The 72,089-nt window shown below is 39.2% G+C and overlaps 2 protein-coding genes, 1 long non-coding RNA gene and 1 pseudogene across 3 annotated transcripts; 1 reads left to right on the forward strand and 3 right to left on the reverse strand.

The window, feature by feature from the left end:
* Positions 1–5,125: 5,125 nt before the first annotated feature.
* On the reverse strand, positions 5,126–6,913 carry LOC120292575 (annotated as a pseudogene).
* A 25,461-nt stretch (positions 6,914–32,374) lies between these two features.
* On the reverse strand, positions 32,375–34,885 carry LOC104442898 (ankyrin repeat-containing protein NPR4). The gene is made up of 3 exons (XM_039310836.1): positions 34,820–34,885; positions 34,369–34,774; positions 32,375–32,781 (listed from the first exon to the last, which is right to left on the reverse strand). The coding sequence occupies exons 1-3, from the start codon at positions 34,883–34,885 to the stop codon at positions 32,375–32,377; spliced, it is 879 nt and encodes a 292-aa protein (XP_039166770.1).
* Positions 34,886–47,665: 12,780 nt separating this feature from the next.
* LOC120292690 lies at positions 47,666–47,964 on the forward strand. Its single transcript, XR_005550292.1, has 2 exons — positions 47,666–47,728; positions 47,868–47,964. It is a non-coding gene; the product is annotated as an uncharacterized LOC120292690 (long non-coding RNA).
* Positions 47,965–48,891: 927 nt separating this feature from the next.
* LOC120286311 (protein ACCELERATED CELL DEATH 6-like) lies at positions 48,892–51,468 on the reverse strand. The gene is made up of 2 exons (XM_039310837.1): positions 51,286–51,468; positions 48,892–49,575 (listed from the first exon to the last, which is right to left on the reverse strand). Exons 1-2 carry the CDS (start codon positions 51,466–51,468, stop codon positions 48,892–48,894), a joined length of 867 nt encoding a protein of 288 aa, XP_039166771.1.
* Between the last annotated feature and the right edge of the window lie 20,621 nt (positions 51,469–72,089).

Raw genomic sequence — 72,089 nt, forward strand, 5'->3', positions numbered from 1 at the left:
GTAAATTAAATTGCAGTAAAACATTGGAAATTCTAGTGTTACGTGAGGTAAGGGTTAGGGAGAACTCGAGCCATTAGAGAATCGTCGGTCCATTGTTGGCATTATGTCTAAATCTGTCTTTCTCTAGATGTGTCGGGAGGGTCACAACACCTTGGGAGCTGTCTCCAGATCCCTCGCTCTCTAACATGCAAAAATATATAGTACTGTACTTGGTGGATGATGCAACTTTAGCAAACAACATGGCAACAGAGACGGCTTCTAGTAGTTGGACCCCATGGCTTCAGGGTTTGTATTGAAGAATGGTTAGGTTGTTGGAGGATTAGCTGCTACTCCTCTTTGTGCATTGGCAAGCGATGCATGTGTCCCACGTACAAACACAAAAGACAAAGCAAGATGATTGTTTTTGGCATCACTGTGTGATTATATTTTCATAGGTTGATAGGGTGATACATTCTTAGCCCTGTGCACCTAATTATTTGATGATGTTAATTACTAGATTGACTTGCAATTTGTAAGGTTACTCTGAAAGATGACATTCCCATTTCCATGAAGGCTTATGAAACTTTTGAAATAATCGGAAGGGAAGGATCTTGCATCAGCCATGACTCTTGCTCTCAATAGATGCTGAAAATATTATGATATTTCCTGCAGTAATGTACAACCATGCCATTAAAGAGCAGTGCATATGTCACGCCCCGATCCTCGGGCACACACATACCCTTCTCATTTGGTCGATTTTATAATGCAATATCCCAGGACTATATATCGCCAACCCTTTCATTTATTAAGCACATGTGAAAGCAGTTATAATCCCCAGACAATAAATACAATGGGATAGAAAAGCAAGGCCATATTTTTCATATTGAAACTTATAACCAAACTTTTATACAGAACACAAATCAAAGTACTTCATAACTATTCACATCAAAATGGAATTCTCAAAAGAATATGGAATCTCAGTACATCCAGGTCGTACTTAAGATCCCTCTCGGTATTATCTTCTTCTTCCAAAAATCCTTCTCCTCAGGTTTCACCTCCGAGTTCTCCTTCTCAGACTCTTCCTCCTCAGCTCCTCATCGGCGTTCTAAAATGTTTTCCCCAAACCAGGATGAAATTACGTCTCAGCGAGTTTTACCCCACTAAGACCCGATTAGTAAACCATTATACTATAGACTGCCTAAACACGCACAGGGTAGAGGACTTACCTTGGCCTCAGATCCCACCTACAAGTCAGTACAATTCACAATAGGCACCCATTTACTCCAAACAAATCGAACCAGTCGATTACATGTCACACAAATCATTCCCCACTGAGGAATATCTAAAAGCTAGGCCGCATGCATCTCCAGGACAACATCCCAAGTCTCCAAGCCACGTGCCTCGAACCTTGGGCCCATGTGCATTCTCTAAGACGACCTCTCCGCCAAGGTGGTACATTAAGTCACCGAGCCACGTGCCCTTTTAGATGCTATTTCCGAATACTGGACCCACGTGCATTCTCTAAGGCACTAATTCGCCAAGGTGACGCATCAGATCACCAAGCCACATGTCCTTTTTACGATACCCGAGCCCACGTGCCTTCTCTTAGGTGCTATCTCACCAAAGTGATGCATCAATTCACCGAGCCATGTGCCATTTTAGATGCCAAACTCTGTCACCGAGCCATGTGCATTCTCCAGAAAGACCTACCGAGTCTCCGAGCCACGTGCATTCTCTTAGACGACCTCTTCGCCAAGATGACATATTCAATCATTGAATTCACGTGCATTCTCTAGGTGACATTCCAATTCACCGAGCCCACGCGTTTTTTTTTTTTTCAGGTGATAACTAATACCCAATGATTTCTCAATCAAATAATTAACAATCAACTCAATATGAATAACTCCTAAAAATTCATGATTAAAAAAATTTCATACAAATTGTAGCTCAATTAAATAAACGGACTGTGCCACGATGATCAACACGAGATTTCGGTCGGCTATCTCAATCTTAATTTCCGAAAAATAATTAATTAATTAATTAATTTCGAAAAATAATTAATAAATATTAAAAATTTAATTTAGCTCAAAATAAAGCCTGATTAAATAAATGTACTTCACCATGATCACCAGCATAAAATTCCCGTCACGGGCAATCCCGATTGAATTTTTGGAAAATAAATAATTATTTAATTTAATTCCGAAAAATAATATTTAAATACCAAAAATTCCACTTAGGCCTGAATTGTCAAATTGAAGCCTGATAAAGGGTCGGAAAAATCCCAAGCTACTCTCAATAAATAGTAGACCATGTCTACTTGCTAAATACACATTCAATTTGTCTAATTTGCATCACAATTAACTAATAATCACTAATTTATTCTAAATTAACCACCTAATTGCATTTAATTAAATATAACCAACCCCTAAGCATAATTAGCAAACTAAGCAGGGATTAGTGAGATTACTCACCAGAATCGCGCACAAATCGGACCAATCCGATGGGGACGACGCGAGGAACGATAAACCCCAAAGCGGGTCTCGGGTTCGGGGCCTAGAAACGGCCCAAAATCGAGCCCGAAGTCACCGGAAACCCACTCAGTGGGTTTCTGCCCTTGGCTGGCCAGAGCTGTTCTGGTGGCCAAAATGGCAAGAGGAGGCCAGCGGAGGGTGAGGGGGACGCCAGGGAGGTCGGGACGGCAGCCCGGCGGAGCTGCGCAGCGGCTGGAGGCATTGGGCCGAGCTGGACAGGGGCGAAACAGGCTGGGTCGCACGGGGAGGGATGCCGGGGAGCGCGCGGCGCGCGGGCATGCGCGGACAGCGGAACGGCGGCGAGCGGTGGGCGTGCGGGTGGCGGCGACGGCCGGCGAGCTGCTCGGTCTTCCTCTTCTCTCAACGCTGCTGCTTCTGTCTTCGTTCGAACGGTGAGGGGGAGAGAGAGTAACGAGAGAGAGAGAGAGAGAGAGAGAGAGAGAGCACCGAGAGAGCGCCGAGAGAGAAGGAGAGAGGAGAGAGAAGGATAAGGAGGTTGACTAGTCGAAAGAGGAGAGAGAGAAGAGGAAACCAATTTGAAATTGGCAAGGGGAAGTGTTCGGTTGGGGCGGGTCCGCAAGAAGGGGAGGGAGAGGAGAGAGAAGAAAGAGAGAAAAGAGAGAAAAGGAGAGAAATAAAAAATAATATTATTTTTATTTTTCTTTTCTCTTTCCCTTTCTATTTTATTTTGGTCTTCGATTTTTCCTCCGATAATTTATTTCTTGAAATTTCAGACTCGTCAATAAATTGATAGACGATGAGACGGTCCTAAAAATGAATTGTGACATGCTCGAAGATTCGATTCCCGAAACCAATTTAAATTTCATGGTTAGAATCGATCATACGTGATTTTAGTCCAATCCAACAAATTGAGTAGCTTTTAGGGATTTTACTGCAAATACATCCCTTAACGGCTTGACCCAATAGGTTAGTTAACTTGTGAGTGATTAGCTCAGAGAAAAAGGACCATAGGCACGTTGACGACATGCCCATTTCACTTTATCGAAACGGGGTCGAATTTCAGGATGTCACAGCATAGAAGTCGAAGCCAAGTCCCAATTTAACGGCAACTTAGAAATATATGCTAGTAAATATCACATTTTTCGGCAAACCTTCAGCTGTATACTAACCTTTATCCAAGCCGACTTGTAAAACTTACGAAGCAATTTGGCGTTGGTAAATGCATTACAATAGTGCTATCTTACTAACTTTTAACTGCGCCCACTTGTAAAACTTAAATGGGTTGTCAACTTAATTCATTTGACATTGATGTATTCATTACCATGTCAGGAACTTATTAACCTCTTACCCAATCTGCTTATAAATTTAGAAGTTGTTAACTTCCTTACGGTGTCGATAATTTATTAATCTCTACCTTGTCCACCTATAAAATTTAAAAGATGTTTGTATACATATCAACTTGGTGTTAGTAAATTCATTACAATATACTGGTAATTTGCTAACCAGTAACTTGATTTGGCGAATGCACGCCATAAACTTCTTCAAACATCTAACACCGTTGAAGAATGTTCAAGGAATTCGTAGATATTATAGTAATTGCGATCAACGGTAAAGTCAATTAAAACTTAATATATGCTATGAAAATCAATTTTTTTTTTTTAATTCAAGTTCCCCAAAATCCGATGCCCTTGCAACCAAACATCTATCACTATCACCAAGCGGTAGACAATACCAATTTGGCAGTCCAACCGCAATCGCTCAGCAGCTGCTAACCCTCTTGGCTTTCATTTGGTCAACTGAGATGCCGTCTAGTTGTATATCCTTCACATACACGAAAAGCCTCAACTTGTTGGCCTTTGCTGTGCTCCAGATATCTTTGACAGGGTTTAAATCAGACGGCTGACATAAGAGTGCTCGAACTGACATAGCCAAAAGAAAATTTCCTGGGCACAAAGACATGGGACTGTAGAACCGTCTCAATTTATTAGCAGCTTCCCTAGAGCATTTTATATTTAAACGATAAGTTTCAGACATATCTTCCCGGAGAGTGAGGTAGCCGATTTAAAGGATTTTGAGGTTCAAGTAAACAACCGATAAAGTACATAATCACGATACATCCACCAATGATATAAGGAGTGATTCCAAGCCCGATGGTTCCAGTAAATACCACATAAGTACCACAAGCAAAGGCTAGCATCATCGTCCATATCGCAATGAAAATGCAAAGTCCCACGAGGTGGGTGTATCTCACCTCGTGGCGAGAGCTCGTGAAACAAGTATCAAATTGTATGAACAATGCCACGACTGAGAAAATGAACGCTATAATATTTAATACCACAAAGGCTTTGAAAGCTGCCCTGTCAGCAAGAATCGCCATCCCTCGGTTGGGTCCATCGTTGTTATATCCTCCGGGCATGGTGAAGGTTGCAGCAAAGGTCACTATTGGCAAATTGAGTTTATACTAAAGGGCATAATTGTCATTGTATTGCTTTAGCCCTAAACCCTATGTATATATTGTAAATTACTTCATCAATGCAAGTTAGTTCGCCCAACTTCTACATGGTATCAGAGGCGATTCTTGGAGCCTGTCTCTCACGTCTCCTTGAGGCCATAGCATTGATGTCATGCTCCGACGGAATGGCTCCAATCGAGTGCTAGGGTTTCTTTCGGCTGCATTTCAACAAAATTCCCATGTTCCGCTGCTCCTCTACCGTTGCCACCAGAATTCGGCCGGCAACTTAGTCAAGATCTCGTTGATTAGTTGATGTAATTCTCCTTCCAACCCTTGGATCAACATCAACACCATAAATTTTGATATAAACTTTTGCTCCCCCCATAAATTCTGCGGAAAGCACCTACGCCCGTCTCTCACGTCTCCCTTGGATCAACATCAAGCCCTCCTCTCAAGTATATCTTCCTCGCCATTGAGGCGGCTCTGATGTAATACCGTGGCAGTCTTCACAATGTCAGTCCAGTGAGGTAATTCAATCTTGCCGGATCGCTTGAGGTGAGCCGCGTATGCGTTGACGAACTTGTGCGGCAACACATCCTTCACTGTCCTCGCCGTCGCCACTCCAGATTTCCCTGCCTAGGCGAGCAGGCCAGTTTTTCTTGCTAAACTCACGCAAGTAATCATGGCAACCGAGTCTCAAAACTCTCAAAACTCTCAAAACTCTTCGGCCATTGTTCCCACACATGAGCAGGTGGGCAGCCCTTATTTTTTGCATCATTCTGATAACCCAGGATCCAATCTCGTTGGCATGGTCCTTACAAGTGACAATTACAACAATTGGTCTCGTGCCATGGAGATTGCCCTTTCCGCCAAGAACAAGATGTTGTTTGTTACTGGAGAAAAAAAAAAACAGTTGCAACAGATCCTGCCTATGCATCTTGGATCCGTGTGAACAACATGATTCTATCTTGGATCCTTAATTCCATCCATACAAATTTGATGCTAACAGTTCTCTACACAGAGTCAGTTGCGGATGTCTTGGCCGATCTTCGTGAACGTTTTTCGCCATCGAATGGTCCTAGGATTTTTCATCTCAGGCAAAAGATATGCACCCTTGCTCAATGTGACAATGCCGTGACTAAGTACCACAACAACTTGCGAAGCTGCTGGGATGAATTGAATAATTTGGATCCATTACCGCAATGCTCTTGTTCGGCTCATTCTATCATCACCACACAACAAGAGAATCGACGCTTGTTTCAATTTCTCATGGGTCTCAATCCAAGGTACGCTAATGTTATTAGTTAGATTTTACTAATGAATCCGTTACCTAGTGTTGCACGTGCATATACCTAGTTCTTCAAGATGAGTCACATCGCCATATCCAATTGGACCGCCCACTATCCGACCAAACAAGCACTTTGCTTAGCACTCACGAAAATAATGTTCCACGGCCGTACATGAATTCATCATACCATGGACAGCCCAGCTCTCTTGGTGCCCCCGCTCCGTACACTAACCTAGCTAAACGGATGAACACATCTCGCAGCCGAGAAAAATGTGCCCACTGTGGCATCCCGAGACATACGTGGGATGTGTGTTATCGACTTCATGGCTTCCCTCCTAACCACAAGCAACACTGTGGACAGCCATCTACTTCCTCCCGACTCGCGGATAACAAGTCCAGTCATATTTCTGATGCGGCACCTCCACCATTCACAAATGATCAATATAAGCAATTGATGCGCTTGTTGTAAGAGGTAAAAATCCCGAAAGCCAACCTCTCAGGTAATGTTCTCGACTTAACTTCGAATTCATTTAATTCCAATACTTGGGTCATTGACACTGGCGCCACCAATCACATCACATTTGAACCCCATTACCTATCAAAGCCGACATACTATTCTTCTCCACATCCCACCATTGGAATTCCGAATGGTGTCGATGTCCCCGTGACATCACACAGTTTAGCCTCCCTTACCTCAACCATCTCCCTTGATAATGTCCTTTGTGCTCCCTCTTTCAAATACAACTTATTGTCAATCTCCAAACTCACTCAAACTTTAAACTGCTCAATCATTTTTTTTTTCATAACTACTGTCTTTTTCAAGACCTCTTGACGAAGAAGATCATTGGTCGGGGCCATGAGTGTGGTGGTCTCTATTATCTAAACCCGAAGCCATGCCTCGGCCATCTTGGCAACGCCATCCACCCGAATATCTTCAGGACTATTACTGTGCTATCGTGGCCTCTAATCAATCCTCTTCAGACTCTAAGGTAACTGAATCAGGTAGTCTTTACCCTTTATCCAATTGTTTATCATACTCGCGTTTTTCACCTACTTACCGTGCCTTTTTAGCCTCCATATCCTCTGAACAGGAACCTGAAACTTATGACGTTGCGTGTCAATCTCCCAAGTGGCGGGAGGCAATGTCTTCTGAGATACAGGCTCTTGAACAAAATGGCACTTGGGAAATTGTTCATGTTCCTCCTAACAAACATCCCATTGGATGTAAATGGGTTTACCGCATCAAACATAATTCTGATGGCACCATTGAGCGTTACAAGTCTCGGCTTGCTGCAAAGGGCTACACTCAAACAGAGGGGATTGATTATCACGACACATTTATGCCTGTTGCTAAAATGGTAACTGTTTGCACTTTATTAGCTCTTGCTTCAATTCGTCATTTGCCTCTCTACCAATTAGAAGTGAATAACGTTTTTCTGCATGGTGATCTTGACGAAGAGGTCTACATGAGGTTTCCACCAGGTTTTCATACTAAGGGGGAGAATTTAGTTTGTCAACTTAAGAAATCACTCTATGGCCTTAAACAGGCATCGAGGCAAAGGTTTGCTAAATTCTCTTCTGCACTACTTGATGTTGGTTTTCAACAGTCAAAGGCAGACTATTCACTTTTTACATTAGTCCGTGGCTCTCTCTTGACCATTGTCCTTGTTTATGTTGATGATTTGGTTATAATGGGTGATGATGAAATTATGATTCAACTTCTCAAGCGATTTCTCGACACACAATTTCGTATTAAGGACTTGGGCACTGTCAAATATTTCTTGGGAATTGAAGTTTCTCGTTCCAAGTATGGGATTTTCTTGTCACAAAGGAAATACGCTCTTGATATTTTGTCTTACATTGGTCTTCTTGGTGGACGTCCTATTGATACTCCGATGGAACCCAATATACATTTTTCGAACTCCTCTCCAACTCTTAAGGATCCAAGTTCATATCGACGACTTATTAGTAGATTATTATATCTTACAATAACTCATCCAGATTTACTCTTTGCGGTGCAACATCTTAGTCAATTTATGCACTCTCCTCATGAAGACCATTAGAATGCGGCCCTTTGCATTGTGCGGTATCTCAAGCATGATCATGGCACTGGTTTATTTTTTCCATCTGATTCAACTCTCCAACTTAATGGTTATACAGATTCTGATTGGGCATCATGTTCTGCATCCCGACGATCTGTTTCCGGCTACTACATGTTTCTTGGTTCTTGTCATATCTCATGGCGTTCCAAAAAACAAACCACTGTTGCCCGTTCCTTAGCAGAAGCCAAATATCGTGCTATGGCATCTGCCACATGCGAAATCACATGGCTTCACATGCTTCTCTCAAATCTCCATGTCAACAGTACCACTGCCAATCTTTTTTGTGATAATAAAGCAACCATCCACATCGCCACTAATCTTGTCTTCCATGAATGAACCAAACACATCGAGATTGACTGTCACTTGGTTCGTGAAAAAAAGTCAAGATGGTACTTTGCATACTCTTTATGTTCCAAGTCACTCCCAACTCATGCACTTGTTCACGAAAACCGGTCGCACGTGATTTATTTTGTAACTTTAAGAACAAGTTGTTGACATGTTTACATTCACCAACTTGAGGGGGAGTATTGGCAAATTGGGTTTATACTAAAGGGCATAATTGTCATTGTATTGCTTTAGCCCTAAACCCTATGTATATATTGTAAATTACTTCATCAATGCAAGTTAGTTCGCCCAACTTCTACAGTCACCGTGGCAATGAGCATTGCCACTAATTGTTGAATGTTGATCAAGTTTCTTATTGATGAATCGGAATTTTCTCAGTCGGCGGTATTACTTCCAATGGTTATAGACACGGCTGGTTGAACTTCAACAAATTACTTGTCCAACATCTCCTTCATTATTTTAATAACCATGCCTTGGAAATCCGATGTTCCTCGAGATTGTTCCAATAGATATATGACTTTGGCAGCATGGTAGCCGACCTAAAAATTTTACAAAATGTATTAATTAAAGGGTGAACTTTTCCGGCGAAATACTTCATGAAACTCACTTTACGCACTCAAATTTCATCTATAAACATACAGAACTCCCGGCGAGTCATAAAAGATTATGGGGCAGAGTGTATGTTCTCTCTTTTATCTCAAGAATTGTTTGAATGGGGGCAGAAAAAAAAAAAAAAACAGAACGATTATACCCAATTAATTTTTAAATATTCTGATATTTTCATGTGAATGTGGCAGAATAGTTGTTTCCAGTCAGAAGGTGCAAATAAACTTTTTAAATTGAGATTCTCTAAAGCTACATCTAATCTTACATTTAAAGTCACCGCTGTCTGGTTGACCCCCTAGCACACAAGGGCCAATAGACAGCACATATTTATTCTCCATTTTTCTTTTGTTTTTTTTTTCCTCCCTCTAGCTTATCCCTTAACTTTGGAGGATCCCAACCCCAATGGTTTGCATTGTTTTCAAGATAAATAAGATGACAATTATTTGTGAACTCTTTGATGACCCGATTGTAGCACGCATTTAAAATTTATGCTCAATGAAAGTTTTAGATTTGATGAGATAATATGATTATACAATCCATATTTACCAACTTCATACATTATATTGTACACAAATAATATTATCAACCAAACAACATAATTAACTAATATTGAATATTACTTTATTGAATTCTTTGTTACTGGGGTTGTCCAAGTGGTCACTCTTCCTACATGAGAAAAGAAAGTTGGGGAGTTTGATTCCCCGCCTTATCATATGGGTAGGGGGTGAGAATGTATAGTTTTAAGTGTGAGGTTCAACTCTCATACTCTACAAAAGGTAAGGCAAAAATTAGAAAATAGATTGAGAATTAAAGTAGGACAGACAAAAAAAAAAAACTTCTATTAAAAAAATTCAAACATATATATGTTTTCAACTTTTTTTTTTTTTATAGTGTGTCGTTAACTGTTGGCCATTAATTCAATATTCAGCTTTTTTTTTTTTGCAATTAGATTTTAAATAGGGCTTTTATATGTGGGAATAAGTTAGATGATTTCAGACTATAAGTATAAATTAAATTATAAGGACTTCAATTTTAATTTTTTACTGCAATAACTACTGGGAAGATAATTATCTTGTAAGACATAATTTCTATGTGACGAAGCAAATTCATCACCATGTTATAGATCAAAACTAAAATATTGAAGACAACTTCTTTAGCTACTGCTTTTTGTTAATATTGCAATACTCATTAATATTGTTTAACCAATTTTTTTTTTTTTCAATAGTCTAAAATATTTATATTTTACTTTGTCACTAAATCGTTTGTGTGCACATATCCAATATATAGATTAAATGATTGTTTGAAAGAAAGAAATTATGTCCCTCCACATTTAATTTATAATAAATGGATATATAGATTTATTGGCTATTGGAGCACATTACATTCAAATTGTAAGCTATGGGAATTGATGTTGATATTTTGTTGTAGGAACATTACAGATAGATTAGGTGGATAAAAAAGCCTATTTATTTTTGCCTAATTGATGTTATAATGTGTCGATTAATGTCAAGTGAAGCGGGAGGGAATGAAGCTTTGTTTGTAAGTGGCTTAACCACAAAATTCAATTCTGCCCAAATTTCTTATTTATGGTTCGATTTGAAATATGACATCACTTCACTCCGAGCTCCTTTTCAAATGCGTCACGCTTATTAAAGCTATCTATGCTACTATTTGCTCAAACAATCGACTAAGCAAAACAAAGTAGATGCAAAAAAAACACCAATTGGGCTGTTTGTTTGCACCGAGTATCACCTGAGCCACCGTTTCTAAACGATACTGTAGAAATTGTCTACAAGTGAACAAATTGAGCTCTATAGGGTTCAAGCAACCAAGCATACCTCATTATGAGCCAAAAAAATGTCAAGGGTGGTCATATGATTCTTGTTTGTGATGAAACGGTCCACCCTCTTGCCTCGTGCAAGTATATTTATGATGATGTAGTTTTTATGAAGAGCAGCCAAATGCGGAGCCATGTTTCTGTCGGTATCTTATTCCTTGATAAGATACTCCAAGTTTGTCGTCCGGAGTATGTACTTGACTACATCTGCTGCTCCACTCATTGCAGCTGCGTGAAGATCTGCTTCCCCTTTGATGTTTATGATGTCCCAAGCAACGGGACAAAATTTAGCAATCTCATCAATGACAAAAGGGTAGTCTGTAAGAATGTGGAGGATTCCCCGAGAAATAGAAGAGTGCAATGTTCCTGGGAAGTGGACCTTGCTATCTTCGACGCCTGAGTTGGCCTTGCTTGGGTAGACACTTGGTGCTTTGTGTCCTTTCCTTGGCGTGTTTTCTTTTCTTGGTGCCGTCGGTCGATTGGCCTTTTTTTGGCTTCCTTTCACTCATCATGAGCCTGTTCATCTTGAGTGACAGTTTTTTTTGAAGTCGTTTGTCTGTACTTTTTTACATTTCCCTTTATATTACTTACTTTACCAAAAAAAAAAAAGAGTAGTCTGCAAATGCCGCAATGTGAAGAGCCAATAGTCCCTCTTTGTCTAAGTCATATGCCACAGAGATATCGTGTTGTAGGAGTTGTTGAACTGCTTCGAATTTGCCCCTCAAAGCAACATAATGAAGAGGAGTCCAACCCATTTCGTCTCTTTCTCTGATCAATTCCGGTCTGCTCTTCAGGATTTTCCGCCAACCTTTGCAAATACAATATGAATATGTCATGGTTCAGACTGTTTTCAGCATCTTGACAGACATATTAAAATATCATGGTCTCCCGTGAAGTTTTCCCCTTTTTTCTCGGTAACAGCAATGTATATGTCATGGTTATTATGAAGTTTCTCTAGTTATCTCGTGTTAACCTTCAGTCTAGTATAATAAAGAAATCTGTAAAGGTTTTCTTTTTGATAAGTGAAATTGTTAACAGTGGGTAACGTTGATCGATGAGAAGCTTTTCTTATTTTCAGGAGGGCTTCTGCTCCGTCAGGGCTAAGAATAAAAGACCAATGTTTTTTTCTCTGATGCCAATCATTTTGCAGAACAATCGTGGCCAACTCAATTTTATAGAAATGTCAATATTGAATCAGGACTTAAGCGCCTTTATATTTTCAAAGGTAAAATCGTTGCACTCCCATTTTTCAAGTTGTCATGATTTGCCTTCAAGAATTAAAAATATTATCATGCATACCCTGATCTTTCGGAAATATATAGGGTTAATATTGTGAAAAAATCAAAAGTGATACACATATAACAAATTTATCCAAATTAATTTTTTGACCATCAAAAATCTCAAATTGATATATTTATGACAAATTTATTCCAAACTAATTTTTTTACTAAAAACAACCCACATACTTATATATTTGTAACCATTTTATCCCTTATTAATTTCTATTAAATTGATCTAATATAACAAACAAACCCAAACTAAAATGCAAGTGACAAATGAAGGGTAAAACTCTAAATTATGGAACAACAGGAAAAGTACCAAAATAGTCCTAATTCTTTTGTATTGGTACCAATTAAATCCTAAATTTTTCAATTGTATCAATTTAGTCCTAAATATTTTTACATTGTTACCAATTTAGTCCATCCGACTAATTTAAGCCGGGAATTGCTAACGTGGTACGCTGGCGGTCTTATGTGGCGCCACGTGGACAAATTTTATACTTTTTCATTTTTCTTCATATTTTTAAATTATTTTTCTCTTTTTTTTTTTTTTTTTTTTTTCTCCTTATCCCTTGGCCAGCGAGGTCGCCAACCGGCTGACCATTGCCGGCCACAAGCTAGTCGAGTGAGGGCGAGGGGGCCCCGCGCCCTCGCCGGCCACAAGCGAGGTGTCAGCCTCCGCCCAAATCTAGGCAAGTGCCGAAACCCTCGCCTATTAGCTGGCGAGGGCCTCGTGCCCTCGTCGGCCATAGGCGAGGGCGCGACGGCTGTTGCTCGTGGTGGGCGAGGGTGTGGCAGCCCTCCTCCAGGTCCAAGAGAGGGCACGACGCCCTCACTTGCCACAAGCGAGGGCATCGGGCCCTCGCCCAAGTCTAGGCGATTATTTGCCCAAATTAAATTTTTAAATGCCATTTAGAGATTATTTGCCCAAATTAAGGAATTGGGGCAAATTCAATGTGTTCTTGAAAAACCCTAACCCGCATTTCTCAAATTGGGGCAAAATCATCTTATCAAAATCTCCTTATCAAATCTTGCGCAGAGAAGAACTAGTTGGGAAACGTTCAAAACTTGTCCACAATACGTTTTCACTACAAGGCCTTATTTTCAATCCTCCACTCATGGCCTCATCTTCACTGCAAGGCCTCCTCTTCCTCCTCCAAGGCAGAAGAATCGGTCCCTTCTTCACCAATTCTCCAATTTCGTCATCCCGAACTGTAGCGAAGGAGAATTGAAGCATCAAGAAGACAAATGAGAGGCGAGAAAGAGGGCTCTGTTCTCTATCGAGAAAACAGAGCTCTATTTCTCCATTGCGTTTGGTCTGTTTTCTCCTCAACGCATGCGAGCACAAATGCAAGAACATTGAGATTTTCTTTAGTGTTCTTATTTCTCCTTTGCCCTTTTGCTCATCACTTATGCAAGCAATAAACTGAGTTTATCCAAAACGCCACAAAGGTGAGAGAGAAGTTTTTTTTTTTTTTTGGGTTGTGGGGGGAGCCCAGTTGTATTGTTCACGTTGCCATGTTAGATGAAAAAGTTTCTGCATTGGACTTCTTTTTTATAAGAAAAGCCACGTATTAATAAAAATTTATATAAAAACGTAAAATTTGTTGGAATTTACCGCTGGAAGCACGTGAACAATCGTTTTTCCACTGATATAATACTTAAGTAATTACTTGAAAAATTTTGGCACTAAAAAAATATGACATTTAGTGTTATTTTCCTACCAATCCTCTTTGAAACAGAAATTGATAAGGAGTGGTAAAGTATTTAAGCTAGATCATGGTAGAATGTCCCAATGGTTTAGAAAGCATGCATTTTGAATGGTTCCATTCTTTTGAGAATTATTTTCTGTACTCAAACCAATACCAAAATTAAGAATTCGCTTGAGAAGTTGCCTGCGCATAGATATATGAGAAACTAGGGCATTAGAATATTTTTAATTACGGGTAACATCAACATTGACTTGGACTTGACTGTTCTATTTTGTTTTTTTACGTTTATGTCATTAAAAATTCGAAACCTGTATCCACGTAACAAATTTATCCAAATTAGTTTTTGTATCACAAAAATCTACGACATATTTTACCCCAAACAAATTTTTGTCTTATGAAAAATCCCAAAATTGATAACCTAACTGAAAATTACCCTCAACGTTTGATCCTAAACTATTAATGGATGCTAGATTTGAGTCAAGGTACCGATTTAGGTTAAATATGTTATGAGGAACTAGTATCAAGATTGTTTGCGAGATGAAGACAAGGTTTAGGATAAATATATTATGAGGTATCAATTTGAGATTTTAATGGTAATAAACCTATTTTTGTTGCATCTTGTATGGCCAACCAAGAAAGGATATAGAAGTAGTTGAAACATCTTATAAGCCTTATGTATGAAAAGCAAGCATGTTAAATTTAATGTTGAGGATTACAAAATCGAGTTTCCCGAGGTTCCTCTACAATCTTATGGTGTAGGAGTTGTAAATCCATGACATGGTCCGTGATTACATCGTGCAATGATTTATGATTTTCATTTGATCATTAAGCATCCAACTTTGTAAAGTTGGTGATCTAAGGGAAATTGCATTAATGGATGAAAGAGCATATAATGATATGGTGTCATCATTATGGTGTAATATTGTCATACCATGATTTTGCGCCTTACTCAATGCTGCAATTTGTATCCCTTTTTACCTTTAGTCAATTGGGAAAAAAACTGTGAATGGATCTAATTGATGCATTTCCTGCAAACCAAGCTTTACATCGAGGATTGGATTAGATTGAAGACCTTGGATGAGGCTAGGAAAGTCAAATTCATCGACGTTTATGTGTTGAAACCTCAATTGAGTCGACAGTTTAAATATTTATTATTGTAAAAATACAAAAAAAAAAAAAAGAAGAAGAAGGTAAAAAGCAAGGCAATAGCAAAAGAACTAAAACGATAAATAGGCAAACAAATAATAATCAAATCAACAAATAAAAAAGGGATCGATGTGGTCTCGGTCTATTTTCTATAGCCCCGATCAGCTGGCACGGCCCATGTCCAAATTCGTTGATCACAAGAGAAAAAAAGTGAAGGATTTATTTAATTAGTAATTGGGCTTAAGGCCCGTCTGGCTAAGTTGGGCCCAGGAAGCCCGGCCCACGGGAATAAGGCCCGTGGAAAGAAGGGGGTATAAAAGGGAAGAGAGAGAGAGAAAGGAATGCACGTTGAATCAGAATTACGTTTTCTCTCCCGCGCGTTTTCTCTCCCGAAGAACAGTAGGCATACGGCTTCCAATTTCTTCCCTTCAAGGCTTCATCGACCGGATTCTCTTCCTCCATTGACGACGGTGTCTAATCTGTGGCAATCAAGGTACGCTCGAATCTGTGGTGTGCTTTACGATCGGTGATATGTGTCGTTTTCTTGGGCTTCGCTTCCGCATTAATTTAGGGGTTCGATTGAGTGTCGAATCCGGTTTTTCTGGGGATCAGTAATTCCCAACATTGGTATCAGAGCCCTAGTTCACGTTTTTCCCAATCAATTTGATGTTTTTTGTTTGAAATTTCGCGAAGAAACTCTCGGCCGTATGGATTGGGACAAAAATCCCGACACCCGAGCGTTCTTCGGCCTTTTTACTGAGTTTTCGTATGTCGAAACTGTTTTCTGATTGCATAGGAAGAAGCGCGACGTCGAGACGAGTCCGGCGATGTGTCGACCGCCGCCGGGCGCCGCCGCACGCGCCTACACGCGCGGCCGGAAGGCGCTGCGCGTGGGCGCGACGTGCCCGGAAGCGCTCGATCGCCAGGCGCGTGCGGCACACGCGCCGGTCGGCGACCGGCGCGTGCTCGCCGCCGGCGGCGAACCGGCACGCGCCGGTCCGCGGACCGACGCGTGCCGACGTCATCATGACGTCACCCAACGGCCGCAACCGCTGGGGTGACGTCATCGATGACGTCAGCCGATGACGTCGGTTGGCCGGCGGCGACCCGACCCGCTGGCGATGGCACGCGCGTGGCACGTGCCGCTGACGTCTGCGTGACGTCATCCCGCGCACGCGCGTGGCACGTGCGAGCGGTCCGCCCGTGCGGTCCGACCGGTCTGTCCGGTCCGTCCGGTCCGACCGGTCCGACGACCGATGAGCGTTGACCGGTGACGACCGTTGACTTGACCATTGACCGACCGTTGACCGTTGACTTTGACCGTTGACCGTTGACCGAAGAAAAAAAAAAAAAAAAGAGAGGAAAAGAATGTGTTTCTTTTTCAATTAAGTCTATGTGGATTATATGTAATCCCTTATTTGTTCTGCATTTGTTGCAGGAACAATGCCTCCCCGAGGTTGCGCACACCTATTCGCGCAGTGACCGATGAACAAAAGGAAAGGCTGTCTAAGTTGATAGCTGAGCTGACTGATCATCGATGGGAGAGGGGTGACTTAATTGATCATGTCCTTGAAGTCAATAGGAAAATTCAACAGGTCATATGGAATGGTCGTCCTATGTCTCAGCCAGAGATGGTGCGATTTTTCATAACCACTCTTCCACCTGAATGGCAAGATGTGTTGAATCGCATATGGGATGTCAACGGAGCTGCTTCCTATAAGAAAATTGTGATGGATTTTGTAAATGAATATTATTGTATTATGACAAGGGAAAAGATCAAGAAATTAAACAAAAGAGGATCTTTCCGGTTCGTGTGCTTGACTCGGTGTTAGTTGTATTTACTTTTTTTTTTTTTGTTAAATGTGTTTGTGGACATATTATGTACTGTTTGACTACCTGATAGTTGTTGATGTAGCAACCAATGTATTGATTGTATTATAAGATGAAAGCATTGTTGTGTTATTTGATATCTATTATCTATTGCTTTCTGTAATTGCTGGTTGCTGTGGGTAAGTAGTTGTGGGTAGTTTTTAGAAGTTTGTGTAGCTTCTTAGAATTGATTTTGCATAAGACAATTATATTGATGATAGTTTTAAGTTAGGATTTTGGAGGATGATTGGAAACGTAGTGACCTTTTGATTCTGAAGCCTTACTTAAAATTATTTATTAATATGATGGGTCTATGCAAATAGGGATGCATAAATGATAGGCATTAATAATTCGTGCATATTTGTCTGATTTGTTCAGATCAATGGCTTCAGCCACAAAGAGCATAGTTGCCGAGCTGAACAAAGGTGAAAAGCTCAATGGTGACAACTATGAAATTTGGCAAATGAAAATCCAAAGTATGTGCTGGAAGAGCAAGAAGCACTTGAGGCTCTTGTCATGACCATGGTAGAACCTGAAGAGGGAACCACGCAAGACAAAAGAGATAAAGAAGCTTTTTTGCGTGGAAAAGAATGAACTCTCTAGCTCGCATCACATTGCTGAGCAGCATGGAAAATGACGTCATGCGAGAGTTTGGCGTTTTGACAATGCCAAGGAAATGTGGGAGGCATTGACAGCTAGATTTGGTCATACTTCGGTGACTAGGGGGGCGGCTCACTATCGGGTTTGACTCTATAAGAAGCCTCATGGTCAGACCATGAAGCAACATCTTAGAAAGATGTCAAACATGATAACTAAGCTGAGAGACGCTGGCCATGTCCTCACAGATGAGCAGCAAGTGCAAGCGGTGATTCGTTCCTTGCCTCAGAGTTGGGAGCATATGAAGGTGCACCTGACTCATAATGAAAATATCAAAACCTTTGAGGATGCAATGCGTCATCTTGAGCTGGAAGAGGACCGCCTATTGGCGGCTAAGCCGGATGCTGAACTTTATCATGCTAGTTCTAGCTCAAATGGAGCTTCGAGCTCCAAGCGCAAGCGCCCTAGCTGGTTTGATAAGGGGAAAGGCAAGGAAGAAGCTGGTCCTTCAGGGAAGAAACCCAAGTTTAACCAACATAATAGAGGAAAGCGTCCTCACATGAAGAAGTTAGCAAGGGTGAAATGCTACAACTGTGACAAGAAGGGTCACTATGCTCGCGACTGTCGTGAGCCAAAGAAGGTATGCACCCCTTGTACTTTTCAGAACTTTGCTTATGTGTCGAGTTCTGTGTTTCTAACTGAGTCTAATCCTTTGTGGACTGTGGATTCAGGAGCGACGGACCATGTAGCGAAGGATAGAGGATCCTTCGTGGAATTCCGACGAGTACCAACTGGAACTAAGTGGATCTATGTGGGAAACAACTCCAGAGCTGAAGTGAAAGGAATTGGCACATGCCAACTGAATATGCGTGGTGGACGCACCTTGTTTCTTCATGATGTATTGTATGCTCCGGAGATTCGTCGGAATTTAGTGTCTGTATTGATGTTGGTTAAATTAGGTTTTACTGTGAACTTCTGTAGTAGAGGTGTGAATTTGTTTTTGGAGACAAATTACTATGGTTGTGGCTATTTTCTGGATGGTTTTATTGTATTGGATATTGAGTATATTAATGCAAATGTTTGTTATTCCCTTATCACATCTTCTAATACTTATGATAATGATGTGAATGTGTGGCATGCTAGGCTTGGTCACATTGGCCAACAACGTATGAATAGACTAGCCAAAGAGGGCTTGTTGGGTAACATTGAAAAAGTCGATTTGCCCATATGTAAGCATTGCCTAGAAGGAAAAACAACACGGAAACCATTTGGAAAAGGGAAAAGAGCTGAATTTCCTTTGCATTTAATCCATACTGATGTCTGTGGTCCAATGAATGTGAGAGGAAGGCACGGGGCTGTTTATTTCATCACCTTTATTGATGATTATACTCGATTCGGATATGTCTATTTGATTTCTCATAAATCTGAAGCGTTAAGTTGTTTCAAAAGGTTCATGAACCTGGTGGAAAATCAATTAGATAGGAAAATAAAAACATTGAGATCCGATCGAGGTCGAGAATATTTATCTGATGAGTTCAGAAAATTATGTGATGAAAAAGGAATAGAAAGACAGTTATCTATTCCATATACTCCTCAACAAAATGGTGTTGCAGAGAGAAGAAACAGAACCCTACTGGAAATGGTTAGGTCTATGATGGCGCATGCTAACTTACCTATCACTTTTTGGAGTGATGCTTTGTTAACTGCTGCCTATATACTTAACCGTGTACCTTCCAAATCAATTACTTCCACTCCATATGAGTTATGGACAGGTAGAAAACCGGACTTAAGTTTTCTTAATCCATGGGGATGTGCTGCCTACACACATGAGTCCTCTCACAAATTTGGGAAATTGGGTCCCAGAGGAAAGAAGAGTATTTTCATAAGATACTCAGAACACTCAAAAGGGTATGTGTTCATTGGTGAGCAGGAAAGTGGGAGTGTAACTGAATATGAATCACGAGATGTCACATTCTTAGAGGATGAGTTTCCTAAGAAGGGCGAAATAGGGGAAGATCACTCCCTATTTGAGACTTTGGATCAAGATAATGATATTGGTGGAATTCATCCAAGTGGGAGCGTAATAGGGAATGATGTGCAAAGTGTACAATCTCCAGTAAGGCGAACAAGTCGCCAAAGTATTCCCCGTCGACGTTTTGACATTGAAGGGGAAACTTTTATGGTTGCTCCACAAGATGAGGATGAGCCAAGAAATATCATTGAGGCTCTGAAGTGCCATAGTAAAGAAAAATGGATTCGTGCAATGGAAGAGGAAATGGAGTCAATGGAATCAAACCAAGTCTGGGAACTGGTTGATCTTCCAAAAGGACGCAGAGCTATTGGGAACAAATGGGTTCTCAAAATAAAGCGAAAGGCTGATGGCTCAATAGAAAGGCATAAGGCTCGCCTTGTGGCGAAGGGGTATAATCAACAGGAAGGAATTGATTATGAAGATACGTTTTCTCCTGTAGTGAGATTTACCTCGATTCGCATTATTCTGGCAATAGTAGCTAGTCTGGATCTTGAGTTACATCAAATGGATGTAAAGACTGCTTTCCTCAATGGAGAATTAGAGGAAGAAATATATATGGAACAACCTGATGGTTTCATAGTGAAAGGCCAAGAAGAAAAGGTATGTCGACTTTTGAGGTCGATATATGGTCTTAAGCAGTCATCAAGACAATGGTATATACGTTTTCATAATGCCATAGTGGCATATGATTTTACAATGATTGATGAGGATCATTGTGTATATATCAAAAGATCCAAGGATCAATTTGTGATCATATCATTATATGTTGATGATATACTAATTCCGGAAGCAAGTATGGAGTTTGTTAAGACTGTCAAGAGTTGGTTGTCTTCCAACTTTGAGATGAAGGATATGGGTGAGGCTGCATACATTCTTGGAGTTAAGATTTCAAGAGATCGTTCGAAGAGATCGTTGTCTCTTTCGCAAGAAACTTATATAAACAAAGTTCTTGAACGATTTCGTATGCAAGATTGTAAACCCATAGACACTCCTATTGCAAAAGGTGAAGGGTTGAGCCACAGACTGTGTCCAGGGACTCCACAAGAGAAGGAACAAATGAAGCATGTTCCTTATGCAAGTGCTGTTGGGAGCTTGATGTACGCTATGATGTGTACAAGACCCGACATATGTTTTGCAGTTGGAATGGTGAGTAGATACCAATCCAATCCAGGTCCAGCACATTGGAAGGCCGTTAAGAGAATACTGAGGTATCTGAAGGGAACTGCTGATTACAAGTTGAATTACCAAGGAAAGGATCTGCGACTTGAAGGCTACTCAGATGCTGATTGGGGAGGAGATTTAGATGAAAGAAAATCTACCTCAGGATTTGCTTTCTTACTGAGCAATGGCGCCATATCATGGAGTAGTAAGAAGCAAACGTGCATAGCCTTATCCACGATGGAAGCTGAGTTCGTGGCATTATCAGCAGTACAAGAAGGAGTTTGGCTTAAGAGATTCTTGGATCATTTAGGTGTTATTGATAAAGCTGCAAATCAATTGTTGGTTAACCGTGATAGCCAAGCAGCTATAGCGTACACCAAAGATCCAAAGTATCATGGCAAGACCAAACATATAGATACCAAGTATAACTTTGTAAAAGATATGGTTGCACGAAAGGATGTGAACTTACAAGTACATATCTACGCATAGAATGGTAGCAGATCCTATGACAAAGCCAATACCTAGAGATGTATTTTGTGGTCATGTAAAATCTCTAGGATTGCGTAGAGTCTGATGTACTGAATTGTAATTTCCCTGAGTTGTTCACATTTATGAAATTTTGTTTTTCATTGTTTAATGCCTATGAATCTTAGTATGATCTTTATGCATCTTGATGCTCAGTGCATTATTTTAAGTTGAGAAGTATGTCGGACAGATAGAAGATTAGCCCACTCACACGGGTAATCGCCTCTGTTTACTATGTGAAAAATAGAGATGAGAATGATTTTAAGCTTATTATCTAGGTGATAATCGAGAGCTCAAGCTTAAGATACGTATGTCGCCTTAACTAAGTGTTAAGATGAGGACATAATACTTGTGATGTCCAAAAGTAAAATACCCCACATATTTTACTTTATCTGTCTAAGATGCCAGATGTGAGTTCTGATGAATTTTGTGAATGAGTAGATACGTGAACTCGAGTTAGACATTGGGTATGTCTAAACTATCATCTGTACGGTATTGAAAATATAGACATACGCTCCATGGGAAAGGAGTTAATACCGTAATACGTATTTCATACTACGTATGCATAAGACGACCAATAAGAGTGGCAAAAAGTTTGATCTCAACTTTTATGACGTGTGAGACTCTTGAGGAAATGAGTTCCTCAATTCTAGGTCCCTCGGGACTCTTACTTATTCTCAAGGTTTCTATTTAGTGTTTGCTATCTTAGGATGTTGCCAATGGTCATGAGTTTGATTCGATCTAATGGGGCATTCCTAGAAAAGCAAGCTGGACTGAAATTGAGAGTTTGAAGGAAAGAGGAAGATCGATTTTGGAGAATCACATTGTGGTTTTGTATTCACTGGTCGACCAATTATGACTGTCTTTGTGATAATTATAATTGTGAATACAATATATATATATCATTGTTTAAAAGAGATCAAGGGAGATATAAATGTGATCGATCGATCTAGGGTACTGCATACTAAATCTACTCGGAGTGTGACGCCCATTATTGAGCTGCTATATATTCCTAACAGATGTATAGCAACGAGCTCTCAAAGTATGCTGGTCGCACGGATTATTCACCGGTATGAATGTTGAAGAGAGGTAAAGAGAATTCTGTTCGGCCCATCATGTTAAGAGAGTCTATGATGGATTATTCTCGATGGGGCTGAGTAGGCCCTGTCCGCCCATGTTGGTTTTGGACCACCATGTGCGAGTGGGAGATGAAGGATTTATTTAATTAGTAATTGGGCTTAAGGCCCGTCTGGCTAAGTTGGGCCCAGGAAGCCCGGCCCACGGGAATAAGGCCCGTGGAAAGAAGGGGGTATAAAAGGGAAGAGAGAGAGAGAAAGGAATGCACGTTGAATCGAATTACGTTTTCTCTCCCGCGCTTTTTCTCTCCCGAAGAACAGTAGGCATACGGCTTCCAATTTCTTCCCTTCAAGGCTTCATCGACCGGATTCTCTTCCTCCATTGACGACGGTGTCTAATCTGTGGCAATCAAGGTACGCTCGAATCTGTGGTGTGCTTTACGATCGGTGATATGTGTCGTTTTCTTGGGCTTCGCTTCCGCATTAATTTAGGGGCTCGATTGAGTGTCGAATCCGGTTTTTCTGGGGATCAGTAATAGAAGAAAAATTGCCCTGGAAGAGAAGCTCTGTTCAAGAAGCTTCCGGATTCTTCCCCCACCACCTCCGGCCGTCGGACGGTGCTCGCCTCCTCCAGCCGTCGTCGATCCTCAGTCTCGGGAAGACACTGATCGGAGAGAAAACCATATTTGAGGCACGCATGCCCACCTGAGAGACAAACACCCGGGCAAGGACGATCGAGCAAAAGGGGCAAAAGCTTGCACCCCCTCAGCACGCGTCTTTGGAGTTTCTTTTTCTTCGGTCATCCTCATCCGCCGATAATCGCCATCGGTTCACCACCGCCGGCCATCAGCTAGCGTACGTACTGGAAAGAGAACTTGAAATGGCGAGGTTTTTGAGCGTCCAGAAGTCACTCTCTCGGTTATTTCTTCTGAATCCTTTCCCGCCGATTCGTTGCCAATCGTGATTGAAGCAATTTGTGTTTGTCTTAAACTTCATTACCGGTGCTCATCCTCACCAGCGACGTTTTCCAAATCCTCCTCGTGCGAACTCGACCGGTAATCATGACTAAGAACTCCTCATCGGCAAGGTAATCTCTCTTCCCTACTATACTCTGTTTTTTGATGAATGAAAGTAACCGAAATGGCATGTCCTAGATTAGGATAGAATCGGCTCAAATTCGTATTCATATTGACGATTGCGTACTTGGACTGATTTTGTTTGAACCTGATCTCTAACCCGATGGACTGATTTTGTTTGAATCTGATCTCTAGCCCGAAGTCATCGCTTTCTTTCACTTCTCCACTGAATGCACATAACGCGTTTGATAACATGACTCCGAAGTGTATCAGTGAGTTTCTGCTAAATCTGAAGATATACTACTTTAGTTTGCACATTATTGATTGATTCGTCATGATTTGAATTTTACACATTGACCGAGACTGACGCCTATTCTTGTTCTATTCCCATGTATGTCTGTCTCTGAGGTGATGGCCCGTGGTCGATGGCGATTAACTGGATTCGAGTCAATGGCTGGAGCGTCGGTCCATTGAAACATTCGTGGCGGTTTGTTTCTCCAATCTTATGTTCTGTCCATTTCCTTTACTGTTGCGATTGTGGAGGATTGAGTTGATGGTGACGGAGGATGGCCGTAGTCACTGAATTGTACTAATTCAGGTGAATATCTGTTGATAATTTTAGTGTTTCAGCTCTTGAACTTGACAAGAAATGGATCTGGGAATGGTGGACTTGGCGTCAAGGATGAACAACGATCATAAAAAGAGAGGCGAATAACAAAAAAGAGAAAATGGGCCCGTTTCAATGGAAAATAAGTTTAATGTGGGCTTAGTGTGTATTTTTCATGGCAATGGGTTTAGGGCAGTAATGTTCAGGAACGGGTTTAAGATATGATTGGGCTGAATCTGGTTTTAGCAAATTTGTATTGAGAAAAGTACATTGAAAATCCTAAAACTTAATACGAAAATGCAATTGAATTCTAAAACTTTCAAGTCATAAAACCTATCATTAAAGTGCAATTAAGTCTTAAAGTTTTTAAATAGTACAATCAAACCCATCTTTTCTCGGACGTATCAGGAGGGATGGACCACTCTGGAAAAGGTAGATTTAGAGGTAATGAATTTGTTACGAAAATAAAGTCAAGTCTTAAAATTATTGTTACTGATTGAGTGCGGGATTGAATTTTCATAGGTTGATATGGTGATACATCTTTGCCATCGTGTACCGAAATATTTGCTGGTGCTACTCCCTGGATTGATTTGAAAGTTGTGAGATTATAGAGAAAGATGACATCACTACTTCTATGAAGGCCTATGAAGCTTTTGAAATAATTGGAAGCATCACCCATGACTCTTGCTCTTAATAGGTGCAGAAAATGTTACTTCCTGCGGTTTTTGCGCAACTATAACACGAAAGAGAGATGCATAGAAGTCGAAGGCAAGTCCTGATTCAATCGCAACGTCAACTATATGCTAGTAAACATCAGTCTTTGACAAAACCTTCAGCGGAGTACAAACCAACAGTCGATAACGGCGGTTTTAAATTGGACAGCTGACTTAAAAGTGCTCGAACTTGACAAAGCCAAAAGGCAAATTTCCCGTGCACAAGGTCACCGGACTATAGAAGGCTCAACTAATTAGATTCTCTGGCGACCAGAATGGAGCCTCGGGGTTAGGGAAATCAAAAGATACGGTGTATCCCGCAATCAAGCAAGAACTTTCGCATATATCCAAAGGCAGACCTACGTAGCAGCCACGAATGAGCCTCGGGGTCAGATAATTTATATGAGAAGCACACAGCAAAGAGAAATCCATACGCAACATAAACACGGACTCCTTCCTCGATACTCTCGAGGAGCCTCTTCCGTGCTAGATTCAGCCCCACATAAAAGGCTACGAACAGCCCGAGCATCGCAATTTGAATGCGACCTTCCACAGTGGGACATATTTCGGCTCTTGACCATAGCGGAACGTTAAACTTGCATAATGTAAGAAAATTGCCATGACGGAGAAAAGGAACGCAAAACTGTTAGACATCACAAAGGTTTTAAAAAAATGGCCTGCCAGCATGAACTGCCATTCCATCGTCATTATAACCTCCCAGAACCGTGAAGGCCACAGCGAAGCTTACGGTGGCTATCAGCCCCGCCACTAGTAGTTGAGCATCCATAATGCCTCTTTTTGACAAAGTGAAATCATCTCTATTGGCAATATTACTTCCTGTAGTTATCAATATGGAGGGTTGACCCTGAGCAAATTGATTGTCTAATCTCTTCTTGCCATGTTCAACAAACCAGCCTTGAAAGCCCGGGAGTCCATGAGATCCTTTCTACAGGTAAGAAACTTTCGTAGCATAGTAGCCGATCTAAAAAATGTACAGAATATATCAATTAAAGTGTGAAAGATTTCCAACGAAATAATTCAAGAACCTCAATTTACACACTCAAAATCCATATATAACAAATAAGACTCCTGACAATTATTAAAATGTCATGGAGAATTCATTCATATCATCTCTTTTAGATAAATAGAGTTCCCTAAAGTAAACATTATAGTTACAAGTATGCTATCCTAGTCCTGATTTATTCTCAATTTTTCTTCTTTTTCTTCTTTTTTTCTCTTTATGGTATCCTCTTGTTGAAACCTAATTTTTAGTCAACGCGTCATTAAAAGGTAAAAAAAATCGAGATTTGGGTTTCTGATCGCGACGGAATCCCATATCTGACCAAAAAGTATCGTTTCTCATTTCTTTGTTTTGCATTATTGTTTTTAAGTAATTTCTAACTCATTTTCAAGAAAAATCCGAAAAATCAAACGGTTGACTTTCGAACAATCCCGAGTAAAAATTAAATTTTTACTCAAAAAGATTCAATTTAACTTTAATTTAACTTTTGTCAAATAATTTCTTGAAAATTCAAAGATTTAACCAAAAAGTCGACATTTTAGGAAAAATAAACTAAATGATTGATTTTTTTATCAAACCTTTGACCCAAAAAAATAAAATAAAAAATAAAAAAATGCCCAAATTCATTTGTTTTAATGCTAAATTGACTTTTGTGCCAAAATTTCACAAAAATTCTATTAAGAACTTTGATTTCTGAATTTTTCAATTTTAGATTCAAAATTGACTAAAAATAAAATTACTTTTATTCTAGTCATAATTAGGCGTAGTTACTTCTTTGACATATGATTTATGGACTATTTGAAATTTGCCTGTGCATTTAATTTTGTGATTTATTGAGTCAAAATGCTAATTGTCATTTTGAGCCCTAATTGGGGGATCAAAATTGATGTTTCATAACTTGCGAACGGACGATTGTTTCTCACTCATTTCCTTATCAATTTGAAGAATTGTATCCTCCCAAACATTATAAAATCAAGCAATTAAGCTTCAATCGACAAAAATCAAATTGACCCATTCATGGCTATGATTTAATTTCATGAATTTAGTTCCAATTTTAATATTAGACTTAGATCCATTTTTGACCTAAGCTTGAGCGCTTCAATTCAAGGTCAATTTGAATATGACAAGTGATCTTACATAGGTAGCTCATTAGATAGGATAATTGTGACACTAATTGAGTTTAATTTTAGTTAATTTACAATTTTGTCAATTGAATTGTAAATTTTATCATTTTAGCCCTTTAAGCCCAATTCAAAACACCCATGATTTCAACTCATTGTTTTTCACGATAATCATTCAATTAGGTCAATGAAAAACCCCTAGATAATGTTCATAAGGTTTGATTAACTTAATTGTATCTTAATTGACCAATTTCTTCTTAAAAATGATGAAATTCCTTTTTGATTTGGTCATTTAGGGACCAAATTGCATAAATGTTAGACCCATGGGGGTTGAAGAGTGTTCAAGGAAATTATGGAAATTGGAGTAATGGCAATCAACCGGTATAAATATATAAAACTCGTTAATGCTATGAAGAGCATTTTGTTTAATTAAAATACACACAAAATCCAACACTTTCCTTGCAACCTCCAGATAATCACCAAACAAATACCAAACTTGGCAGTTCAACCACAATAGCACAGCAATTGCTAACCCTCTTGACTTTCATTTGGTTAACTGGAAAAGTCTTCACTTGGTGGCCTCGGGTGCGCTCCAGATACTGGAGCACGGCAAATTTTGCTGGCGCTCGATCAAACAGGTTGACGTTGACAGGTTTTAAATCGGACAGCTGACATAGAAAAGCTCGAACTTGACGACTGACAAAGCAAAAAGAAAATTTCCCGTGCACAACCTCACGGGACTATAAAGCCAACCCAACTCTTAACAGCTCTCTTAGCGTATCCCATAAGCACGCTCTCCCTCTGGAAGCAATAAATCGGGATTTAGATATACAATCGAAAAACGATGTCGGAAGTCCCCGTACGAACCGATGATGTAATAACTCCCGACACATCCACACACAACCCAAGGAACAATCGCGAGCCCAGTGGTTCTGGTCAACACCACATACGTCCCAGAAGCAAAGGCTAGCACCATCGCAAGCGCCGCAAAGTAAATGTATCTTGCGGCCCTTTGCGTGAATTTCACCTTTTTACGATCGCTCAACGCAGAAGTATCAAATTGTATGAACAATGCCAAGGTGGAGAAACTGAATGCCAGAGCGTTAGCTATCACAAAGGTTATGAAAGCTGCCCTGCCAGCAAGAGTTGCCATTCCTTGGTTGGGTCCATCACTATAATAACCTCCGGGCATCGTGAAGGTTGCAGCAAAGGTCGCTGTAACTATGAACGCTGCCACTACTTGTTCAAGTTCGATAACGCTTTTCAGTGACGAATTGAAATTTTCTTGGTTGGGAGTATTACTTCCTGTGATTTCAGACCCAACTGGTTGGCCCTCAACAAATTGCTTGTCTAATCTCTTTTTAACATGTTCCGAAACCCACTCTTGCATAACCAGAAATCCGGATTTTCTTCTCAGCGCACCATAAACAATAGATCTGCATTTGACCTGAAAATGTACAGAGAGTATTAATTAACGCTTGGTCTTTATCAGCAAAATACTTCACGACCCTCACTTTATTCACTCAAAATCCATCTATAACAAACAGAATTCCCAGCTGAGTCCGTAAACATTATTAATCAATCAATTCATCTCCTTTAGATGATGTAGTGAGTAAATGAAACAGGTAAATAGAGTTTCCTGGGTAAACAATTACACATTCGGGTATGCCGTATGTGAATGATATTGTCTAGGGATTTTTTGAAGTCCTTTTTCTCAAATTGGGCAGAGTGCAGGTTATCTCTTTTATCTCAAAACTTATTTGAAAAGGGGCAGAAAAAAACAGAAGGATTTGGGGTAAACATTGTATAAGACGTTCTGCTTCTCTTATATTAATATGGCAGAATAGTTGTTTCAAAGTCAGAAGGCGCATATAAACTTTTGAATGGAGGTCCTCTAAAGTTACGGTTGACTATACGAGATACAGTGGCTGACATCTCAGCACAAGGTCCATTAAGCAGTCCATATATAAGAAATAAAAGAAAAAGGGAGAATAAATCAAGTATTATTATCTCTTTTAATTTTTTCTTGAGTACCCCCCAGAACTTTCCCTTTGAACTAAGCAGATACAAAGATTATTAGGTGCTCTTGGAAGATCAGGTGGCCGTCCACCTAATGCAAGTTTTGGAGCATCGAGATCTATGAACTTCTTCATAAATAGCTGGGCAGTAAAATTGCTGTCGAGACCTCTTTTTTTTCGGCGCCCGCAATCGGGTACGAGCGCCTAAGGAGGCTAATGGCTGGCTGAATTTATTAAGCCGGACTCTCCCAAGTCCACCAATTCACGACTTAATGGTCGAGTTTTTAAACGTAAATCAATTTTAAATTGGAGTCGCCACTAATCGATTTGGGGTGGGTTGATTAGAAACCCAAGTGAAGTATCGGGAGAAATACTCACTCCTTGCTAGCAAGAGAAATTAGGATCGGGGACTTGATTACACTAGTTAATCACTAATGCCCTTTCGGTACCTAATCTTGTTTAAACCCTAAGGCTTTTTGGATTTTTGAGAGATTTTCCATGCATTTTGAGAGGAAAAACATTTTTTGAGTATTTTCTCATTTTTGGACATAAAAGGGATTTTTGGTATTTTTGGAAAAATACAAGTCTTTTTAGCTTTTTCTGAATTTTTGGCTTTTTTTGGAAAATATGAAATATTTTTATTTTTTTTATTTTTCGGAAAATAAAATATTTTTATCATTTTTTTATTATTTTTCGATTTTCTGGAAATTAAAACATTTTTTAATAATATTATTATTTTTATTTTTTCTTTTTTTATTAAAGTATTACATAAAATAATGAAAAGCCGACCCGAGTCGGATCCGCGGGTTGGGTCCGACCCGGGTCGACGACCCAAAGGCGGACGGGCCCGCGTTGCGGGCCCGACTCAGTTTTTTTTTTTTCTTTTATAAGCAAATCGCAGCCCAAAAGCGAAATAGGCCCACTTCTCTTAGGCCCGCACAAATTAGGCCCGCGCGACTAAACCCTAGAGGAACCGGGTCATCCGCCCGACCCGACGACCCGACTTCCGGCCGCCCCAAATTCGCGAAACCCTACCCGGATCCAACCCACTTGACGACCCGTCTTCTTCCCTCGCCGACCCGGCTCTGGAACCCTCGAGATCTGGCGATCCGCGGCGCCGGGAAGGGTGGCTGGAATGTCACCGAGTGGTGACTCGACGACGGATGGCAGCTAGGGTTCCGGCGACAACGACGGGCAGCTGATGGGTCCTCAAAAACAACGGCGGCAACGACGACGGGTGACTACGGGGTTTTCGGGGATGGCAGTGGCCCAGCTTGGGACGAGATCTGGTGCAGCGATGAGGTGTGAGGGCGGCAACTGTCATTACCTGCCGACGGCGAGAGTGTGGCACGGCGGCGTTGCTGGTCAGCGAGACGGCGTCAACCGTTTCAAGTCTGCCGGCCTGGGGGTAGGTCACAGCGATGGCATCGGGGGTGGACAGCACAGAGGCGTTCGACAGCTTGCCTCGGCGAGGCAACAGCGGCGGGCGACGGCGACTCTCACGCGGATTTCCAGATCTGCGCCCAAGTCTCGACCCTTCTTCCTCCGCTCTTCACTCACTCAGATCTGGACGGCGTCGGGGCACGGCTCGGCAGGGCGTCAGGGAGGACTGCAACGACGGTGGGGTGTCGAAAGCAGTGGCGATCCTGTGCAGTGACGGCGTCGGGGTGGTCGGGAGCTTTCGGCTTGGCGCAAGGATGGCGTCGGGCAGCGTCGATGGCACCTCCTTTCTCCTCGAATCCGACCTTCCCTCCCTCGATTCCTCTCTCGCTCAGCCCCTTCACCCGCTCGGATCTCTCTCACTCAGGCCAGATCCGAGCCTCCACCGGCCGGATCTGACCTTCTCGGACTCGCTCGCCGGCGGCCTCCCCCGAAGTCTCTCAGTGGGAGGTCAGCCGAGCTCGCGACCCGAGTCCTCTCAAGCTCGCTCTTCGATTCTTCCCCCGAAGTCTCTCAGTGGGAAGATCTCGGAGCTCGCTCCTCCCGTTCATCGACGAAGGTGGTGCCCTTTTATAGGCGAGGGAATCCGGTCGACGGAGCTTCGACCGCCGGTCCCCTTCGCGCGCCGGGCGGTTCTCCTCGGCTGAACCGGCGTCCCATCCGAGCTCATCCAGCGAAGCATGCTTGGCATTGATGGCGCTTCGCGATCTTATCTTCTCCGGCCGACGTCGGCCTACTCTCCTCGGCCGTAGGCCGTCCTTTGTGCGCGTCGTCATCTTCTGCGCGTGAACTACAGAGGCGGAGAAAGATGGAGCGAGGAAGAAGAAGAAGGAAGAAGGAGAAAAAGGGGGGTGGGGCCAAGTCGCACGAGCCCACGTGAAGAAAAAAAGGGGGGCTGCTGCTTTTTTTTTGCTTTTTTGCTTTTCTTGTTTTTTTTTTTGTTTTGTTTTGTTGTTTTTGTTATTTTATTTTTTGGTTTTTTATTTATTATTTATTATTTACTATCCGAAAAAGGCAAATAAATGTAAAAAAAAAAAACCTAATTAATTTTAAAAACGAAATTTAGGTGTCAACAATTGCTTTATACTATTTTCATTATATGCAGGTAACTGTTGGTTATTAATACAATATTTGCTTTTCTTTAAGTAATCTGTTTTTTAGCGGGGCTTTTACTTTCAAACAAATAAATATTTTCTAGAATCAACGAAATATTTGAATACAACTTATGTAGCTACAAATTTTGTGTTACTTTTGCAATACTTATATACGTGGCTTAAGCAATTTTTTCAATAGTCTAAAAAATTTCACATATTCTTTGTCGCTAAATAATTTTTGTGTAAACATCAAATCATAGATTTATTTGTATTTTGAAAAAAAAAAATACATATGCCCCTATACATTTTCGTTAATAATAAATGAAAACATTATGTACCAACTCATATATAAAAAAGAACCAAAAAGCTTCAAACCACGAATTTAGATATACTGACTATTATATCAAATAACATTTAAATTAGTAAGCTCTGGAAATTGATTCTGATGTCTCGGCAGAATCAATTCCCGTAGCTTACTCAAGAAAAAAAAAGTCAATTCATCAAAATTAATTCCCGTAGCTTACTAATTTAAAGGTTATTGTTGCAGGGGATAAAAAAATCCGTTATATTTTTTGTCTAATTAATGTAATAGTTGGAGTGCTCATTAATGTTCAGTGAAGTGGGCGGATATGAAGCTTTGGGATAATGTGGCTCAACCACAAAGTTTAATTCTACCCAGCGGCCTTACTAAATATTGTTAGATATGTAGTATGAAATCCCTTCACACGGTGCCCCTTTTTCAAATGTGGGTCACACTCACTAGAGCAATCTCTGCTACAATTTGTCTACAAAGTGGACGCAAAAATGTCAAGGGCGGTCTTGTGATCCTTGTTTGTGGCAAAACAATTCACCCTCTTATCTCTTGCAAGTGTGGGCACGATGATAAGGTATTCTTTGTGAAGCATGGCCAAATGCAAAGCCGTGTTTCCATTAGTGTCTTGTTGGTCAATAACATCCTCTAGGTTTGGCGTCCTTAGTATGTGCTTGACTACCTTTGCTCGTCCACCGATGACAGCTGAATGAAGAGCCGTTCGCTCTTTGTTGTTTATCATGTCATAAGCATCGGGACAAGATGTAAGAAGCTCTTTAATGATATTGACATGGCCACGGAATGCTGCAATGTGAAGAGCTGATTCCCCCTCTTTGTCTAAGTCGTATACCACAGAAGTATCATGTTGCAAAAGCCGTCGAACTGCTTTGACATTGCCAAAGCAAGCAGCATAATGAAGAGGAGTCCACCCGATGTCGTCAACTTCTCTCGATCACTTCTGGTCTTTTCTCTAGGATTTTCTCCCAACCTTTGCAAAAGCAATACGAATATTTCATGATTTAGACTGTTTTAGCATTTTGTCATAGATATATAACATTGTATTTCATCCTATTTAACTTTCCCATTTTTCTCTGTAATAGGAGGAATATGTCATGGTTATTCTGAAATTTCTCTAGCGATCTTGTGTAACACATGTAGAACCTAACAACCTTCAATAAAGCATAATGTAGGAACTTGTAAAATTTTTCATTTTGATTAGTGAATTCGTCAAAAATTCATAAATTTGATTGAGAAGAAGCTTCTTTTCTATTCAGCAAGGCATCTGCTCTGTCAAGACTAGAATAAAAGACTAAGGTTTTTTACTCTGATGCCAATCATTTTACAGGAATATCGTGCCCAACTCAATTTTATAAAAAATTAAATTAACGGCACCTTTTACGTTTTCCAATTGTAAAGTTATTGCACCCCTGTTTTTTCAAGTCATCATAATTTTCTCCTGGGCGTTAAAAATTTTTCCATTGATTTTTTTGGAAATATAATGCAATGCGCCCTATCATCAATTGTACAATGAAGGAAAAGAAAGAAAAAGACGGAAAAGAAGAATACCCCCAAAAAAAGAAAAAAAAAAGAGGCGAACTGGATGAGAGAGAAAAGGGAAGATGTTGGGGTATGATGGTGATGGTGGTTGATGATGGTGCCTGGGGAACAAGATGCAGAAAAATTCTGTCTTAATAACAAAGAGTTTTTTTTTTCCCAATGGGTTGAACACGTAATCCCAAATGGCAAATGCAGTTTGTTCCATGGGAAATTCTGTCTTATGATACTACTGCGTGCAAACTCTAATCTTCTTCTTTTGGACAGCAAACTAAGAGAAGACGAACGAGTTGGAACTTATTTAATTGTCAATGAACAAAACAATAAAGAGAATGTAAAGGGAATAACAACTCGAATATTTTCAAAATATAATTCTCACGCATAAGTGGTCAAGAGGCACGTCCGTGGGAAAAGCATGACCTTTCACCATTATGAAAGTAATAACAAATAAATAATGGCTGTGGTTTTTCCACTCTTTTTCCTTCCTTTTCTTTCCTGGTGGGTATTATCACAATCTTTTATTTCCTGGGCTGTCAAATGTTCTGCCCCTCCAGAAAAATGGAGTACAAAGGGACGCTAAAGGCGTGGAAAGATATGAAAAAGGAAAGTGGAATCCTCGAGGAAAGAAAAGAAAGAAAGAAGAAAAGGGAACCGTATTTAACCATATATAAAATAAATAAATAAGAGATTAATGCGTGGTCAAAATATTGTGATAAGGAGTGTATAAACCAAAAGAATGGAAAAAAGTGTGGCCCATCAGTAAATTTTTTTTATTATTATATTTATAGGATACTCCTGTAGATGAGGGCCATCACTAGTACCTCCAGCAATCTCACTAAGGAGAAGCCTTGCATTAGAGAGAGAACATCGGTTGAAATTTATGATTCACTAGGTTTATGATCTTGTGATACTTACTTGATAGTGAGTAGTGCACTGCGGCATGCAGAGCTGTCAATCCCTTAGGGCCTCTATGAAAGCATGGCGACGAGGAAGCATGTAAAATTGGCTCAATAATATCCGAAAGTCTTTGATGTGCTGCGAGATAAAGTGGGTGCTCACCAACAGCATTACCAATATCACATAGTTGAGGATCTTCTTCAATCAGCAACTTCACAACCGACTCGTGACCTCCTCTTAGTGCATAGTGTAGTGAGGTATCCTTGTTATTATTTGGTCTCCTAAGTAGCTCTTTGCATGCATCAAGTTGATCTAGTGATTTTGCCAAATCTGTGAAGACTCGAACTGCATGGTCATTTCCCACTTTAGCAGCAACATGTAAAGGAGTGTCCTTTGTAGTTACCTTGCCATAGAAGGGACGATCCTGATTGATGTCGTAGAATATCTCGAATGAAATCTACCTGCTTGCCTTGAGCCGCAACGTGAAGAATGTTATTCCCCTTTGGCGTTGTTTGGTGGAAAAGATCCTCTCCATTTTCCGAAATTGTTGTCATCAGGGAACGATAGTCTCTTGACTTTGCTGCTTTATATACTTTAGGATGCATACTCAGTCTCTCTTTCATTCTTGGGACACGTAGTAGTGGCAAGTGAACGTATCAATATAAGTAATAAGTTCAAATAGAAGGAATTTCTTTGAGTTTTCTAAGAGGAGTGATGTCAAATGAGGAGATGTTGAAGAGGAAATATGAGCTTCCCAGGAGTACTAGAAATGAGATATTTATACGCATATGGTGGTTCTTCAATTGTTCCTATTAAATCAAAATAAGTTTATCAGGTTTAGAAAATAGTTTCCAAAAAGTCTAATTAGTATACGTTTTGGACTTCCTATTTTACACACACAATGACAAGTGGGGCAACTCTTGTTTGAAGGAAGGAGGACAAGTACAAACGAAAAGTAATAATGATAAATAAATTATATAAGCATGAAATCGAGTTAACAGGACTACTTTCCACTTTTCATTAAAATCAGGACCATCATACATACATAATTCAAAAAAATTCTTCTAGAAGAATCGAATCTGATTGAACTTATTTATTAAAGTAATGGCATTCGTGGGCCCACTTGTAGCTGTAGTCTTTTTCTTTTTTTACTATTTTTGACCGACAAGCCCTTTGTTCTTTTCAGTCTTCATGGTCATTGTTCTTCGTGAGTCATATGCATTCTCACCATGCTACATGATGGAAGATTTACATATGTAAACTTTTACGGTGCACGAACATAGGTAAAAATTAGTTGATGCCCAATTTGAGGATCAACTCTGCTTCTATGATCCATTGGCAAAACTTGGATCGCATAAACGTTTTTTTTTTTCTATTATAATGTTTGCATAATATACCATAACGGATAGAAATCTAAAAAAGTTTATAATAGTTCAATGCCTGTCTATCATATTTACTATGTGGAAGAGAGACGTGACAAAAGCTAAAAAAAAAAAAAATTAAAAAGAGAGAGAGAGAGAGGGCAAGGCTAAAGGTGTTTTGCATTGTTGGTTGGGGCTAAAAAAAAATGCTTTTGAAAGCTTAAAAAATGAAAGTTAGAGTGGCCATCACTTACCTAAAAACATGGGCTTTAGATGTTGCAATGGTCAGCTCTTCATAATTATCTTGTGCCCTTCTATGTTGTACTCCAGTAATTCTTCGGTAACATAACCAACATACTGTATTAATTGAGTGTATTGACAACACAGTTAGCTCTATAAGTGGCGAATGGATAAAAGATAATGTTGTAATCTATGTATTCTTATTGCTGTCTTTGTCTTGTTGCCGGTTACCTAGGGTCTGCATGGTAACCTTCCCCAGCCCAAGAATTTCTATTATTCTCTTCCCGAACAAAAAAAGAATAGAAACTTTGTTTGATAATGGCAACTTAGTTTTTGTTCCGGGGAACAAAAAGTTAGCCCGGAATGGTTTTGGAATAGAAATGAGAAGTAAAAAAGTTGCTTCTTGTTCCTGGGAACAAGTTTAAGAAATAAGTGAATTTTTTTTTTCTTTTATTCTTCTCTTGCTAACGGCCATTGACCGCTGTTGACCGCCGCCGCCGCCGCCCCGCCGCGCAGCCGGCGGCCGCCGTCGACCGTCGCCGCCGGTCGCCGCCGTCGGTCGCCGAGGCCAACCGACCACCATTGCCGTCGCCACCGGTCGCCACGCCGGGAGGCCGGCCGACCGCCCGCCGCCGCCGGTCGCCGGAGGCCGTACCGCCCGACGACGCCGCTACCGCGACGTTGCCGCCGGTTGACCGCCGCCGCCGACTACCGCCGTCAATCGCCGCCGCCACGCCCGCCGGCCGTCGTCGACCGCCGGACGCCGGCCGGAGGCCGACCGATCGCGCCACCGCCACCGCCGCCGTCGCCCGTAGACCGACGACCGTCCACCGCCGGTCGCCGAAGGCCGACCGACCACCGCCGCCGTCGCCACCGATCGTCGCCGCCGGCTGGAGGCCGACCGTCGTCCCCACCGCCGCCGGCCGACCGTTCTTTGCCGCGCCCTGGTTCGGAGGCCGACCGACCGCCGCCGAGGCCGCCGCCGCCGATCGCCGCCGGACGCCGCCGCCGCACGCATTTCTATTCTTTTTCTATTTCTAGAGTAAAGTTACCAAACGGGTTTTTTTACAGAGAAATTGTTCCCAAGAATAGAAATAGAAAAGAACTATTTCTGAAAAAAAATTGTTCCCCAGCCAAGAAATGTTCTCATGCGCACCCCTAGTTTCTCATGTTCATGGTTAGAGTTATCTATCTACCATCATTGCAACTTACCTGCCTATCTCACTGAACACCATGATTGGTCGAGGCATTGTTAAATTTTGTGATGGAGGATCTCTGCTGAGAAAAAAGTTCTACATAGAGTGAATTACACAGTTTTTTGTTATTGAGGCAAAAACATGAACAGATTCATTACAAAGAGTTGGTAGATTTTATTCATCTTTTTCCTTTCACAGGTCTTGTCATATTTTTTTATTGTACTACCGACCAACTTTTTCAGATAATGCACAGAAGCTCTCTTTCTTGTTTGTTGTTTCTTTAAAGATGTTGAAGCATAGAACTTTGAGTCTACAAAGAAAATGTGAGTCCTCATTGTAGAATGACACTTTGTTAAGCCATGCCACCATGGTGTACATTTCTGCAACTACTAGATTGATCCTAGAAGTAATACTTGATTGTAGTAGTGGGCCTTTTAACAGCAATCTCTTTCTATAACATTGTACCGGTGCTGGTAATGCTATGGGCCTAGACTAAGAATCTTGACTACGTTGGCATAAACTCATCTAAGCTACTTCAATCTCTCATCGTTTTTCATGCATGATATGGAGGGAAGAGTATATAGAGAGAAGAGGAACAACATCTTGACCAAAGTTTAAAGAGAAATTATTGATTGGAATGATTTCCATGGTGTAAAAGATTAACTTCCTCATAGGGGAATTTCAGGTTTTAAGGATGGTGCAATAAACTGTCGATCACAAGCCTTCTGATGTTTACCTTACATCCCTGTATTTCAAAGGGCAGTACTTTGCTGCGGTAACTCCCCATCTCCAACCAGCTTGCTAGATATTCTGGAGAACTTTGGATGGAACTCGGTATTTATCTCATGTTTCCATCTTTACTAGTCGGAAATTTTAATGATTCATGTCAAATATTTTCCTACATTGCAGACATGAAACAACATAATGTCCCAAATTAAACCAATTGCATAGCTTGCTAAGTTCTTTCTTGCTACAGCCGTACCTAATAAAATTGATAGATCTACTGACCTACCTTCTTAATATTGTGGTCCTTTTTGCTGTTATTGGCAAAGGAATAAAGTAACATACTTTATACTCATTCGCTTGAATTGAAATTTAATTTCACTTGATGAAAGGAAGTGTGGATGATAAAGAGAAAGGGGGTTGTGATAAGAAAGCATCATGTCATGTCACATTTAGAATTTTTTACGGAAAGTGAAAAATTAATGGTCCCACAGAAAAGAAAACCCATTCTCTTCTTTTTCAAATAATGACACTTCAGTCCAAGTAAATACATTTAAAAAGAAAAGTAAACGAGGATGAAAGAAAAGAATAAAGCTATGTATGCTTTCCATTTGTGTAATCTTTTTAGGGATATGTGCAACACAAGTCCTAAAATTTACAATGAAAGTGCAATTGAGTCTTAAAACTTACAAAAAGTGCAATCAAGTCCTAAAAATTGTCAAATTGGTTCAATTGAATCCGAAATTTAACACCATTAGATTTACTAATAGAAAATGCTGACGTGGCACTAACGTCATATTTTAAATGAATTTCTATTTTTCACCTGGCTTTTTTAAATTATTTTTATTCAAATTTTTTAAAAATTAGATTTAAAAACAAAATTTTATTTTTTACTGTTTAAAAAAAAAAAAATTGGCATCCGCGGGCATTTCCGCCACAACCTGTTGCCCATTGCCGGAGGGGCCAAAGCAACGATCATTTTGGAGGGGGCGGTGACGGTCGTCGGCCCACAGGCGAGGTCGGGCAAGGCCTTGCCGGCCCTGGCGAGGCTCGACCACCCTCGCCAGGTCTGGCGAGGACGCCCAGATCTGGGCATGCCGGCCCTCACGGGGGGCCGGCCCTTGCCCTCCCTACAGGAGGCCTCATTGGCTCTCGCCTGGGGTTGGTGATGCTCGCCTAAATCTGGGCATTTCGATTCAACTCCGTCGCACTTCTAACGTCGTGCCCCAATGCTGTCTAGATCTGAGTGAGTGGGTTCCAAAGGGCAGGGGTTCCGTCGCCGTCGCTGCACCGGACTGCTATCAAGTCGTGCCGCCATAGCCCCGACACCATCCCTAGCAAACCAGCTATGACCCTTTGCGGTGCTGGGTTGCTACCGTTCCTCAATGTCATACCGCTGGCCCCTTAACGCCATCATTGCACCGGACTACCGTCGTTGCCTATCCGCCACCGACGACTCCACCCGATCCAATGTTGGGGACGCCTAGATCTGGGCGAGCATTGCCGACCCAGTGAGGGCGGCGAGGCCTCACCAAGGCAAGCAATGGTCACCAGGCCCTCGTGAGGGCCGGCGAGGCCTCGCCTAGGTGAGGGCAAGCCACCCCACCTAGGTCGTCGGCCACTCCGGCGATGGGCGGCAGTGGAAGCACCACCGGTGCCTTTTTTTTTTTTTTTGCACAGTTTTGTTTTTTGAAATAAATTTAGCTTTTCCTTTTCTGTTTTTAAATCTAATTTGAACAAGAATAAAAATAATGTTAAAAGCCACGTGTATAATAAAAAAGCATTTAAAATGCCATGTCAGCGCCACATCAGTGTTTTCTGTTACTAAGTTTGATGGTGTCAACTTTAGGACTCAATTGAACAAATTTAACAAGTTTTAGGACTTGAATGTATTTTTTGTAAGTGTTAGGACTCAATTGCACTTTCCTTATAAGTTTTAGGACTTGTGTTGCACATATCCCTTTTTTTTTTTTTAATGATAAGTGGACAATAAAGGAGGTTTGTTTCCATGCTTCCTTTACTAGCTATATGACACTAACTACTGATCTGAACAATTTCAAAACCTTTGTGTCATTCAAATACCAAGTAGTAAGTCATTCTCCTAAATTCTTTGATTCTTATCACTCAATTCATTAGAAATCTAAAACGTACTCTCAAGAGTACTTTTTGTTAACTATTCTAACTGACATGGCCTTTTTCTCTGTTTGTGGAATAGATGAAGAACTTCAAATCACTAGCAGATATCCACATCGAAAACTTTTTAAATCTTGATGACAAATGAGTTTAAAGTTTTAGAGCACCTTAGCAATAGTACCTTGGAACGTAGTTTCCAGTGTCTTCAGCTGTCAATGCTTGAAAATTCAAATTGACAATATTATATTATATAAACTCCAATGTGACTTGTCAACCAAATGAAATAAGCGATTACACCTCTAAACGACGTTCATGTAGAGATTGTTTGCCCCAAATAAAGGAATTGGGGCAAAATTCAATGTGCTCTTGAAAATCCCTAGCCCTCATTCCTCAAATTAGGGCAAAATCTTCTTATCGAAATTTCCTGTCAAATCTTGCTCTAAGAAGAACAAAGTTGGGAAACGTTCAAAACTTGTCCACGATACGATTTTACTACAAGGCCAGGTACGAATAAAAGTTCTATTAAACAATCCATCTAAGATGAATGGTTGGAATTTATTGTGGGACACAATTAAGCAATTGTTTTTGTATTGATATGACACTCAAATAATCACTCAAAAGTTTTAGCCCTAAATTAAGCACCGAAAGTTATGATATTTTTACTGTCATTTTTCCCCACCAATCCTCTATGAAATAGAAACTAATAAGCACTGGTAAAGTATTTAAGTTAGATCGAGATAAGATGTCCTTGTGGTTTAGAAAGCATGCATTTTGAAAGGTTTCATTCTTTTGATAATTATTTCATGTGCTTAAATTCCAAAATTAATAATTCACTTGAGAACTTGCGCGGGCATAGATATATGCAAAACCAAGGAATTGGACTATTTTTAACGTCTATCCACTTAACACATTTATTCAAATTAATTTTCATCTCATAAAAATCCACAACACATTTTTTGAAGCTAATTTTTGTCTCTCAAAAAATCCCAGAATTGCTAACTTGACTGAAATTTACCCCAACATTAGATCCAAAACTGCTAAAGGATGTTATATTTGGGTCAAGCTACCGATTTGGGGTAAATATGTTATGAGAAATCAGTTCGAGAGATGAAAATATAGTATGGGAAAAATATGTTATAAAGTGTTAATTTGAAATTTTTAATGGTTTTCAATCTATTTTAATTGCATCTTGTATGGTGAACCAAGACATAGAACAGAATTGAAACATTTTTCTAAGCTATATATACGAATAAATAGGTAAACAAATACTAAGCAAATCGACAAATTATTAAGAAAAAAGAACAGAAGAAAAATTGCTCTGGAAGAGAAGCTCTTCGTTCGAGAAGCTTCCGGATTCCTCCCCCCACCTCCGTTGGACGTCGCCTACCTTCTCCAGCCGTCGGACGGTACTCGCCTACTCAGCCGTCGTCGATCGTCAGTCCCTCAGCGTGCTTCTTTGGAATTTCTTTAGTTCTGTCGTCCTCATCCGCCAGCAATCGCCATCGTTTACCATTGCCGTCCATCGACTAACGCAAGTACTGAAGGAGAACTAGAATAGAAGGCACCGCGGGAAATCACTCGGCCAAAATCGACCATTAATCGCGACCAAGAATTCCTCATCGACAAGGTAATCTCTCTTCCCTACTATACTCTGTTTTTGACGAATAAAAGTTACCGAAATGGCATGTTCTAGATTAGGATAGAATCGGTTCAAATTCGTATTCATATTGACGACTTCGTACTTGGACTCCTTTTTTTGAACCTGATCTCTAATCTGAAATCACAGCACTTAAGTTTTGCTTCTCCGTCGAATGCATACGACCGGTTCGATAAAATGACTTCTTAGTGTATCTGTGAGTTTTGTTAAGAAAAGCCAGAAGAACAAAAGCGAGGAAAAAGAGGCTTCTCAACTAATGCTATCATCGATACCAGGAAGAACAGGGGAAGCTAAGAACAGAGGAAACAAGACATACAAGAGTGATAAAGAGAAAACATATGTAGAAGAGGAACGAGAATATGTACATGATGCTAAGAAGAATGAGAAGAAAACCGGTTGTGAAAACTCTGTATAATGCTGCGAGTCTTGAATAGTCTCGGCAGTTAGTCTAGAATAGTTCAGTTCTGGAAGTTAGTCAACATTTGCTTCAATTAGTTACTTTTTCTTCAACTGAATCAATACCTGTAAAACAGTTTTTCAGAGTTAGTCCTTGTATATAAAAGGATAACTCTCGATTGAATAGATCATTAAGGAAAAACAGAATAGAAAGGAAGTTCTTCATCTCAAGATCTCTCTACAGATTCTTCATCCTATTTTTCTTCTCTGCGCATAAACTTCTTCATGGTATCGAGCAGCTGCATCCTGAAGAAATCATCTTGATGCTGAACAAAATAGAGAGATCTGCACCAGATCAAAGTTAGATTCAAAGCTTCTTTGATCTCTGAAGATATCGGTAATCGTCCAACAAGATCTGTAAGTTGGTATTCTTCATCCACATCTAAATCTTCATCAGCAATATTCTCATTGCATCTTACTGCAAATCAGTAGAATTTGTGTCGCAACTAAAGTTGATCGGAGATCAGGAAGAATAGAATGGCAGCAAGAAGTTTGAGATATCCATTTCCTATTCATGTAAATATCTCGAATTTCGTTACCATCAAATTAGCTGAGGATAATTTCCTCCTGTGGCAAGCTCAATTCTATAGGTTCTTAAGAAGACAAGATCTATTCGGTTTTGTGAATGGGGAAATTTCACCACCTGCAAAGACAGTACAGGTTGAAGAAGGAGGTCAAGTGTTTGAGATCTCTAATCCTGATTATAATGATTGGATAAAAACTAATCAACTTGTATCCTCTTGGATTAGTGGTGCAATATCAGAAAATATACTCAGCTTGATAATTGGGTTAAACACTGCTTATGAAGTTTGGCAAGCTCTGTTAAATCGGTTCACACAAAAATCAGTAGCTAAGGAGTTCGAGTTAAGAGGGAAATTGCAAGCTTGCCAGAAACGTGAACAAACATTATCAGCATATCTTAGGGAATACAAGTCAATATGTGATCAATTGAATGCCATAGGAAACCGGTGGATGAAATCACAAAACTATTTGGAATGCAGGGAAGGCTTGGGATCGAGTACGAAAGTTTCAAAACTACAATCTATTGCTTGAAGCCCCAACTAGAATATGATTAAGTAATCTCACACTTGTAAAGATTCGAAGCCAGGTTATAGACTTATTCTTTAAATCAGTTCAGACCTAACCTAGCTTACTATGGCCAGAGGAAAACTGAAGCTATACATAACGAAGAGGCGACGGAGAATATATACAACCAAATGCTATTCTTAGAGGATCAAGAATAAGTAATCGTGGAGGAAGAGGTTATGGAAGAGGAAGAACATATAATGCCGGATATAGAAACTTTGGTTATCTGGAAGAAATATGAGTTACGGGAATAATAACTCGAACTATGAACAAGAAAATCAGCAGTTCAAACAAATCAATACCTCCTCGGCTTGGGTCTGTTCAAGGGTTTAGACCATACAATGTATCAGCACAAAGGTATTCTGATATTAGGTCATATCCTGCACCAAATTCAATTCTCCACAAAAAGGTACAAGTAGAGAAACTAGCAAAACACACTCGACTTGAGTGTCAAATCTGTAAGAGGCCTGGTCATGATGCTTTACATTGTTGGTATCGGTTTGATAACTCCTATCAAGTTGAGGATATACCAACAGCCCTAGCAGCACTACACATCGAGGAGGCAAATGATCAAGAATGGTATCGGACACCGGAGCAACAGCTCATATCACCTCCAATGCTGGTATACTTCATAGTCTTTCTAAAAATAACAATGCTAAAACAGTTATGATAGGCAATGGTCTGTGTTTACCTGTCAAATACATTGGTAATGCAATATTGAATGTTGCAATTACTGCCTTGCCTCTAAATGATGTGCTGATTGTTCCTGAGATTAAGAAAAATCTTCTATCAGTGTCAAAATTCACTAATGATTACCCATGTTCCTTTATTTTTGACAAAACTGGTGTGTATCTCAAGGACAGCACAACCAACACAACCATGAAGCTAGGAAGGAAGGTTAGAGGGTTATACAAAGTAGACCCTTATGCTGCAGAAGCTTATTTCACACAAAGACAAAGAATTGTTGCAGAGAGTATCTGGCATCAACGTCTGGCTCATACAAATAGAGTATCTTGAAGCAATTGAAGGCTCAAAATTTGATTCAGCATAACAAAGAAACACAATCTGTATGTAGAAGTTGCCAAATAGCTAAGAGTACTGCTCTACCTTTTCCATTGTCGAATTTTACAGCTACAAAACCTCTACAACAGATTCACTTTGTGATATCCCGGGGACCTTCTCCAGTTAAATCTTTTCAGAGTTTCAAGTACTATGTCATTTTTGTTGACAATTTCTCTCGGTTTAGTTGGATATACCCATTAAAGTTGAAGTCAGATTTCTATAGTATTTTTCTCATGTTTCAAAAATTAGTAGAAAATCAGCATAACTGTAAGATCAAGACCTTTCAGTGTGATGGTGGAGGAGAATTTATCAGCCAAAAATTCAGAACCCACTTACAGAACTGTGGCATTCAACAGCATATCTCCTGTCCATATACACCTGAGCAGAATGGGATACCTAAAAGGAAGCATCGGCATATAGTTGAACTTGGTCTGGCTATGCTATACCATGCAAAAATTCCACTGAAATTTTGGGTAGATGCATTTGTAACAGCTAACTATATTGTTAACATTCTCCCTACTCAAAAACTACAGATGCAGTCTCCTTTCAGCAAATTATATCAGCATAACCCAAGATATGACCATCTCAGAAACTTTGGCTGTGCTTGCTATCCTTGTCTTCGACCGTATGCACAGAATAAGCTTGATCCACGGTCACTAACCTGTGTCTTTCTTGGATACAGTGATCACTATAAGGGATATCGATGCCTTCTCCCTACTACTGGTCATGTCTACATTAGCCGGCATGTAGTGTTTGATGAAACATTTTTCCCATTCTCTCAGAAATTAGCAACAGTCTATCCTCCCTATACACACTTATATAAATTGTGGACAGAAGAAGAGCAGTTCCTAGCTTCCTCTACTACAAATCACACAACTCATTCAACTTCTCAGTATACAGATTGGGAACAAGAAGCCATAGTGAATCACACAAATGGAGTAATCTCACCTGAATGCACAGAACAAGCAGTTTCTATCTCACCAGCTGAAGTTACTATGGAACAAGTATCCACCACTACTCAAGATAGTCCACAACAAGTTGAAGTACCTGTTTCCATAATTGAGATATCAGATTAATCAAACGGAACAACACACTTCAAATAATCAGACAGATTCTCAAGGTACATTACCTACTCACCCTATGAAGACTAGGTCTAAGTCTGGCATTATTAAGACCAATCCTCGGTATGCATGTCTTGCTATATATGAAGTACCTCCTGAGCCAAAAACAATCAAAACAACATTAGCACATAAGGGTTGGTATAAAGCAATGACAGAAGAAATGGATGCACTTTATCATAATAAAACTTGGGAATTAATCCCTCGAACTGATCAAATGAATATAATCGGCTGTAAGTGGGTATTTAAAACGAAACTTGCAGCTGATGGTAGTCTTGATAGACTTAAAGCTCGACTGGTTGCTAAGGGGTTTCATTAGGAAGAAGGCATTGACTTTATAGAAACCTTTAGTCCAGTCATTAAGCATGTTACAATTCGCATAGTTCTATCAGTAGCCATGATGAAACACTAGCCAATTCATCAACTAGATGTCAAAAATGCATTCTTACATGGTACATTGAATGAGGTAGTCTACATGGAGCAGCCTCCTAGTTTTCAAGATCCCAAGAAACCTCATCATGTATGTCTTCTCAAGAAGTCTCTCTATGGACTTCGACAAGCTCCTCGAGCCTGGTTTGACAAGTTCAGCAACTTTCTGCTTGAATATGGGTTCTTTTGCAGCTCAACTGACCCATCCTTATTCATCTATCATACTGATATAGACACCGTTCTTTTACTACTATATGTTGATGACATTATACTGACTGGAAGCTCCTCTCAGTCTCTTTCCAACCTTATTCATTCTCTAAGTCTTCAGTTCTATATGAAAGACCTTGGACCATTACATTACTTTCTTGGCATTGAAGTTAAAAATACCTTCGATCATCTATTTCTGTGCCACACTAAATATGCCAAGGATCTTCTTACTCGAGCTCATATGCTTGAGTGCAAACCAATCACCACTCCTGTATCATTGAAACCAACTGTTCTGATAAATGATTATGCTCTACTCTCCAATCCTGTCGAGTATCGAAGCTTAGTAGGTGGCCTTCAGTATCTGACTTTAACAAGACCTGACATTGCATATGCTACAAATCAACTATGTCAGAAATTATAGAAACCAGCTGTAGCAGACTTACATAAACTCAAGAGAGTTTTGAGGTATGTAAAAGGGACTCTAAGTCTTGGAGTCTTCATTCACTCTCGAAGCTCTCTTCACTTATATGGGTTCTCAGATTCAGACTGGGCAAGATGTGTTGAGACAAGAAGATCAACAACAGGTTTTTGTACATACCTTGGCTCCAATCTCATATCTTGGGCAGCAAAGAAACAATCCACAGTTAGTCGATCTTCTACAGAAGCCGAGTATCGTGCACTTGCTTCTGCATCTGCTGAACTTACCTAGATCAGCTTTGTTCTTCGTGATATAGGATGCTCATTGACTTGTCCAACACAGCTCTTCTGTGACAATAAATCCGCCATCTCTCTCACTATTAATCCTGTTCTTCATGCTCGGACCAAACATATTGAGATAGACTTTCATTTTGTCAGGGAAAAAGTCTCATCAGGGTCATTACAAGTGAAATATGTTCCAAGTAACTATCAAATTGCTGATATATTTACAAAACCCCTCTCTCATACTACACATTATCAGCTACGAATCAAATTAGGAATCGGGTTTTCACCCATTCCCAATTTGAGGGGGGCTGTTAAGAAAAGCCAGAAGAACAAAAGCGAGGAAAAAGAGGCTTCTCAGCTAATGCTATCAGCGATACCAGGAAGAACAGGGGAAGCTAAGAACAGAGGAAGCAAGACATACAAGAGTGATAAAGAGAAAACATATGTAGAAGAGGAAGGAGAATATGTACATGCTGCTAAGAAGAATGAGAAGAAAACCGGTTGTGAAAACTCTGTATAATGCTGCGAGTCTTGACTAGTCTCGGCAGTTAGTCTAGAATAGTTCAATTCTGGAAGTTAGTCAACGTTTGCTTCAGTTAGTTACTTTTTCTTCAACTGAATCAATACCTGTAAAACAGTGTTTCAGAGTTAGTCCTTGTATATAAAAGGATAACTCTCGATTGAATAGATCATTAAGGAAAAACAGAATAGAAAGGAAGTTCTTCATCTCAAGATCCCTCTACAGATTCTTCATCCTATTTTTCTTCTCTGCGCATAAACTTCTTCAAGTTTCTGTTAAATTCGAAGGCATACCAGTGGAGTTTGCATATTATTGATTGATCGGTTGGTCATTAAGCATGATTTAGTAGAATTTTACTCATCGACCCAGACTGACACACCTATTCCCGTTCTATTCCTATGTTTGTCTCTGTGGTGATGGATGGCAGTCGATGACGAGTAAACGGATTCGAGTTAATGGCTGGAGCGTTGATCCATTGAAGCATTCGGGTCAGTCTGTTTCTCCAATCTTATGTTCTGTCCATTTCCTTTACTGTTGCGATTGTGGGGTGTTGAGTCGATGGTGACAGAGGACGGCCGTAGTCACTGAATTGTACTGATTTAGGTGAATATCTGTTGATAATTTTAGTGTTTCAGCTCTTGAACTTCGACAAGAAATGGATCTGGGAATGGTGGACTCGGCGTCAAGGATGAACAACGATCATAAAACGAGAGGAGAACAACAACAACAAAAAAAGAAGAGAAAATAGGCCCTTTTCAATGGAAAATAAGTTCAATGTGGGCTTAGTATGTATTTGTCATGGGGATGGGTTTTGTGCGGTAATGTTCAGGAATGGGTTTAAGATATGATTGGGCTGAATCCGGTTCTAGCAAATTTGTATTGATATAAATGCATTGAAAATCCTAAAACTTACCATGAAAATATAATTTTTTTTTGGTAAGTACCATGAAAAATATAATTGAGTTCTAAAAATTTCAAAAAGTGTAATTAAGTCATGAAATTTATCATAAAGTATAATTAAGTCCTAAAACTTTCAAAAGAATAATCAAATTTATCTTTAGGGATGGACCTCTCAAGAAAAGATAGGTTTAGAGGTAATGAATTTGTTACGAAAGTAAAATCAAGTCTTAAAATTATTGTTATTGGCGTGAGTGCGGGATTGAATTTTTATAGGTTGATATGGCGATACATCTTTGGCCTCGTGTGCCTAAATATTTTTGGTGTTACTCACCGGATTGATTTGAAAGTTCTGAGACTACAGAGAAAGATGACATCACTACTTCTATGAAGGCCTATGAAGCTTTTGAAATAATTGCAAGCATCACCCATGACTCTTGCTCTTAATAGATGCAGAAAATGTTACTTCCTGCGGTTTTTGCGCATCTATGCCACGAAAGAGAGATGCATAGAAGTCGAACGCAAGTTCCAATTCAACAGCAAAGTCAACTATATGCTAGTAAACATCACATTCTTCAACAAACCTTCAGCGGAGTACAAACCAACAGTCGATAACGGCAAGTTTTAAATTTGGACAACTGACATAAAAGTGCTCGAACTTGAAGGCTGACAAAGCAAAAAGAAAATTTCCCGTGCACAAGGTCAACTTATTAGATTTCCTAGCGACCAGAATGGAGCCTCGGCGTCAGGGAAATCAAAAGATACGGTGTATCCCGCAATCAAGCAAGAACTTTCGTATATATCCTTTGCCAGACCTATGTAGCAACCACGCATGAGCCTCGTGGTCAGGTAAATCAGACAAGAAGCACACGGCAAAGAGAAGTCCATAGGTAACACAAACAGAGACTCCATCCTCGAAACTCTGGGGGAATCTCTCCGATGCCAGACTCAGCGCCACATGAAAGGCTACGAACAGCCCGTGCATAGCAATTATAATGCAACCTTCCACGGTCGGAATATATTTCGGCTTTTGACCATAGCTGTACGTTAAACTTACAAAATGTAAGAATATTGCCGAGACGGAGAAAATGAACGCCAAAGGGTTAGACGTCACAAAGGTTCTAAAAAATGGCCTGCCATTATGAACTGCCATTCCATCGTCATTATAACCTCCGGGAACTGTGAAGGCTGCGGTAAAGCTTACGGTGGCTATCAGCCCTGCCACTAGTAGTTGAGCATCCATAATGCCTCTTTCTGACAAAGTGAAATTATCTCTATTGGCAATCTTACTTCCTGTAGTTGTCAATATAGAGGGTTGACCTCGAGCAAATTGATTGTCTAATCTCTTCTTGCCATGTTCAACAAACCAGCCTTGAAAACCCGGGAGTCCATGAGATCCTTTCAACAGGTAATAAACTTTCGTAGCGTCGTAGCCAATCTAAAAAATGTACAGAATATATCAATTAACATGTGAAAGTTTTCCAATGAAATAATTCAAGAGCCTCAATTTACACACTCAAAATCCATATATAACAAATAGAACTCCTATCAATTATTAAAACGTCATGGAGAATTCATTCATATCATCTCTTTTAGATAAATAGAGTTTCCTAAAGTAAACATTCTAATTACAAGTGTGCTATCCCGGTCCTGATTTATTCTCCATTTTTCTTCTCTTTTTCCTTTCCTTTTCTTTCTTTTTACTCTTTATGGTATACCCTAAATTTAGAGAATTTCCATACTAAATGTTTGCCATGTTTTCAAGATAACTAAGATTTAGACAACTACTTTTGAACTAGTTGAAGACCCCTGTGTTGCTCGGATTTGAAACTTATTGAAAAATTTTGCTTAGATGATATGATATGATCATACAACGTAATAGTTACATATGTACATGTATCTATCAACTAATCAACAAAATTAACTAATATTCAAATTGCTTTGCTAAGTGATTTGTCATAAACTATACCTTCCTATTTGAATAATTTGTCACTGAATAATTTTAATAAAGCAAAATATTCAATCTTAAAATTGTTTTAAACAGCGTATATTTAATGCATTTAATTGTTGGATATTAATACAATTTTTTTTTCATGAAATCGGATTGTAAGTTGGGCTTTAATATGTGGGAATGAGTTAGATGGTTAAAAACTATAAGCATTAAATGGATTATAAAGACTTCTATTTTGAAGATTTTTGCAATAATAGCTACTGGTAAGATAATTATTATGCCTATAAAATTTCTATACGACAATGCAAATTCCTAGCTATGTTATAGACTGGAAATAAAAATTCGGATACAACTTTTCAACTACAAATTTTTGTTATTTTGCAATACTCATAAATATTGCCTAATTAATTTTTCCATTAGTCTATACATAATTCACTTTTTACTTCGTCAATAAGTCGTTTTTGTCCACACATCCAATTTATAGATAAATTAATATTTTTAAGAAGAAAAAGAAGAAGAAGAAGATATGACAATACACATTTAGTTAATGATAAAAAAAATACAATATATACCAACTCGTATCCAAAAAAAAAAAAACATAGAGACTTCAAATCATGAGTTTAGGTTTGTTGACTATTATATCAGATCACTTCTAAATTCATAAGCTATATGAATTGATGTTGATATAATGTTCCTTCAAATCATGAGTTTAGGTTTGTTGACTATTATATCAGATCACATTTAAATTCGTAAGCTATATGAATTGATGTTGATATTTTGTAGGAACGTTAATGATAAAGAAAGACTTTATTTTTGTCCAATTAAAAATAGTTCGTTTGCTAATTAATGTTAGGTGAGGTGGGAGGCCACGAAGCCTTGTGATAATGAGGCTCAACCACAAAGTTCAATTCTACCCAATTTTCTCATTCTTTATTGTAATTTATGAATTGTGAAATCACTTCACTCCGAGGCCCTTTTTCAAATGTGTGTCCAACTGATTTGGAACGAGAATTGAAAATATAGTTAATATGCTTAAACATTCGAATAAACAAAACAAAGTTGACGCAAAAAGACTTCAATTGGGTAGTTTGTTTGCACATGAAATGAGTATCACTCAGGCCACAGTTTCTAAATGATACTGAAGAAATTTCTCTAAAAGTGAACAAATCGAGCTCTATAATGTTCAAGCAAGCATACCTCCTTATAAGTATCAAAAATGTCAATTGCGGTCAAATGATCCTTATTTTTAGCCAAATGGTCCACCCTCTTGTCTTGTGCAAGTATGAATATGATGTTGTAACTTCTATGAAGTGCAGCCAAATGCAGAGCCGTGTTTCCATCGGTGTCTTGTTCGTTGATGAGATACTTCAGGTTTGGCATTCGTAGTATGTACTTAACTACATTCACTCGTCCACCGACAACAGCTGCATGAAGAGCCGTCTGCCCTTTGGTGTTTATTATGTCAAAAGCATCAAGACAGGATCTAACAAGCTCATCAATGACCTTGGCATGGCCTTGAAATGCTGCAAGGTGAAGAGCCGATTCCCCGCATTGTCTAAATCGTATGTCACAGAAGTATCATGTTGGAGGAGTACTCTAACTGCTTCAACTTTGCCCAAGTAAGCAACGTAATGAAGAGGAGTCCACCCCATATCATCTCTTTCTCTGATCGCTTCTGGTCTTTTCTCCATGATTTTCTCCCAAACTTTGCATATAAAATAGGAAAATGTTATGATTTAGTCTGTTTATAGCATCTAGACATAGATACTAAAACTGCGCTTCATCGTGTTAAGTTTTTCCCATTTTGTGTGTACTAGGAAGGACTATGTCATGGTAATTTGAAGTTTTTCTGGCGATCTTGTGTAACACTTGTAGAACCTGAATGCTTTCAATCTAGCATAATGCAGAAATTCATAAAGTTTATCAATTGAAAAGTGAAATTGTTAGAAATTCGTTAAGCAGTTTGAGAAGAAGTTTCTCATATTTTTGGCAAGGCATTTGCACTGTCAAGGCTAGAATAAAAGGCTAAAATTTACTCCAATGCCAATCATTTTATGGAAAATATCCTGTCCAACTCAACTTTATAAGAGGATTTAGATAATGAAAGAGGACTAGCACCTTCTACATTTTCAAAAGTAAAATCATTGCATCCCTTTCCTTTCAAGTCATCATAATTTACCCTCAAGGATTAAGAAATTTAGCATATATACCCTGATCCTTTGTATATATATTGCCACGTGCCTCATCATCACTTGCAAGCTGAAAATATTGGTATAGTTTAGGAAATAAAAGTAAGAGAACAAGATCTAGAAAAACGTGTAGAAAGAAATTAGCGTGTGCGAAATGCTATTACGAACATTGTAAATAGCAATTTTTCCGAATTGATGGATAATCTAAAATGGATACTATTTTTTTTTTTTTTTGGTCCGTGTTTCAAGAGAAGATGAATCGGTTGGACTTATTTTATAGTCGATAAGTAAAACAATAAAGAAAATGCAATGAGAATTACAACTCAAATCTTTCCAAAACATAACCCTCGTATATTACTAATCAAATAGCGTGTTCGACCTCTCCCCAAACTAAACATAATAATAAATAAATATGTTTTGGATTTGCTATCACTGGGCTTATTATCTTGTAATACTTACTGGTCAATGAGAGAGATTCCGGCATGCAAAGCTGTCAAACCCTTAGGGCCCTTATGTGAGGATGACCATGAGAAAACACCTAAAATCAGCTCAGTGGCATGAGAAAGTTCTTGATCTATTGCAAGATAAAGTGGAGACTCATTAGCAGCATTAATAATATCACACAGTTGAGAATCCTCTTCAATCAGCAACTGCACCACCAAATTATGGCCTCCTCTTATTGCATGGTGCAGCGCCGTATCCTTATGCAAATTCTACTTTCAAGTAGCTCTTTGCATGCATCAACTTGTCCGTTCTCAACAACCCAATGAAGTAATTTTGTGAAATCAGTGAAGACTCGAACCGCCGCAACTTCCCACTTTAGCAGCAAGATGCAGGGGAGTGTCTCCTTTGTCGTTAACTTGCCAACAAAGGGACGGTCTTGATGAACATTGAAGAAGACCTTCAATGAAATTTACTTGCCTGTATTGAGCCGCAACATGAAGAATGTTGTTCTCCTTTGGTGTTGTTTGGGGGAAAAGGTCCTCTCCATTTCCTGAAATTATTGTCTCCAAGGAATCAAAGTCTCCCGACTTTACAACCTCATACACTTTAGGATGCACTCTCACTGTCTCTCTACCTTTCTCAAGATATAGAGTAGTTGTGAGTGAACTTGTGTATATAAAGAATGGGGAAATTGTCCAAAAAGTCCTAAACCTATTGCATTATTACCAATTCAGTCCTAAACCTTTTAACTTTGCCAATTTAGTCCTAAACATTTTTACTTCTTGTTGATTTAGTCCATCCGACCAATTTTGGCCGGGAAATGCTAATGTGGATGCCGGCGATGCCACGTAGGACTATCGGTACGCGTGGATAATTTTTAATAATTTTTAATATTTTAATATTTTAATATTTTTTTTTATTTTTTTCCCTTTTTTTTCTTTCTTTTCTTTTTGGCTTTTTTCTTGGCCTTTTCGGTGGCTGGCCACTAGCCACAGCTAGCTAGCTAGCCTCACCCATCACTGGCAAGACCCGGCCGCACAAGGAGGAGCCCCGGCGAGGGGAGCCCTCGCCCAGGTGCGGCCCGACAAGGGTCGCCTGGGTGAGGCCGACCCTCACCCAAGCCAAGGCAGCCTCGCCAAGAGTCGGCCGGGCAACGGCGACGCGGAGCAAGGCCGCCTGGCTGCCGGGCAAGGGCCGGCCTCACTAGATCTGGTGAGAGGAGCCCTCACCAAGGCTAGCCCCCGCCCTGGCATGTGTCAGCCTCGCCTAGACCAGATCTGGCACGAGCTTCGCCCCGACGGCCCCTCAGTCGACGTCGTCAAGTTGAACCTGGTAAGCCCTTGCTTGTGTTATGTTTTCGCCCTGATTAGTGCACATCAGGCCGAAGCCCGCAATCGTTCGACTCACGTGAGCTCCAGTCCCGCTAATTCCCCGTTGAGTTGTTATGTGTTACCATTTGCTTGTCGAAAGTTCCGGTGTGTACTTGGGTCTCAATCAAGCCGAAATCCCTCTTTCCCATAGCCTACACTAGGTGTTCGATGTAATGCCACAATGAGATTTAGTTTTCTTTCGTTGTCTTGGCCATAGTCAAGTCGTCCGGGTTTCGTCCCGGTGAACCAAGTTTTTTCTTCACGTGATGGTTAGCATTCCAAGCGTCTGGTGGTGGTCGGACTGAACGACCGACGTTGGATGGTGGCTCTGATGCCTTAAAGGTCGGTGAAGGGATCGTCATAGTGGTGGCGCTAGTTTAGGCAAGGGAGCTACGAAGAGCATTTGGTGAGGAGAGGGGCTCATCGAGGAAGAAGACAAGCGTGGAGAACAAGAGAAAAAGAAATAAAAAGAAAAAAAGAAAAGGAAAAAAAGCCAAAAAAGAGAGAAAGAAAAGACAAAAGGAAAAAAAAATTACATAAATTCAATAAAATAATAAAATATTATTAAAAATTATCCACATCAACGCTATTGGTCCTATGTGGCATTGCTGGCGTCCACGCCAGCATTTTCTAATCAAAATTGATTGGATGGACTGAATCGGCAAGAACTGAAAAGGTTTAGAATTGAATTGATAAAGTTTAAAGGTTTATGACTGAATTTGCAAAAGTGCAATAGGTTTAGGACTTTTGGACAATTTCCCCATAAAGAATGAGCTCAAGTGGGAGGAATTTATTTCATAATATAACTTTAGAAAATCCATATTGCTCTAATTCTTGGAAGTTTCCGTTCTGCCACACATAAATTAAAAGGAAAGCACAAATCTCCCTGTAGCTTTTTTTTTTTCTAAACTTCTAAGGCATCTTGTCTTCAACTTTTCCATAAGAAGCAAAACCATTTCACATCCAGGATACTTCCTGGAACGTGGTAACTTTAGACTTCTATGCCTTCCCCATGTGAGGTAGGTAGCAACGAGAACCACCCTTGATAGTTCTTCAGCCAAATGAATGTCTAAGCAACCTTCAAGGATGGAGTCATTGGATCGTCTCATCAAGACTGAATCAACTACTTATGAAATTACCAATTACTATAGCAACCACTTTGCCGTTACAGAGCACCCGCCCTACCCCCATTTCTAACATCCCACTATCATTCCAAATCTAACAACATGCCACCTTTGTCACTAAATTTAACATTGCCACCAAAATTATGATTTTTCTAGTCATTTATTACACTAAAAATTAGGGATTGGGTTCAATCCCTAAACAAATAATATCAACATAGCATAGTTTTCATAATGGGAGTGCGTACCATGGAATATTACGCATGTGACTTTTTTCTTATTGGGTGGTGCCACTTAAAATTGAAGTAATTTTGTGAAATCCGTGAAGACTCGAACCACTTTGCAACTTAAAAGGAAAGCATAGATCTCCGTGTAGCTTCTTTTTTTTCTTTTTCTTTTTTCTTTTTTCTAAACTTCTAAGGCATCTTGTCTTCTGCTTTTCCCTAAGAAGCAAAACCATTTCACATCCAGGATACTTCTTGAAACGTGGTAACTTTAGACTTCTACGCCTTCCCCATGTGAGGTAGGTAGCAACGAGAACCACCTCGATATTTCTTCAGCCAAGTAAACGTCTAAGGAACCTTCAGGGATAGAGTCATTGGATCGTCTCATCAAGGCTGAATCAACTGCTTATGAAGTTACCAATTACTATCACAACCACTTTTGCCGTTACCATGCACCAGCCCTACCCCCATTTCTAACATCCCACTATCATTCCAAAGCTAACAACATGCCATCGTTGTCATTAAATTTAACATTGACACCTAAGTTATGATTTTTCTAGTCGTTTACTACACTAAAAATTTTGGATTGGGTTCAATCCCTAAAAAAATAATATCAACATAGCATAGTTTGCATAATGGGGAGTGCATACCATGGAACATTACGATGCGAATTTTTCCTATTGAGTGGTGCCACTTAAAATTGAAGCAATTTTGTGAAATTAGTGAAGACTCGAATCACTTCGCAACTTAAAACGAAAGCACAAGTCTCCCTGCAACTGCTTTTTTTCTTTTTCTAAACTTCTAAGGCATCTTGTCTTCCACTTTTCCCTAAGATGCAAAACCACGTCACATCCAGGATACTTCCTGGAACGTGCACACTTTAGACTTCTACACCTTCCCCATGTGAGGTAGGTAGCAACAAGAACCATCCTCCATAGTTCTTCAACTAAGTGAATGTCTAAGGAACCTTCAAGGATGGAGTCTTCGGATCGTCTCATCAAGGCTGAATCAATTGCTTATGAATTTACCAATTACTATCACAACCACTATTGCTGTTACCATGCACCAGCCCTACCCCAATTTCTAACATGCCACTATCATTCCAAATCTAACAACATGCCACTGTTGTCACTAAATTTAACATTGACACCTAAATTATGATTTTTTCCAGTCGTTTATTACACTAAAAATTAGGGATTGGGTTCAATCCCAAAACAAATAATATCAACATAGCATAGTATGCATAATGGGGAGTGCGTACCATGGAACATTACGCATGCGACTTTTCCTATTCAGTGGTGCAACTTAAAATTGAAGTAATTTTGTGAAATTAGTGAAGACTCGAACCACTTCACAACTTAAAACGAAAGCACACGTCTCCTTGCAACTTATTTTTTCTTTTTTCTTTTTTCTAAACTTCTAAGGCGTCTTGTCTTCCACTTTTCCATAAGAAGCAAAACCATTTAACATCCAGGATACTTCTTTGAACGTGGTAACTTTAGACTTCTACGCCTTCCACATGTGAGATATGTAGCAAGGAGAACAAGCTCGATAGTCCTTCAGCGAAGTAAATGTTTAAGGAACCATCAAGGAGAGAGTCATTGGATCGTCTCATCATGGCTGAATCAACTGCTTATGAAGTTACCAATTACTATCACAACCACTGTCGCCGTTACCATGCACCAGCCCTACCCTCATTTCTAACTTCCCACTATCATTCCAAATCTAACAACAAGCCACCGTTGTCACTAAATTTAACATTGACATCTAAATTATGATTTTTTCTTGTTTATTACACTAAAAATTAGGGATTGGGTTCAATCCCTAAAAAAATAATATCAACATAGCATAGTTTTCATAATGGGGAGTGCGTACCATGGAATATTACACATGCAACTTTTTCTTATTGAGTGGTGCCGCTTAAAATTGAAGCAATTTTGTGAAATCAGTGAAGACTTGAACCACTTCGCAACTTAAAAGGAAAGCACAGGTCTCCCTGCAGCTTCTTTTTTCTTTTTCTAAACTTCTAAGGCGTCTTGTCTTCCACTTTTCCATAAGATGCAAAACCATTTCACATCCAGGATACTTCCTGGAACGTGGTCACTTTAGACTTCTACGCCTTCCCTATGTGAGGTAGGTAGCAACAAGAACCATCCTCCATAGTTCTTCAACTAAGTGAATGTCTAAGGAACCTTCAAGGATGGAGTCTTCGAATCATCTCATCAAGGCTGAATCAATTGCTTATGAAGTTACCAATTACTATCACAACCACTGAAGTCGTTACCATGCACCAGCCCTACCCCCATTTCTAAGATGCCACTATCATTCCAAATCTAACAATATGCCACCGTTGTCACTAAATTTAACATTGACACCTAAATTATGATTTTTTCTAGTCGTTTATTACACTAAAAATTAGGGATTGGGTTCGATTGCCCACTGGGAAAACCTGGCTCTTCCCAGACCAGTTCAAGTAAACCCCATCGAGCTCTTGATGCGTTAACTGAGTCCAGTAGCCTCGGTCGAGCTTCCACCGCGCCTATAATTTTCCTGCGGTATCCAAAGCTATTCCCGGTGAACCAGCGAATTTCAGCAAGCCCTGACCTTCAGCCTTGCCTTCTTCTACTTGCTGAGTTCCCTGCGGTCAACTTTAGGTGTCTCCACCAATCTCCGGCGATTCCTGCTCAGCCCCGCTGCATCCCCAGCTACATTTGGACTTGCTGGCTTTGCTTGGAACCTCTTCCTTGAGTCAACCTAGCTTTTTGGACATCCCTGCAGCAGCTTCACGAGCGTTTATTACCTTTGTCGCGCTACTTCGATCACTTAGTTGCCACTTTGATTCTACGTAAGCTAAGTCTTTGATGTGGTGGCTTAATTTTTAGTATATAATGTTAAGTTCGTGACATTTAGTAAAGCCTTAGGATATCTAATTCTGCTTTTATATTTTCCTGCATTAGTCAAGGAATATTAGAGCGTTGGACCTTTGGGCTTAAAGGTCAGTTCCTTAGTGTCGCCCCTTCATTATTTGTGACTATCACATATCTTTTTATGCATGATCGGTTGGATAAATTTTAGATGCATCACAATAATGTCTTTGATTTTTAATAATAAACTTCGGTAAAACATATAATTTGATGCTTGACGATCATCATGTATAAATTGCATATCATAATCTCGCATACATATTTAGAGCTTAGGGTGCACTCATAATTTCATATTTGGGGCAATGCACTTAATCTTAAAATGCATATAAATTTAGGATAACGCCTAGTTTTCATTAAAATAAAATGTCATTAGAATATGTAGATTGCATGTAGGTTTCGAGTTAATCAGTCCCATAGCATGCGTATCATATAATACAAGGCTTTTAGCAGTAATCATATGGATAACGTTAACTATTAATGGCATTACATGCATCATCCATAGCATATAATTCCATAATCACTAATTGTTCGTTAGGTCTCGGATTTTTAATTTAAAAATTGCACTCCATATGGTCTTCATATAGAATAGATTCATGATTTCTATAGACCACTCATTTTTGCTAATTAACTAAGAATAGAGCATACATTATTTAAAATGTTCCATATTGCATATATAATATAAATCGCATGCTCATTTAATTTATAGACTTTACGGTCATCTGTCTTGTTGTTAATTTATAAAAGAAAAAAGAATAAAAAGTCAAATTAGAGAGTCTCACGTAGATTGCATTAATTAGGCTAACTTTTTCTAAAATTCATATCGCCTACTATTCAGTAGATCATGTAGGATTAATTCTGACTAATGTCCCACATAGATAAAATTAATTCCATCATATGTCATTTAAAACTAATCATGCATATCATGTAGCTGCATCATTCTTGCATGTCATTTAGTTGTTTTATTAGGTCCTTGGCTTATCGGTAAATTTCTTTTAACATAGAACTCTAGGGTTTATTTGTGTTTTTCTTCAATCATTGTGTTGGTTAAATAATAAAAATTTAAAAAATTAGAATATATTGCCTATTAGTTAGTCATTGACTCATGCAAATCATAGACACCGTTCATGCATTATGTATGCATATATTCCTAGCTAATAGTTTGTAGAAACCACTTGGTGATGGATAGTTATATGCTTTGCTTTGGTTTGGTGAATCCAGGTTCTTTAAATTTTTTACAATCTATTTACTGCTTTGATTATTGAGTGTTACTTTCTTGATTGCACACTCACATGATCACTATCTCTCATACTAGCGCATTGCATAAAATCAACTAAGATTGCTTGCAAAAATATTTTCAAAATAATAAGAAAAAGTACCAAAACGGCATTGGATTAATCTAGTGTAATTAACTCCTCAAATCCATTTGAATATATGATTCGAAGAAGCAAAATATACTCTCACGTTTTACTTGTGTGTCTAATCGACCCATGAAGATTAGCGGCGGCTCCAAAAGATAAGATAAGGTAAATTACATGTCTAATCCCAAGTTAAGATTGGTGGGGCTTGGGAAGAGCCCATGCTAAACACAAGCAATTGCCTCATGAGGAAACCTTCATTCCCATTAATAATCCATTAGCCTTCCCTAGTGGTTCACTATTGGGAAGGTCGAAACCTACTACCACTTAGCAACTCCCCACCATAATTGCCACTTCAATCTCCACTATAACCCTATTTTTTGTTGTTTAATATTAAAGTAGAAAAATTGTGGAATCATGACTAGCTGTATGGAAAAATTAAAATGTTAGAGTATGATGTGTACCAAATTTGATAGTATTATAATGCATGTGTGAGTTGTGCTAGAACAAATTTACATTGGAGAATTGGTATGTTATTGAATAGTTAATAATCTTAGTTGACCTATAACTTATTAACTTAATTTTTTTAATGAATATAGGTATAACTGAATATATTCACGAGTTCAGACTTTGACTCTCTCTTAGTGATCTTTCCAAATGAAGGTATTGATTTTGATTAAAGATTGATCCAACTGAATATATTGATAAACTCAGACTTATGCTCACCATTGCTAATCTCCCCTAGACAAAGGTATCATATGGTGATTTTAGTGCAAAGAAAGTTTACATCTAATTGAGACATTTTCTTCATGGAGACATGAGTTTTTCAAGCTATGAGATAATTCTCAGTGATTTCTTTTATCATGTTTTATCGAGTAATTACATGAAACTAAATAGTGTATGTTTGAGTGTAATATAGGGTCGGAAAACACTTAAGCATAGGAGTAATTATAACTCTATAATTCTGTAATTGATTAATAGATTATTTGTTATTAACTCTCTCTGTGGAGTAGAATTAGACACTTGGATCAAATCATGTGAATCTCTCATTTACTTTTTGTTTCTCATTTATTTCACCGGTGATTTCATTCTCTCGTATTGATTTAATTGCAAGATCCATTATCTTTAGCAATATTTTACAATAGATAGCTTAACATTATCATTGTATACACCATATAAAGATCTCTTAATTACTTGTTGAATAACATTTCAAGTAAAATAAGAATATAGATTTATTCGTAGATTTAAACCACTCAACTAAGTGATATTTTCTTTTTGGTTGTGGAATATGAAATGCTTTGAACTCCAAAGGTATTTTTCAGTACACTAAAATAAGGTTAATCGGATGAGACCAAAGAAAGCCCTTTTTCGCCCAGAAAAACCTTCTTAGTAGAAATCTATCATTCAAATTGGAATTTAAAAAAAAAAAAAAAACTTGGAGTACGGATGTGGAGATGTAGTTATTCCGAGGCTTATAAAATATCTCGTAGTCGGTGAGATTTGAATATTTAGTTTACGATCTGGAAATCTCTGTTGCCATAGCTTTATGCTGCTATTGACAACATCTCCTCTAGTTGATCAATTATGAGACAAGAAATAGAAAAAAAAAAAAAAAAAACGCTTTCTTCCCGTCATATCATATTTCTTTATGTGTGCCAATCGATTTCATTGATCAATTTTTTTTAGAGACTTGATCAAGATACCAACTCGAATATATAGTGAACAATTGGCCTAAAACTTCTTGTAGTTCTGCAGTATTCATCAAAATCTTCAGGTATTTGATTAATCCCCACTAGATGAAGGTAGTCCTCACAAACAGACAATTTAAATTTGAATACACATTCAACACTACAAGAAAGTTAACACGAATCCGAAAATCTGTTACGTGATAACCTTCATAGGATGCTTAATGCACCTGAAAATACATCATTCAAAGACCATGTCTGCTTTTGAACAAGCAAACAAAGCCAAATCAAAACTTTAGTTGGACAAATGGACCTCTATAAAGAATAGATAGACTTGCTTTGAGGTGCCAAAAGAAAGTCAAGCCTTATCATGTTCTTTTTTATTTTCAAAGTTGTCATAGTTTCTAGAGATAAGTGTTTCGTAAGTCCTAAAACTTATTATAAAAGTGTAATTGAATCCTAAAATTTTCAAAAAAGTACAATCAAGTCTTAAAACTTATTAGCGCTTTCCATTTGCTAAATTGGATAGAGTTAATGGAATGATTTAATTGCACAAGTTCAATAAGTTTTAGGACTTAATTAGACTTTTGGAAGTTTAGGACTCAATCACTTTTTCATAACAAGTTTATGACTTGGTCACACTTTTTGAAAATTTTATCATTCAATTGCAATAAATTTGAGAACTTTCCATACACTTATCCCTATATTTTAATATGAAGCAACGTTGCGTGGTAGACAATTAGGGGTACTTTCTAATCAGTTTTAATTTTTCATATGCAACTATTAATGGACAATGAAGATATTAAACTTCATTTAAATAGTACATGCTTTGTCAAGACATTACTCCGGTTACCATTCCCCCACTTGTTAAATTTCGTGGATAGACAAATGTAATGTGTTGACCCAATAGGTCATGAGTTGTAATTTAGATATGTAGGCTACTAGATATCCCTCTGATCTCACATTGCCATATATGAGTTGTAGTTGATAGATAAATCTCGTGAAATCTCAAATTAATATGGTAGGCGCTTCCGCCGTGTCGGCATGAGTGAGCTAAAGCCAAAGTTAGAACTTTATGTGTTGGCGCGGCGGGCTTGTGTGTCATTTCCTATAGTGGTATAGGCAAGTTAGTCAAAATAGAGATGTTAGTGATTGTTTTTAATTTCACAATCCCATAAATGTAAGACATATTGTACTGGTTAGGAGTGTGTAATAGGAATTGCCCAAATTGAGAACTGCCTAGACTAGACCGGACTGGCCAATTCTGGGTAGTTTCCAGAGAGGCAGTCCGGTTCTGTCTAAGGTGGGAATCAGACCAACGGGACTGACTGGACCGGACCAATTAATATAAAAAAATTTAAGAAAAACCCTTTTTGCCCATTTGAGGTTTTGCTTTCCCCTCCTTCCTTTTTGCTTACTGCTTTCCCCTCCCTTCCGCGTTTTGCTTTCCCCTCCCTTCCGATTAACACAAGCTGATAAAAACCCACTGAAAAAACCGAAGCTTTAAGCTGATTCTTGAAGACAGAATCGGTCGTTGTGGTCGCAGTCCTCCTGAGGCTGGGCGAAGGACCGTCGTGCAATCAAAAGACACGCCGAACTACACCAGTTTAGGCGTGGGATACATGGACGTGGGAGAAGGAAAAAAGGAGAAATCATAAGTAAAGGGAGCAAAAGGAGGAGCATTTGGAGGTGCGCGTCGTAGTCGGAAGGATTGTTGTAGAGCTGGGACTCCAGGGCTTCAATCCGGAGCTTGTCCTCAGCCTTGGAGTCGAAGTCGGAGTTGGAATCGGAATCAGAATCGAAGGCAGAAGGGGAAGAATCGGCAAGGACACCCAAGGGCTCGTCTGGAGGTGAAGGCATGGCTGAATCTTGACCTTCGCCGGCCATCTCCTTCTGGTCTGCCTCTCCGACCATCTCCATCTCCGTCTTTCTTTCTCCTTCTTCTGGATTGACGATGGCGGACGCTTTTTGGATCAGAGAACACCTCGCTAGTCATTAGTCACTGCTCTACCGGCGACAAACTGAGAAACGTTGCGACGGAATCTATGAAAGGCAAGTTTATTAGCATCACACCAGCTCCTTTGCAATTATGCTGCGGTTTATGAATTGACAACAAGGCCATGCAGCCACTGAACAAAATACTTTCTGGATGATCTACAGAAAAAGACAGAGCTATCAACAAAACAGTGCACTCTCGTCAGCCCATCGACAAGACGGGGTCACTAAAAAGGACCAATCCAATTGAAACAACTACTTATCTCCTCATCCTTCACTGCATAATCGGAAGATCCTCAAGCCACAAGCACTAACTCATCCAACACGGCGACAAACAAATGACAAATTATCAATTCCACCAAACCGAACTGGACCAATCAGTCAGTCCGATTACTAGTTTCAGTACCGGTTGGGCTCATTTCCCGATCCTAGAGTCTGGGAATTGGTCCGCCTGGTTTGATTCCTGGTTCTACCTCGCAACAGGATCGACCTGGGAACCGATCAGTCCTAGTACTGGTATATAACTCTAGCGCAATGAAATTAGAATGATGCATTTTAATGCCGTGTGAAGGTAGATGAGTCGCAGTTAGAAAGGGCAATATCATGTTGATGGTAAGGTCGCAATATTTATTGTTTTGGCTAGAAAATAAAGCATACATACTGGAAGACATCCTTGTAGACACCGCCAATAAACCCATTTACAACTTTGTCTCTCTCACTTCACTTTACTAATCAAAAGAAATTCTTGCAAACACTAACGTGTTGAAATTAATCAATTTGTAACTTTTCTCTTTATATAATCTAGGGCTACGAAAGTGAGAAAACCTGGTTATCTGGAGATTCATAAAATAATGTACAAGTCTCGTATACCGATTAAACTTATACTTTAGCATTGCAAATAGCTAGTATTCAAAATAATTTGCACACAGTTACAATAAATGAGGTTATAGATACGAAAAGTGGGATTATATCCTTTGGAAAGTTAATTTTTTGACCTTCGGCAAGCAGCACCCCCCACTTCGCGCTAGATTTGTCCTTGTTCTTGAATAAAATACTAAGATAATATGAGTTTGCGAATTACTCAGTAAATCAAGAGAATTTTTTTTTAAAATTTTTAAACATGACATTCCGTCTATTTAAGTTGATCACTACTCAGACCAAAAAAAAAAAAAAAAAATTGATCGCTACGTGTTAGTATTATTAAATTTTATTATGTTTTTTTTTTCAAAAAATAATATATCGCTGTAATTAATCTGGGAGAACGAAAGAGAATCATGGTATCAAAGAATCACAATAATCTCTCCATAAATTAACCTCAAAAAGATAAAAAGAAAGTAAAACCAGCAACTTTTAGAATCTTCTTAGTCACTAGAAGCCAATGTTATTGTGTATATTTTATTGGTTAATGATAAGTAACTGGTATATGGTATTAGGCCTTAATTTTCTTTTAATTGAAAGGTTACATTTCATTCATTTCCACAAAAAGACAACGCATCCAACTGCAAACCAAAATAAACCCTAGATAGTTTCAAAGCAAAACAAGTTCCAAATAATAAGATGAATCATCAAAACAAAGTTAAGAGCCACATGTTCAAAGAGCATATCCGTGATTTTTCAAATCAAAATTGTTGATCGATCACTGAATCCGTCTTCAATAATGAGCACACATCGAGAACTCCATAAATTGCTATGGCTTTGTCTTTCGGTGGTGTGCGTCTAGGTTCGATGTCCCCAGCCATCGCCATTCAAAGTAAAAAAGGTTGTTGAGCACAGATCTAATTGAACAAAGCCTTCACAAAACTACTACAATGTCTTGCAACTCTAGACTTGTACAACAACTAAACTCGAGAGAAACGAAACCATGAAAACATAAATGCAAAAATCTTCAAATCTAAATTAAATTGGAATGTAAACCTTCACAAATTGGGAGAGAAGCTTTTAGATTTAGATTAGATCAGAAGAGAAAAAGCCCCCAAATGAGAAGGAAACAACAAAAGAAAACCAAATCAATCAAAGAAAAAGGAGTGAAGAGAGATCGAACTCAAGCCCTTCCCTCTATGGAGGTTGAAGAAGAAAGTTGCATGGAGATGAGAGAGAGAGGAGAAGAGAGGAGGCCGGCAGCTAGGGCTTGATACAATCTCGTATTAGGCCTTAATTAAATGGTGATATAAGTATGTGGTGACCTATAGGATAAGCAATTGCTTTTAATTTGAGTGATTCAAACTTTAGAATTTGTTGTCCCATCTTTACAGTAGGTGTACTCAGTCGATTAGGCATGCCACTGGGTTGAACGGATTATTTGATAATAAAACTTGCACCTTTCGGAGCAATATTTTTTGTTAGTTTTTTTTTTCTCATTTTTATTACTTGGAAAAATGATAAGAAAAATCAGAAAATATCAATTCACTAGGGAAACTACTTGCCATGTGGCATTTGCAGTCTCGGATTTATAGGAAAAAAGATTTTAGTGTAAGAGTGGTTTGTAGGAGGAATTGTCATGGAAGTTTTCAATCAATTAACCTGTCCCATGCTACCGTCATCAAAATCTTCTGGAGCTAATTCACATTGTTATTACTAAATATTTTTCTGCCATTCAGCAAAAGAGACCGTGCGTGTATCGCGAAGGAATTTCTTTGGGCTTTCGAAGAGGAATGGCAAAAATAGTTGAGCGGGAATAGGGGCACTGCGGAGCAGTTTCTTCAGGATTTCCTAGTGGATTGGACAGCATGGTTAGTACATGAAGAAATTTCCTTGAGTTTTCGAGGAGGACTGGAAAGGAGGTTATGACACAAGACTACTGTACGGACGGTCCCCCCTGGGACGGTTGGTGATGCTTTCCTGATTATTCGCTGCGGTGAACCGGTGCGCTCTCCCTACCTCCGGAGTGAGTGCGCGCCTTTCTGGATTCAACTGCATTGTCCATGCAGCATGAGTTTTCGGTGTAACTTCTCAATATTTATGGAGCCACTCTCCTTGTTCATTTCCATGGGGATGTTTGCATGGTGGATTAAGGGCACATTGAATTTTCTCCGACCAAAAGCTAGGATCAAAGTGAACGCCAAAATTAACCCAAAAAAAAAAAAAAAAAAAATCATAAATCTGTTGTATGAATATCAATTCAACCTTCCAAACAAATTTTTTTTGCCTTATCAAAAAAAAATATCAATTCAATATTAAAGCTTTCAATTTGATTAATCTAGCTTTAATGTAGTCATTCCAGCCAAAGGTGATGTGGATGACAACTATCCTACTTAACATAACTAGCACTAATGTAGATAATTTTTACAAATTTTTTTTTATAATTTTTGCGGATTTTATTTTTATTTCTTGTTTTATTTTCCTTTTACTTCTTTTATTTTCTTTCTCCATTTTATCAAACTCTAACCCGGCAACCCTTGCCGGCCACTAGGTGAGGAGTGCGAAGCCCTTGGTTGCCCATGCCACGTAGGAAAGCGGCATCCATGTCAATAGTTGCCGATCAAATTGGCGGAACAAATATACTAATAAATTGCCAAAGGTTTAGAACATAATTTGTCAAATTAAAATATTTAAAACTGAATTGACCGTGTACAATAGGTTTATGATAATTATCCCCAATTATAACTATTGGGGTTCCAAGAAATCTTTTGATACTTATTGTTTTGTGGATGAAAATGTGATTGGTATCAGCGATCAAAATGATATAGAATATATCCACATATCTATTCCCACGTATGTGGATATATTCAAATGTATTTAGGCAATTAGGAACAGCTCCTTTTGGATCTCGCACCAGATACCCAGAGAACTCATGCAATGAGAGCTGGTGTTTTGCCTGATCACTTCTGTCCATTTATCTCTCGATCTACATGCTTCTTTGGCAGACCTTTCAACAAAGAAATCAACATACATGATCAAGGAAGGGATTCTCATCCCAAAGCCAATGTATTAATCATGAAGCATACCTTGTGCATCAGCTTGAAAGCATCATGCACGATCGTCCTTACAAATTCAACATGCTACTTTCACACATCAAAAGAAAAGGGAAAAGCAAAAAGCTTTGGGCCCATTTTCATCTCCATGGGTCTTCAAACTACACCTGAGCCTTTCCAGGGCCAAGGGAAAAAAAACCAGGATTTTAATTTTTAGGGTTCTTGGTGAGTTGGGCTTTTTAGTGATCGTCGTTGGCACATCTTTTTTTAGGGTCAAAATCGTCGTTGTCACTTCAATTGGCAAATTGTCTCCGCAGTCTCTTTTTCGCTTTTGATAAATGGCTCGTGCCCTCACCCTTTCAAACCTTTCGGTGGTCTTCTACACGGTGGTCTCTCATACGATCTGCTTATATCCTGCGGCTGAGGCCCTTTCAGCTTTTTTTTCTTTTTTATTTTTTTATGATCGAGAGACCGCTGGAGATCACCCTTCGAGAATCACATGACCTCTGGTGTTTGGTAGCACCGATGGGATCTCGCCACAAGCTGCTATTTAGATGTAAACCCTTGAGAAGCTGGCCAATAAAGGACCCCCGACTTAAGTCGCGAGTATTTGGAGATTCGAATTTTTGTTTCTTTGGTGATGAGGTAGTAAAGTCCAACCATCACGGTTACCTACGAGTAGGTCCCTTTCAGCTTCTTTTATATATCTGCAGTCGTTTAATGTCCTCAGAGGCATATTCATATCTTTTGTCTATAGATGACTTGCTATTTTGTTTCGAGCCTACTAGCAGGGCCATTAACATTGTCTAAAGCAACATTATTGTGGCCTCGCAAAAAGTTACCAATTTCATAATAGATGAGCTGTTTTTCAACAGTTTACAACGATTCAATGTCTATGATGATGTTGAATTACTGGAGTCAACGGGAGAATAAAATTAAGGATAGGAGGTTGGTAACCCCAAAATCACATTTAGATATGTAAAAGAAGAAGGAAGAAGAAAAAGAGTTTGATGAAGTCAGTGTGGGGCCCGGTGTGCACACATGGCAACTAATGAATGGACTACTGTAAATCCTATATGATACTACTCGAGCACTCAATATTTTCTTGACCGGAGAGTGGAGACTGTCCTCCCACAATGGATAATTATGGAAAAGTTCTAGTAAGTCTGCAACAGATTTTCATATATGGGACACTTGAATTTCCTAATGACCACAATCATGATCATGACCATTGGAAAACGGAGAACTTTGGATGGAACTCGGTAGTTCTGTGAATTTTCCTTCTTTGCTTGTCGATATCTCAATGATTTGTAGCAAATATTTTCCGACATTGCAGACGTGAAGCAACGTGACGTCACAAATTAGATCAGCTGCAGAGCTTGCTAAGTTCTTCTTGCTGCAACTGTACCAATATAATTTATCAATTTGCTAACCAACCTTCTCGACATCGTGGTCCTTTTTGCTGTTATTGCAAAGGAAAAGAGTATCCTATTGCTTAACCCGCTAAGAGAGCCATGTAAATTCATACTATTTCGCTTGGATTGAAATTTGCAATTTGATGGATGAAAGGAAGAGCATATGGTAAAAGAGAAACAGGGTTGTGATGGTACAGCATCATACCACGTCTCATTTAGAATTTCTGATGTAAAGTGAAAAATTAGTGGACTTGTGGAAAAGAAATTCAGTCTCTTATATTTTGGATAATCCTCCGATCCATGTAAATGGGGGGAAGGAAAAGAACAAAAGAAACAACAAAGTTATGTGTGCTCCACTTGTCTTTTTTTTTTTTTTTTTTTGGATTGAATAGAGGAGGTTTGCCATGGTTCAGTTTCTTTGCTTTGACATCAACTACCTATTTAGTTTTTGTATTGCCGTTTTAGTCAAATACCAAGCAGCGAGTCATTCTCTTAAATTTTTTTTATCCTTATCACTCAATTCATAAGGAAGCAAAATTACTCTTCCAGATTGCTTTTGTTAATGGTCCTAACAGAGGAGGCTTGCTTCTCTGTTTGTGGAATACGTGAAGAACTTCATGACTATGGCAGGTATCCATGCTGGAATTGCGTCTATACCATTTTGTGGAGCAAGTACTTCATTCCTTTCCCATTTGATCCATTCTTTTTACCAATTTAGCAGATAAAAGGAAGCTTGTCTGTATGTGATCCCATAAGCAAGAAAGTTATCCTTTCCAAAAATGTGAAAGGTTTCTTGGTAAGTTGACATATTTGTTGAAGAGATAATCTGTTTGGCTAGTTGAGAGTAGTTCTCTCTGGTAGAATCGTACATGACAAAGGCAAGAAGAAATTGTCTTCTCAAGTCTTTCCCATATTTATTTCCAAATATCACTAATTGCATTTGTAGCGAGGTTTTAGATTGATTTGGCATTAGGATGCACCATTCTCTAGTGGTCTCTTGGTTGAGGATTTGTAGCGAGGTTTTAGATTGATTTGGCATTAGGATGCACCATTCTCTAGTGGTCTCTTGGTTGAGGTCAGACTGGGATTGGAGTTTGCTTTTATCACTGCAGTTCAATTTTTGCCTTCTTTTACAGTCTGTTATCTTCCGCATTCTTATGGACTATTTGATCGGGCTATGAAGGGTCTCCTCTGAATATGTCCAGATTTTGCTCAGTCTTCCTAGTCATTTTCTAATTTACATTACCCTTTTGCTATATCCAGGCTACTTTTCTACAGCATCAACAACTAGCTTCTTTGTATGTCCACATGCAGAAACACTGCGCCAAACTAATTGAGTCTCTTCGTTTCATACTTCACTGTGTAACCGTGTCTTCTTGTTTTTTCTTCAGGGACCTTCGTACAAGCACAGGAGCACTTGGCACCCGCTGGTTATATGAAAATTCTGACTGCTGTGTTAAGATAGCATATATTTAGATAGGATGATTTTTGTTTATATCTTCTGAGGGTCCTAATCTTCTACATCTTACCATATTATCCAGTCAGGAAATTGTATAACCATCCCAAAATAGGTGTGGCCCACGATACTCTTCGTATAAGATAGGAGCTATGCATGTGTTCATAATTTCCTGTTTTTAGCTTCATGTGTTTGATTTGCCAGTGATTTTTCTCAATGCGAAAACTCATTTCACTTGCTATTGTGTCACAAGGTCTACATGTTCTTTCAATTAAGCATGGCGTGAATTGCTTTTTGTTTCTGCTGGACCTTGCTAACTATCTAAAAGATTGTAGATTTCTCCCAGAATTAAAACAATGAGAACGTCCATCACAGAATCTCAACCTACAAGGGAAGATTTGCTAGTTCGCAGAACCTAGTCCTTATTATGGTGATTTTTTTTTTTTTTTTTTTTTTTTTTTTGCACTTTGCACGGTAGGAATAGAGAACAAGTTGAAACATTTTCTAAGCCTTATATATGAATGATTGACCATGTTGAAAGTAATAACATAATTAGAAAGCAATATCTTTAGCGAGCTCTTCCTCTACAATCTTATGGTAGGAGGTGTATATCCACGACATGGTCTGCAATTACGTTTTGTAGTGATTTATGATTTTCATTTGATCACTGAGCATTCAACTTTGAAAATTCGATAATCTAAGCAATATTACATTTACATGAGACAAATGAACTGAACAGAATGGGCAAGAGAACATATTGTAAGGTGGTATTGTCGTTGTGGGGTAAGATTGTCTTCACATGCTTTTGCCCTTACTCGATGCTACAATTTGCAACCTCTCACCATTAATCCAATGGAAAAAAAGAAGATGAATGTGCCTTACCGATCCATTTCCTGTAGAATGAACTTTTACATCTAGGACTGGATTGGATTGGGGACTTTGGATGAAGCTGGGAAAGTCAAATTCATCAACTACCCTGGGAACCATCTCCAGATTTCTCTCGCTGACATGCAAAGTACCTTACTTGGTGGATGATGCAGCCTCACCGAAGAATGTGGCAACAGGAACGGCAAGTAGTTGGACCCCATGGGTTCAGGGTTAGTATCGAAGAATGGTTAGGCTGTTCGAGGATCAGCCACTGCTCCTCCGCGCATTAGCGAGTGATGCATGTATTCCATGCATGAACGCGAAAGATGAGGCGAAATGATTGTTTATAGCGTGAGTGGGCGATTGAATTTTTATATTGATTTGATGATACATTCCTGGCCTTGTATCTGATTATTTGATGATATTACTCACTAGATTGACTTGAAAGTTCTAATATTACCTTATCAGAAATGAAGAATCTTGCATCAGCCATGACTCTTGCTCTTAGTAGATGTTGAAAATGTTATGGTTCTCTCTGCAGCTTTGCGCAACTATGCCATTGAAGGGCGACACATAGAAGTCGAAGGCAAGTCCCACTTCCATGGCAACTTCAACTCCACGATAGTAAACATCGCATTTAGCCACCCAGAAACTAGTACACGTGATAAATTTATCATGAATTATTTTTTTTTTATCACCAAAAATCTCAAATTGATACATCTTTGACAAATTTACCATATATACTAGTACACTTGCAATAAATTTACCATCTATTAGTTTTAGATTAAATTTTACTATCAAATTACAGTTTGATAACACGTAACAATTGACTAATGTAATAATTTAAGATTTTACTCTTTGTATATCACGGTTGTATAATTTTTGTAGTTTTTATGGTATTAATTCAATTTAACGAAAGGTATATTTGTCACTTATATACCATTTTAGGGTTTTTGGCTGTCGAACAAATTAATTTGAGATAAATTTGTCATAAATGTATCAATTTGGGGTTTTTGTGGTAATTTTGGATACATTTGTCACATGT

Source organism: Eucalyptus grandis, chromosome 4 (genome assembly GCF_016545825.1).
Source record: "Eucalyptus grandis isolate ANBG69807.140 chromosome 4, ASM1654582v1, whole genome shotgun sequence".
Classification (NCBI taxonomy): Eukaryota; Viridiplantae; Streptophyta; class Magnoliopsida; order Myrtales; family Myrtaceae; genus Eucalyptus; species Eucalyptus grandis.

Coding starts and splice junctions, on each gene's coding strand:
- LOC120286311 (XM_039310837.1), bottom strand. CDS start 51,468: ATGCCAAACCTGAAGTATCTCATCAACGAACAAGACACCGATGGAAAC. Junction 49,576..51,285: donor TTTTTGATACTTATAAGGAG/GTATGCTTGCTT, acceptor TACATTTTTTAG/ATTGGCTACGACGCTACGAA.
- LOC104442898 (XM_039310836.1), bottom strand. CDS start 34,885: ATGGAGAGGATCTTTTCCACCAAACAACGCCAAAGGGGAATAACATTC. Junction 34,775..34,819: donor TCTTCACGTTGCGGCTCAAG/GCAAGCAGGTAG, acceptor GACATCAATCAG/GATCGTCCCTTCTATGGCAA. Junction 32,782..34,368: donor AGTGCACTACTCACTATCAA/GTAAGTATCACA, acceptor ATGTCAAAGCAG/TTCGACGGCTTTTGCAACAT.